Source organism: Scyliorhinus torazame, chromosome 22, assembly GCF_047496885.1.
Source record: "Scyliorhinus torazame isolate Kashiwa2021f chromosome 22, sScyTor2.1, whole genome shotgun sequence".
NCBI lineage: Eukaryota > Metazoa > Chordata > Chondrichthyes > Carcharhiniformes > Scyliorhinidae > Scyliorhinus > Scyliorhinus torazame.
Window position 1 is genome coordinate 65,646,416 of NC_092728.1, and position 72,089 is coordinate 65,718,504.

The window sequence follows — 72,089 nt, forward strand, 5'->3', positions numbered from 1 at the left end:
ACCGAAAGGAATTGTGTATTGAAACAAGCCTTAATGTTTACTGACCGTGGCAAACTTTTGGGACTCTTCATCTAATTCCAGCTTGGAGTAGGTGAGATCTCCCGCGAGCTTGGCGTAGATGTCCTTTATTCGGGGGACCGGGTACTTATACACCGGGGCAGCCTGGTTGACTGTCAGCTAATACTCCCCACATATTCATATTGATCGATCTGAAAATTGCAGCAATTTAATTATTCCTAATTGTTTTGGCTTAACTTCGACTTTTTGATGCAGGGTGTAAAGGACTGGTCAGGTACTAAAGAAAATGTTGGTGTAGAGTCCAGATTGACATAAACATTGGCCTTCATGTCCTTGATCCGGCCTAACTCATTGTGGAGCTCGTCCTCGTATCTTCGCAGAACATCTTGAAAAATGCTATCTGAAATTTTAAAGATTTCCAGCCAACTTAGTTTAATCCGCTGTAACCAGCAACTTCCCACCAGGCTTGGTCGTGCCCCTCTATGACAATCAAAGGCAGCTAGGGCGGCATGATCACACAGTGGGGGCGGCACAGTAGTACAGTGGTTAGCACTGCTGCATCACAGGTCTCAGGTTCGATTTCCGGCTTGGGTCGCTGGCTGTGCGGAGTCTGCTCATTCTCCTCGTGTCTGCGTGGGTTTCCTCCGGCTGCTCCGGTTTCCTCCCACAGTACAAAGATGTGCAGGTTAGGTAGATTGGCCATGCTAAATTGCCCTTAGTGTCCAAAAGAGTTGGGGTTACTGGGTTACAGAGATAGGTGGGTTACAGTTGTGGAGTGGAGTTGTGGGCTTATGTAGGGTGCTCTTTCCAAGGGCTGGTGCAGACTCGATGGGCTGAATGGTCTCCTTCTGCACTGTGAAAAATTCTAGGTCTCTTGGTCTTTGTAAGTGTGCTGGTGGTCCCAAGAATTTTCAGAGTTTCCTTCGTAGAGGTTGACAGCTTTGCCGTAGTGCCACCCAGATTCAGGAACTGAGCCTCTTTTTGATTATAATCAAATGCCTGCTTCCCCACAACCATAACTAATGCCCCGACACATTTGGATGGTACATTTTGTGCTCCTCCTCAGAGCTCTTCTCCAGCGGTCGTGGATTGCTGCTGCTGGTGATTTTGCATTGCCGTGCTGTGACCCTCGTTGCAGCATGCCTTTACATGGGATCTTCAATTGTAACAATCGCAAGCTTCCGGGTGTGGTGTTGGGTGCTCTGAGGTACAGACAAACCAACACGGTTGCGATTGGTACAACGCAGTTTTATTCCAACTAGTTATTTACACATCTGACTTGGTACTCAGCACGTGGTGATTGTGCGAGTGTCTTGTTAATGCGGTCCTGGCCTTGTCCTGTCTCCAGATGGACTGGCCAGCAGGTGTCGTGTTTCTTGTCTTATACTGTGTCTGCTCTTGTCTGTGATTGGCTGTCGTGTTATGTGTGCTAATTGGTCTGTTGGTCTGTCTATCATGATGTGTGTGTTGTGATGTGTGTTTGAATATCATGACACCGGGGGGGGCGGTGGTCTCCCTCACCTCAATAGCAATCAACCTCTGCCTTGAGCTGATGACCCATTCCATTCCCGGTTCTCTGGCTTTGATCTGGCCCCGAGGACCGTGTCTGGTTCTCGGGTGTACCTGTTTATCTTGCCGCGCGCCTCGCTGCCATACTGCCCCACAACTGATTCATCTCCTCTTCAGGCATGCTTTGGAGCTCAGATGCACCTTTGTCAGCGCTCTCCATTACCTGAGCTACCTCGATCCCTTTGTCTAATGTGATTTTAGTTTCAGCCCAGAGTTGTTTCTGGATGCTGGGGTTATTCATTCAGCACAATAAAAAGGGTTACGCAGCATATCGCTGAGCACGGCACCAAACCCACAGAGGTTATTTGGTGGAGCCTGGCTAGGAAGGCGGAGATCGACTCTTCAGGGTCCCTAACAGCAGAGTTGAATTTGAACCGTTATAGGACAATTGAGGCCCTAGAGTTAAAATGGACCTCGACCAACGTGACTAATTGGCTGAGGATTTTTGAGTTGGGAGCCTCTAGGGACCTAAGACTTCTTATCAGGTCATAGGTTTGAATCCCACAAACTGTCAAAAGTATCTCCTTCATCCGAACTTACCCTGGGTAAAGAAATAATGGTGCATTTATTGTCCTGGCTCCAGTCTTCGGCCCGCTGGTTGAACGGGCCTAACTTTCCGATTATTGATTTTTTTTCACTCACTTTTTGAGTGCAACCGTCAATGGTTCCCAATTGCCATCTGACATTGGAGGCGTCTACCTTCTCCCATAGAATCCCAAACTGCTGAAAACTAGGCCTCGACTCTCCAGGTCCGGGTTCCCCACTGCGTGGGCCCAGCTTCCAGGGCCCTGCGTTTTCTCTCTATTGGTTGGGGTTTGTGCGCTCCCTCACGATTGGCCCTGAGCCGGTTACGTGGAGCCCAAAACTTACCCTCTTAAAGGGGCCGCACTGCCACACCTGCCCTCTTAAAGGGGCCACGCTACCACAACTGCAATTCCAGGTCAGCTCCTCATATTTACATTAATTACATTATGAACTTGCTAGACTTTGTAGTGCACATTGTAGCGAACAGTCAACAGTTCTGGTGCAAATTCTAACAAGGAATATTTGCAGGGGTCCGAATGCAGGCAATTTTGCTTTTGATCGATATTGGAAAAAGATCATCCAGAACAAAGAACCAAATTTCCAACAAGAATAAAAGAACTAGGGGCAGGAGTAGGCATTTTAGCCCTTCGAGCCTGCTTCGCCATTCAGTATGATCATAGTTGATCTCATCTCCGCTACATCTCTACAATCCTGCCCGCTCCCCATAACCCTTCATCCTGCTCCTAATTAAAAGCCTCTCTATCTCCTCCTCAAATTTGTTTAGTACTCCAGTGTCCACTGCACTCTGGTGTAGAGAATTCCACAGATTCACGTTCCTTTGAGTGGTTATTCCTCCTCATTGCTGTTTTAAATTGGCTACCCTTTAGCCTAAAACTATGGCCTCTCATTAGTTGAGAATGTCCACTAAGGGGAAACATCCAATCTACGTGTATCTACCCTATTGTTATAACCTGCCTGCTTACCACTGGCTGGGGACTAATGGCAATCCCACAATCCTTTGGGAGTATGAGCTTCCCCAATGAGTTGGCCGGAGAAATCATGAGCAGATTCCCTGCATAAATAAAGCTGGCCAGTTTGGGACCGGCTAGAGGAAAGTGAGCAGCAAGGAGTTGCTGCTGCTGTTGTATATATATGTTATGATAAATAAATGTTATTTCTTTCTATCCTTCAACTCGTGCTGGATTCTTCGTGGCCCTCACACCTATCAATCCTCTTTAGCATTTATATACCTCAATTAGATCTCCTCTTATTCTCCTAAACACCAGCAAGTATAGGCCTAAACTGCTCAATCTCTCTTCATAAGACATGTCCTTCATCTCCGGAATCAATCGAGTGAACCTTCTCTGAGCCTTCTCTAATGCATTTAAATCCTTCCTCAAGCAAGGAGTCCAAAAATGTCCGAGCACCCCAAATGTGGTCTCACCAATGCCCTATACAGTTGCAACAGCACTTCCCTACTTTTAAGCTCCATTCCATTAGCAATGAATGCCAAAAATCCATTTACCTTCTTCATTACCTGCTGCACCTGCACACTAACTTTCTGCGATTCATACACAAAGACACCCAGATCCCTCTACATTGAAGCACTCTGAAGGTTCTCTCCATTTAGATAATAAATGGCTTTTTTATTCCTCTGACCAAAATGGATAACCTCACACTTATGCACATCTGCCGAAGTTTGGCCCACTCATCAGTCAGTTTCTTATTTCCACGTTGCAACTTGTTTTCCCACCTATTTTAGTTTAATCTGCAAATTCAGCAATAATAAGTCTGGGATTTTCTACCTAGTCACACTGGCAGGATCTTACAGTCCCGCCAACAGCACCCCCCCACCCCGCCATGGGTTTCGAAGCGGCGAGGGGTGCGTTCAACGGGAACCCCAATTGACAATTGTGGGATTGTAAGATTTTGACACGCTACGGCACAGTAGCACAGTGTTGTCTCGCAGCGCCAGGCACCCGGATTCGATTCCCGGCTTGGGTCACTGTCTGTGTGGAGTCTGCACCTTCTCCCCGTGTCTGCATGGGTTTCCTCCGGCTGCTCCGGTTTCCTCCCACAAGTACCGAAAGACGTGCTTATTAGGTGAATTGGACATTCTAAATTCTCCGTCAGTATTCCTGAACAGGCGCTGGAGTGTGGCGGCTAGGGGATTTTCACCGTAACTTCATGACAGTGTTAATGTCAGCCTATTTACGCTACTAATAAAGGTTATTAAAGATTAGTTAATGTTAATCTCATCGCCGGCCACTGGTGAGCTGTCCGCCACTGCTGCAGAACATGCTGCCATGGAGGGGAAGGAAAATCCTGTCATGATATCCACATCAGCATATCATGGTGCAATCACACACACACTGATGGACAGGCAGTTGGACCAACCAGCACACACATAACATCGCAGCCAATCACCAGTGAGAGCACACGCACTATAAAACAAGGAACACCACAGTTCCCGCTCATTCTACCAGGAGATAGCTGAGAGCACAGAGATCACAGCGCGCCACTCAGACATAGACCAACTGCTGAGTGCCTCACTAGGATAGTGATAGGGCTGGGTCCACAGGTTAGCTGGTGAAGCACGTACCCAAGCCAGTAGTTAAATGTTACAGTTGTTTAGGCAATAAAACTGAGTTGTACCATTTACAGCTGTGTTGGATCATTTGTTCATCAGAACACACAACACGACAAATCCCACCCTTTATCCCTGCATCTAAGTCATTAATATAGATTGTAAATTGTTGGTGTCCGAGGATCGAACCCTGTGGCACATCACTGGGAACAGCTTGCCAACCAGAAAAATACCTTTTTATCCCCACTCTTTGCCATCTGATGATTAGCCAACTTAATTTAATCAAAAACGCAATTGATCATTGTGCTGTTTCAGAAGAGTTTAGAAATTATATTCAAATTGAATCTAATTATCTTTTCAAGTGACCATTCCTAGGAATTTTCTTTCAGTCTGGAAAGAATGAAGTGCTTGACATGATTTAGAGGGTTAGTCAATCTAATAAAACAACTCGTTACCAGTCACTGGAATGTCGATAGAAGACAGGATATAAGGACACAGCGTTCTGGTATCAAATCTATACGGGATACTTTAATAACAGATTTGGACTGGCACAGTATCCCTTGGAACAAATGGGTTGTAAATTTCAATACTACTTGGATAATGTTACCAGTGAAACCATTAGTCATGTTCTGGTGTCGGAAAATCTAATTCCAGACCCAGCTACTTGACAACACAAACTTCCAATTCCCTGATGCCAGAATGCTGACTTAAGTTCATTGCGCATAATTATATAGTTTAGTCTAAGACTGCATGAAATGTTTTGTTAACAAGTATAGGCATAGGTTTATCAACCTCTTGACAATGCGTAAAACTGCAGATCAATTGTACATTAAAAAGCCCTCAGCTTTTTTAAATCTCAATGCCAACTTGATGCTCAGGTGCAAGTTAATAATCTGCCCTACACACCTACCAGGCTCGTCCCTTGTGACGGGCCGAAGGATTTACTTCGCAAGTTTGAATCCAAATTTGGACATTTTTTAAACCACATTTGTACAAATTAATCATTGCAGCACAGTACACCCACCGTATGTGTAGTACATCAAAAACTGTACTTAATGGTGAATATTACAGTCCAAATCAATCCATACTAAATCAATATAATACTATTCAAATAAAGCGCTCAATCTGGACTCTGACAGTTTGAAAGGACAATTCCACAGTAAAACGCTTACTTTTCTGTCTTTATTCCACAGGTCAATGCCAATCTGCTATAACACTAAACTGTGAGAAAGAGAGGGATTCACCTTTTGCGCACAAAGACTCCGTGAGACGAATAGAGTGAAGTCGATGAGGCTTTATTAAGCATGTCTGTTCCCCCGCAGCTCGATAGTAAACTGGCCTGCGGGGGAAGACTCCGGCTTCTTATACTCCGCCTTCAGGGCGGAGCTTGAGGTCAACGGCCAACCAGGACCCGGGATCTGTCAGCCAATGACATTAGGGCTTCCAGTCCCACATGACCCCCAATACATACTACCACATTCACCCCTTGTCAAAAATGAACCCGGCGGGGTGATGCTTCGTATGGTGGTAAGGGTTTACAGGGCAGGTCCTGGGAGGACAAAACATTCACATGGCAATACAGTATTGGACAATTTCGTCCTGTTGCAACTATTTACAGAGGGTATAGGAAGAAAAGCAAAATGTTCTTGTGAACAGTCCATATTTGTTTTACATCGACGCCACGAGTCGGTCGGGCGGTCTGGTCGTCCGTGTCGATCGCCTCGGCCCCGGCGGTGGTGGTGGTGCTTGTACCAGTGTTGTCGCCTCCAGGAGCCGTACGGTTTCAGCTCGGGCTTGATTCTTGGTCGGTGCTGAGGGAAGGGGAACCGATCCTCCTGGGAAGGGGGCGGTCGCGGGATGCGGCGGTGGCAGGAAGGGGGGGAATTGGGTTGATGGTGTCGGGGGGGTGTGCGTGTTGCCGGCGGGCGCCAGATCCCGCAGGGAGACCGTGTCCTGTCGGCCGTCGGGGTACTCCACGTAGGCGTACTGGGGGTTCGCGTGGAGGAGGTGAACCCTTTCGACCAACGGGTCCGCCTTTTGTGCCCGCACATGCTTTCGGAGCAGGATGGGTCCTGGGGCCACCAGCCAGGTCGGCAGCGACGTTCCAGAGGAGGACCTCCTAGGGAAGACAAGGAGACGCTCATGAGGCGTTTGATTAGTGCTCGTACACAATAACGACCGGATGGAATGGAGAGCATCCGGGAGGACCTCCTGCCACCGTGCCTCCAATGTCGCACAGCTTCCACTATGGCTTGGGCTTCCTTTTCTACTGAAGAGTGGCGGATTTCTGAGGCGTGGAGGGTCCAGGAGAAAAAGGCCACGGGTCTGCCCGCTTGGTTAAGGGTGGCCGCTAGCGCTACGTCGGAGGCGTCGCTCTCGACCTGGAAGGGGAGGGACTCGTCGATGGCGCGCATCGTGGCCTTGGCGATATCCGCTTTGATGCGGCTGAAGGCCTGGCAAGCCTCTGTCGACAGAGGGAAGGTCGTGGTCTGTATTAGGGGGCGGGCCTTGTCTGCGTACTGGGGGACCCACTGGGCGTAGTACGAAAAGAACCCCAAGCAGCGTTTCAGGGCTTTTGGGCAGTGCGGGAGGGGAAATTCCATGAGTGCGCGCATACGTTCGGGGTCGGGGCCTATTATCCCATTGCGCACTACGTAGCCCAGAATGGCTAGCCGGTCGGTGCTAAAAACGCACTTGTCCTCGTTGTACGTGAGGTTCAAGGCTTTGGCGGTCTGGAGGAATGTTTGGAGGTTGGCATCGTGGTCCTGCTGATCGTGGCCGCAGATGGTTACATTGTCGAGATACGGGAACGTGGCCCGCAACCCATGTTGATCAACCATTCGGTCCATCTCCCGTTGGAAGACCGAGACCCCATTTGTGACGCCAAAAGGGACCCGTAGGAAATGGTATAATCTCCCGTCTGCCTCGAAGGCTGTGTACTTGCGGTCACTTGGGCGGATGGGGAGCTGATGGTAGGCGGACTTGAGGTCCACGGTGGAGAAGACTTTATATTGGGCAATCCGATTGACCATGTCGGATATGTGGGGGAGAGGGTACGCGTCTAGTTGTGTGTACCTGTTGATGGTCTGGCTATAGTCAATGACCATCCTTTGTTTCTCCCCTGTCTTCACTACTACCACCTGCGCTCTCCAGGGACTATTGCTGGCCTGGATTATGCCCTCCTTTAGTAGCCGCTGGACTTCGGACCGAATGAAGGTCCGGTCCTGGGCGCTGTACCGTCTGCTCCTAGTGGCGACGGGTTTGCAATCCGGGGTGAGGTTCGCAAACAAGGACGGGGGTTGCACCTTGAGGGTTGCGAGGCCGCAGATAGTGAGTGGGGGTATGGGGCCGCCGAATTTGAACGTAAGGCTCTGTAGATTGCATTGGAAATCTAATCCCAGCAAGGTGGGGGCACAGAGTTGGGGAAGGACGTTTAGTTTGTAGTTTTTGAACTCCCTCCCCTGCACCGTTAGGGTAACTATGCAGAATCCCTGGATCTGTACGGAGTGGGATCCTGCAGCTAGGCAAATCTTTTGTGCGCTGGGATAGGTGGTCAAGGAACAGCGTCTTACCGTGTCGGGGTGTATAAAGCTTTCCGTGCTCCCGGAGTCGACTAGGCATGGCGTCTCGTGGCCGTTTATTAGGACCGTTGTCGTCGTCGTCTGGAGTGTCCAGGGCCGAGCTTGATCGAGCGTAATCGAAGTGAGCCGTGGTTGTAGTAGTGGAGTGGGGTCCGTTGTTGCCGTCCAAGATGGCGTCGGGGATGAACAAAATGGTCGCCCCCATACATCGCACGTAGCTGGGGGGTCACAAGATGGCGGCGGGGGTGGACAAAATGGCTGCCCCCATGCGTCGTACAGGTCTGGGGCGGTCCAAGATGGCGGCGCCCCTCCTCCCCTCGTGGTGGCCGGGACACAAAATGGCGGCGTCTGCGGGTCGCACATCGGCGCCCCTCCTCCCCTCGTGGTGGCCGGGACCCAAAATGGCGGCGTCTGCGGGTCGCACATGGTGTGCTGGGGGGGCTGGGGAGCGCTAGGACCGCGAGCGCTAGGACCGCGCGGAGCTCCCTCACCAGGGACAGCGGTGGTCGGGGCCCAAGTCGGCGGCGCCGGCGGGTCAGGCGTGGGGCCATGAGCGCTAGGACCGCGCGGAGCTCCCTCACCGGGGACAGCGGTGGTCGGGGCTCAAGTAGGTGGCACCGGCGGGTCAGGCGTGGGGCGCGGGGTGGGGGTTAGGGTGGCGTTAGGGACGCGGAAAACTCCCTCCTCTCCGTGGAGAGTGTTGGCCGTGACCCAAAGCGGTAGCGCCGGCGGCGGGTCATACATGGGCTGCGGGGAGGGGGGTTGGGGAGCGTAAGTGGCGTGCAGAGCTCCCAGTTCTCCCGGGACCGCGGTGGTCGGGACCCAGAGCGGCTGCGCCTGCGGGTCGTACATGGCGTGCTGGGGGGGTTGGGGTGCGTAAACTGCTTGCAGGTCTCCCTGTGCTCCCGGGACGGCGACGACCTCGCGGGACCGGCACACAACCGCATAATGGCCCTTTTTCCCGCAGCTTTTGCAGATAGCTGCACGGGCCGGGCAGCGCTGTCGGGGGTGTTTCGCCTGGCCGCAGAAATAACAGCGGGCGCCCCCGGTGCGACTCGGCGTTTGGACCGCGCAAGCCTGTGGGGTGTCTGGGGGGGGGTAGGGGGTTTGCCGCGACGGGTACGTACGGGGCCCAATGGGTTGCCGCGTGGTCGCGGCCGTAGGCGCGGGTATTACGCGTGGCCACGTCTAGGGAGGCTGCTAAGGCCCATGCCTCTGAGAGTCCTAACGACTCTTTTTCTAGAAGTCTTTGGCGGATTTGGGAGGATTGCATACCTGCCACAAAAGCATCGTGCATTAACCTGTCCGTGTGTTCGTTTGCGTTCACCGACGGGCAGCTGCAGGCTCGTCCCAAAATCAGCAGCGCAGCGTAGAACTCGTCCATCGATTCTCCGGGAGCTTGCCGTCTCGTCGTGAGCTGGTAGCGAGTGTAGATTTGGTTAACTGGGCGAACGTAGAGACTTTTCAGTGCTGCGAACGCCGTCTGGAAATCGTCCGAGTCTTCGATGAGGGAGAAAATCTCCGTGCTCACCCTCGCGTGCAGGACCTGCAGTTTTTGGTCTTCTGAGACTCGGCCGGTGGTCGTTCTGAGGTAGGCCTCGAAGCAAGTCTGCCAGTGCTTGAAGGCTGCTGCCGCGTTCACTGCGTGGGGGCTGATCCTCAGGCATTCCGGAATGATCCTGAGCTCCATAGTCCTTTTTAGGCACGCTTAATAAATTGTAGCGCACAAAGACTCCGTGAGACGAATAGAGTGAAGTCGATGAGGCTTTATTAAGCGTGTCTGTTCCCCCGCAGCTCGATAGTAAACTGGCCTGTGGGGGAAGACTCCGGCTTCTTATACTCCGCCTTCAGGGCGGAGCTTGAGGTCAACGGCCAACCAGGACCCGGGATCTGTCAGCCAATGACATTAGGGCTTCCAGTCCCACATGACCCCCAATACATACTACCACACAGCACAGTACACCCACCGTATGTGTAGTACATCAAAAACTGTACTTAATGGTGAATATTACAGTCCAAATCAATCCATACTAAATCAATATAATACTATTCAAATAAAGCGCTCAATCTGGACTCTGACAGTTTGAAAGGACAATTCCACAGTAAAACGCTTACTTTTCTGTCTTTATTCCACAGGTCAATGCCAATCTGCTATATCACTAAACTGTGAGAAAGGGAGGGATTCACCTTTTGCAAAGTTTTTACAGGAGCTTTCTGCCTCAATTATGCCTGGCTTCTCAATGAGACACATGGTTTTGTACATTTTCACCTATTCTAATGCTGAAAAACATATTAAGCTAAAAATTCCATTAAAGAATTAAGCTGCAAATTTCAGCCCCATATTTTATCCATCATTGGGATTGCTCACTTGCAACACTGCAATATATGGCTCTTACACTCCACTCCGACAAGGCAAACTGCAGATACTAGAAATCGGAAATTAAACAGCAAATGCTGGACACAGCAGATCAGGCAACACCTGTAGAGAGAGAAACCTAGTTAACATTTCAGGTCAATGACCTTTCAGTAGAACTCCTTACTTTGTCAACTCTTTTCCTGTTTATCCATTTAGAAATTTGGGGTTTTGGACCTTGGATCACCTGAAAATTTCCAGACTGACATGGACAAATTATTTTGGGATAAGGTTAGCAAGGAATGTGACTCCAAGGCAGATAAACAAAGATGAGGTAAAGAACTGCCAGGATCCAACTAAATTGTGAAATTGGCTTGAGGGGCTGTAAGGCTTCTCCATTTTCCATATTCAAGTGATTGATTCTTGTTGGTTGTGTCATTACATACCCCACAGTTAAACACATTGATAGTGACACCTTTTATTGTAACATTTCCAATGAAGTTAGGCTTCTCCATGTAGGTAACACTACATTGATTGTTCAGTTGATTAGCACGTGTAGGTTGAGACAGTGACACACCCAAACACACAGAAGGCAAGAGCTTCGGTGGGTTGTAAGAGGATGAAGACGGAACTCCATCGAAGCTTCTGCCAAATCCACTCTAGCTAGCCACGTGGATGTACATGAAAGCTGCTTGGAATAACTTTGCCACTGAGTTTAGCTGTGGAAGAACTGTTTAGTCTGTGCTTGGTGCTTCCTTACAGCAGTGGAAATGAGTTGAAACTCACTGGCACGGGTGCTGGACCTGTGCCACCAGAGTGCCACATTCTGGGAGTCATCCATCAAACTGCCTGGCAAAGAGCTAAAGCAATGCAACCACTGCAAAGGAACGGAGCCAATGTGGATGATAATGTACAAGCTAGAACAGCCAGGCCACCTGGTAGAGGAACTTGGGAGAAATTTCAATCGGAACAAGAGGGTTACACCCTGTTCCTTTCCAAATATTTCTGCATGTTCTTTATAATTCATCAGAAATGCAGACAGGGCCTCTGTTTAATATCTCAGTCAAAGAGAAACAGAACAACTGTTTGATGAACGTGTTAGGACTTTCAGTGAGGCCAGACTCGACAGCCATCCTGCAGATCATAAGGCTTAATAATCAAAGAAACAACAGTACACATTGGATTTTTAAAAAATGGCAGATGCTGCGTATACCCCTTCCAGCAAATCTCTTGTTCAGAAAAATTCAATCGTTGAGCAACTTAAATGAAGGGCTACATTTTTCTTATGGAGATACATTGAAAGGGTGACAGGAAAAGAGGGAAAATACACCCGGCGTGATTTAACCACCGTGTTGCACCCGGCGTGGATTTGGGTGTGCTGGTTAAATAGCAGAAAAGGACAAAATTGAGACTAGCGCTGGGTACGCAACAGTTTGCCATCTAACTGGCCCGCTCACGATGGTGAGTGCCGGATCACGGCAAAATATGGCGAGCGTATCATTGACCAATGACCAATTATCACCAATTTCAATATCATCAGTGAGATTCAAGTCGAATGTAACGGTTTTCCTGGAATGAACTCGTTCCCCAGTGAGAAATCATGCGTCATTTAGCACTCCTATTTAAAAACGTGAAGCTGGAGCAATGGCTGCTGAGGAGGTGAGCAGCCATTTCCATTTTTCGGCATGCAGTTAAAGGCACTGGAGGTGCTGTCTTAGTGCTTGGGTGGGGGAGGGGGCAACCTCGCAGACCTGGCACCCCAAGTACAAGAAGAACACCCCCTCCCGGTGGCTGGAACCTTTATGCCATTGATTCATTCCAGGGCTCGAGCAGGGACTTGGTGGGCATTGCACAATCTACAGCCCACAGGTGATTCCGGCATGCCCTGTGTATTCCCGGGCAGCTGACTATATCAACATTGAGCTGGACCAAGCCCAACAAGATTCCCAGGCTGCAGGATTCTCAGCCATCACCTGGATGCCCCAGGCACAGGCGGTAATTGATGTCACCTTGCACGCATTGGGCCGTCATGGAGTGCCCTTCATTAACAGGAAGGGATTCCACTCCATGAATGTTCAACTCATGTGTGACCACCGCCTCTGGATCCTTTACGTGTGTGCCGCTTCCCAGGGACAGTGCATAACCACTACATCCTGCAACACCTGGAGATCCCTGGCCCTGACTCATCAGATGGAGATCCTGCAAGAGAATAGGCGTGTGATTAGTGAGAGGAGAGGAGCATTTTGCCTGACATGAACATTTCACTTGAGACAGGTCACCTGGGTGAAGTGGCAGTGGATCTTCATCTCTGCGGCGCATGCCAACCTCGCTGTCGGTGACTGCTCTCTCCTCAGTCAATCCCGCGATCTGCAGGGCCTGCTCCTCATAGGGGGTGAGGGCAAGTTTCTCAGGTACTCTGCCCACCCGACCGCCCCCCCCCCCCACTCCGTCTTGACCCTTTCCCATTTATTATGGGCTATCTCTCCCTGCGGCGAGATTGTGAGCAGTACACTTGTTGGATCAGGGGGCTCTCCAGCAGGTAGCAGCATTTGTGAGCACCTCAACTGGACATGTTGGGTGACAGAGGGTTCTGAGGACCAAGCACATAGATCAGTGTGGGGAGGGTAAGAGGTGTCAGCCAGCACTCTTTTGTGGGGAAGGGGGGAAGTTTGGAAATTTGACATATGACAGGCGGAACTGATGCTCGGAGAGAGGTGGTAACTTGCTCTTGCAGCTGAGTGGAGACCATTAGTCTTCTTCCGACAGTGCACAGTGGTCCTCCTCGTCATGCTGCCCAAACTGACAGCCACTGCCTCCCAGTCAACATTGCTGACCCTGCTTCTGGTCCCTCCACCCCCTCAGGGAAACAGGATGCCCCGTCCGCATCCAGAAACCTAGCCAGGTTGGCATCGCCAAAGCGAGGAGCAGGACTACGGTGTGCCATGCTACTGTGTTGACTGGAGTTCGTGGTGAGGAAGCATTTAAAAGCAGCTCCCCATAATTAGCAGCGAGATGCCGAGGCGTTAGCCGGGCGAATCAGATGACGAGACAGCCAGTGATGGTGAGAAGCTGGTAGGGGCTCATTTTCGGCACTAAGTGCCTTTAAATACGAGCCACTGCAGCCATTGAGAAACATCCCAACATCACACCTAAAATAACACTTCGGAAAAATTCTGTTAAATCACACCCACAGCATCTGAAAGAAAAAAATGGGTTTATGATTTTGATATTTTTTTAATATCTTGAATAATTCAGAAGCAAAGGATCTCTTCAATGTACCTTGAGGTGACTCTTTAATAGTTACTGCGCAGTGTCAGTCAATTCTTGGTCACTATCTGTGATTAGCGAGCATCATGTGGATTAACCAGATTTAAGTATTCAAATTTGAATTACCTAATTATCGTAGGGGGGTTTCCGTTTAGATAAATGTTTGTTTTGATTAGCGGTGCCGTCTTTGCAGAGGGACCCCTTGCAAAATCCAATCCTGCCTATTACTGTCCTTTAAAAGACTGCAGAACTGACAAACTCCATTTTGCAGATATGCTTGATCCCTGCCTCTATTTAACTGATTGCTTAATTGTAACATTAGCGCAGAACTTGCTGGTATTAAGGAAAATTGTTAATTTTGCAATATGCAAACTGATATTATTCTATAGTGACCAAGCATCATGCCAAAGACATCAACTGATCTTCATCCCTCACATTCACAGGTTGCATATTTCTAGAATATTCAATTTTTTCATATTCTTCGTGGATTTCTCCACGTAGCTGAATTAACTCAGTGTCATGATATCCATATTAACATATCATGGTGCAATCACACATACACACTGATGCACAGGTCGACGGACCAATCAACACACACGCAACATCACAGCCAATCACCAGTGAGAGCACACGCACTAAAACAGGGAACACCACAGTTCCCGCTCATCCCACCAGGAGATAGCTCAGAGCACAGAGCTCACAGCGTGCCACTCAGACATACACCATGTGCTGAGTGCCTCTCTAAGATAGTGCTAGGGCTGGGTCCACAGGTTAACTGGTGAAGTACGAACCACAGCCAGAAGTTAACAGTTGTTATTATACAGAATAATAAAACAGAGTTGTACCATCTACAACCGTGTTGGTTCGTTTGTAGATCGTAACACCCAACACAACATGATACCAGGATTGGAAACTCCCCAGCAACTGTGAGACCTTCCTGCACATCTTCAGAGATCCGCCATCCTGCGCCATGGACACCATCAGCCCGCCGCAGCCGCTCCAAATCGCTGGAAATCTCGGCGTCAACTGGAAGCTGTTTAAACAGCGCTTCCAGTTCTTCCTAGAAGCCACAGAAAGGGAGAATGCTTCGGACAGCAGGAAGATCGCCCTCCTCCTCTCCACGGCAGGGCAACACGCCACCCACATCTACAACTCCCTGGCATTCACGGAAGGCGAGGACAAGATGAAGGACAAGAGGGTCCTTCTAAATCTTGAGCAACACTTCAGTGTCGAAGTGAATGAGTGCTTCGAGAGGTACCTTTTCCAGCAGCGCCTGCAGGGTAAGGATGAGCCTTTTCAATCTTTTTTGACACACCTCGCGCAGTCTTGCGGCTATGAGGCCACCTCCGATTCCATGATTCGGGACCAGATAGTTTTTGGGGTCACCTCGGGCACCCTACGCTAGCAGCTCCTCAAAATAAAGAGCCTCACCCTAGCCACCACCATCGAAACCTGCGTTCGCCAAGAAAACGTGACCAGCCGGTACTCCCAATTCCAGGCGGCCGAATCGGCATGGAAGGGATCCTATGAGGCCGAGCGGGTCCAGCCGATCGAGTTCCACCTAGCCCGCGGCCCGCACGAGGGTGACCATTTCGCGCACTTTCCGAGGCCACCCGCGCCAAAAGAGACGTCGACGCAGAGGGACGTGACGCGCAGGCGCGTTCAACGCAAGACCGAACTGCGCATGCGCGGTGGCGCAATGAATGCCATGACGTTACGACGTGCGGCAACTGTGGATCTGCACACTTAAAGCGGCAATGTCCAGCCAAAACTCGACAATGCCTCCGCTGTGGCAAGATGGGCCACTTCGCTGCCTACTGTTGAGCAGCTCAACCTGCCAATGCTCCGCAATTCCGCCAGCCTCGCAGGGACGTGCGGGCCATTCAGCCTCCATACACCGAGTCATACCCTGACGACATACAGACCGGTGATACTGATGACCGGGAACCCTTCCGCGTTGCGGTAATAGACAGAAATCGGATGTCCCCAAGTAGGACCCACCAGCCGATGCCAGTGCACAGCGTTAATCCGGGCGATGAATGGTGTGCCACCCTAATGGTCAACCGATCACCAATCACATTCCGTTTAGACACTGGTGCCTCTGCCAATCTCATTGCATGGTCAGCCTTCTACACCTTGCAGGTCAAACTACCGATTCAGCCATTCCGCTGTCAGTTGGTCGATTACAACGGTAATGTTATCACGGCCATGGGGTCTTGCCAGCTCGAGGTTGACACAATTCATACATAGCCACACTGTCTTTTGAGATAGTTGGATCCTCGAAGGTCTCCCTGCTAGGCGCACAGGCGTGCAAGATTCTCCACCTCGTTCAGCGGGTACACACTCTGTCTCCAGAAGGCACTTCCGATTTCCTGGATGCAGACTTTAGGGCACAGCTCCACTCATTCCTCGCCCACAACCAGGAGGTGTTCGAGGGCATGGGCACATTGCCCTCCACTTACAGAATACGGCTCAAACCGGACGCCACCCCGGTCATTCACGCACCTCATAGAGTCCCAGCACCACTCAAGGACCGCCTCAAGCAGCAGCTGCAGGATCTGCAGGACCAAGGAGTGCTTTCCTGGGTCACAGAGCTAACACCATGGGTCAGCTCCATCGTGTGCGTAAAAAAGCCCTCTGGCGAACTCCAGATCTGCTTCGACCCGAAAGACCTGAACAATAACATCATGAGGGAACACTAGCCTATACCCAAATGGGAAGAGATCACGAGCGAAATGGCCCGGACTAAAATTTTTACCAAGCTTGATGCCTCAAAGGGTTTTTGGCAGATTCAACTGGATCAGTCCAGCAGGAAGCTGTGTACTTTCAACACTCCCTTTGGCAAATACTGCTAAAATAGGATGCCGTTTGGCATCATCTCGGCATCCGAGGTGTTTCATCGAATCATGGAACAGATGATAGAGGGCATCGAAGGGGTGCGCGTCTATGTTGACGACGTCATCATCTGGTCCACCACACCACAGGAGCACATCAGTCGTCTCCAGCGCGTCTTTGCTTGGATAGGAGAACACGGCCGGCTCCTCAACCGAGCCAAGTGTTCTTTTGGCCAGACTGAGCTAAAGTTTCTGGGGGACCACATATCCCGGTCAGGGGTGCGTCCGGATGCAGACAAAGTTACAGCTATTGCAGCCATGCCACAGCCGGCAGACAAGAAGGCAGTGCTACGCTTTCTCGGGATGGTCAACTTCCTGGGGAAGTTTATTCCCAACCTTGCCTCGCACACAACGGCTCTTCGCCACCTGGTCAAGAAGACAACGGAATCCCAGTGGCTGCCCGCACACCAGAAGGAGTGGGAGGAGCTCAAGATCAAGCTCACCACCGCCCCGGTATTGGCGTTCTTCGACACTACTTGAGATATAAAGTTCTCAACTGATGCCAGCCAGTCCGGCATTGGGCCGGTACAACAACGGGACAACACTGCATTATGGGCCCCGGTCGCCTATTCCTCGCGGGCCATGACCCCCACAGAACAGCGCTATGCGCAGATTGAGAAGGAGTGCCTGGGTTTGTTAACCGGCATAGATAAATTCCACGACTATGTGTATGGTCTTCCTCAGTTCACCGTGGAAACCGACCATCGCCCCCCTGATCGGCATCATGCAAAAGGACCTCAATGAGATGACCCCCTCGCCTCCAGCGCATTCTGCTCAAGCTCCGGAGGTATGACTTCCAACTGGTCTACACCCCGGGAAAGGACCTCATCATCGCGGATGCCCTGTCCAGAGCAGTGAGCACACTGTCTGAATCGGGGGTTCGTCTGTCAGGTAGACACACATGTAGCCTTCACATCAGCCAATCTGCCAGCTACTGATGCAAGTCTGGCCCATATTTGCCACGAGACTGCGGCTGACCCCATTCTACAACGTGTGATGCACCACATGACATAAGGGGGCTCAAGGGGCAGTGCCCACAATTCTACAATGTCCGGGATGACTTGGCCGTCATTGATGGTGTCCTCCTAAAGTTGGACTGTATTGTGATCCCACACAGCATGCACCGGCTTGTCCTCGAACAATTACACGAAGGCCATCTCGGGGTTGAAAAGTGCAGGCGGAGGGCCCGAGAAGCTGTGTACTGGCCAGGCATCAGCGACGACATCGCCAACATGGTGCTCAACTGCCCCACCTGCCAAAGGTTTCAGCCGGCGCAACCCCCTGAGACGCTTCAACCCCATGAGTTGGTAACGGCCTCTGGGCAAAGGTGGGTGTGGACCTCTTTCATGCGCTCGGCAGGGACTACGTCATCATGATTGACTATTTTTCCAATTATCCGGAGGTCATACGCCTGCACGACTTGACATCATCAGCTGTAATCAGAGCATGTAATGAAACCTTCGCCCGTCATGGCATTCCGCTTACCGTCATGTCGGACAATGGGCCCTGTTTTGCGAGCCAAGAATGGTCTTCTTTTGCCGCTTCATATGGCTTCACAAACGTGATGTCCAGCCCTCTGCATCCCCATTCAAATGGCAAGGCGGAAAAGGGCATCCATATCGTCAAGCGGCTCCTCTGCAAGGCTGCTGATGTCGGATCTGACTTCTGTTTAGCCCTGCCGGCCTATCGCTTGGCCCCACTGTCCACAGGCCTCTCACCAGCCCAGCTGTTGATGGGTCACACCCTCAGGACCACTGTGCCGTCCATTCATGTTCCTAAACCCGACCATGCTCCAGTACTGCAAAGGATGCGACAGCAGCGTGCTCAGCAGAAGGTGGCACATGACACTCGGGCAACTGATCTTCCTGCCCTGGCGCCTGGAGACAACGTCCGCATACACCTATCAGAGGGTGGCTGGTCGGCAACCGCAGAGGTTCTCCGCCATGTGGCTCCCCGTTCATTCCTGGTTCGCATGCCTGATGGCTCCATTCGCCGGCGTTATCGGCGGGCCCTTCGGCTGCTTCCGCGCTCGCTACGTGATCATGCACCGGTGCCACGCCCTCCTGTTGTCCCTGATGTCGACTTCGTGGAGCTTCCTGCCACTCTGCCAATTCCTCTATCGCCCGTGGCTAGGCCCATTCCTCAGCCGGTGGATCCTGACCCACCCTTGAGGCGGTCAACCCGAATTCATCGCCCACCTACTAAGCTGGACTTATGAGCCTGTTTGCACATTGGTCTCACTGAATTGTTTTGCAACAATGTTAACGTGTTTCTCTTTTTGTCGTTCCAGGAGTTCTCTTTCGATATTTGATGATTGCATTTGTTTTGTTTGTGGTACAACCTCGTTGCTATGTTGTACCTGACACCTTCCTATGTATATAGTTTAGCCTCATGTACATGTTGTAAATATTGCACACACATATTCAGCCGCACTCAGTACACACCAATATTTATTACCATGTAGGCACATATTCTTGTGAAAAGGGGGGATGTCATGATATCCATATTAACATATCATGGTGGAATCACACACACACACTGATGGACAGGTCGACGGACCAATCAACACACATGCAACATCACAGCCAATCACCAGGGAGAGCACACGCACTATAAAAAAGGGAACACCTGTTCCCGCTCATTCCACCAGGAGATAGCTCAGAGCACAGAGCTCACAGCGTGCCACTCAGACATACACCATGTGCTGAGTGCCTCTCTAAGATAGTGCTAGGGCTGGGTCCACAGGTTAACTGGTGAAGTATGAACCACAGCCAGAAGTTAACAGTTGTTATTATACAGAATAATAAAACAGAGTTGTACCATCTACAACCGTGTTGGTTCGTTTGTATAGCGGAACACCCAACACGACACACAGTTGGTTCTCTTTATCCCTATCAACAAATAAAAGGATATTGCATAAAGATTGACATTTTGACATCGAGCCAAATCTGTTCAGATTTTTAGAAGCTCTTCATTACATAATATATTGTAATATTTAATTCATTTTTAAGACTTGGATTGACCTCATTTTATGAAAGGTAGTGAACAGTCATTGTTCAGAACCTACAGGAATGACAAAGACAAGACTATACAAGGGCCGCAAGTTTGCTTCTCGTGTAAGGAAACTTGGAATTGCACATTTACAAGCTTGGAGGTTCAGGTTGGGACCTGGAACGATAGCACACATCTTCTCTTGTATTCCCCCTTTCTAACCAGAGAGCACCCTTATGTCCCTCTCACATTGCATTGCATATGTTAAAAGGCACCGTATGTCGACAGGAGCCGGTGAACTACTTAAGCTGCAACCATTGACTCTCTTTAAAGTAAGGGCATGAAGATTTTGGGTACAGACAGCAAATGAGGGAGAGTAAGAAAGGAAAGTTGGAATTAAACAACTTATAAGCTCAGGGATTCTATTCCTTGAAACACATTCCTTATTCATGTATTAACTCACTCACAATTACCTCACCCAAGATATATTTTTATAATTTAATTCACTGCACTTGTCTGCCAGTTAACTTCAAGGGTTGTCTTACTGCCAGCGTTCTGATGTATTGGCAGAAGAGTTTTGATTCATGGGGCACTGGCATCAATATTGGGGAAAGAGGGAGCTGTTCCATTGAGATGGGCTCCACAAAAACTGGGCTGACGTCAGTGTTCCTGGTGAATCATATTATTAGGGCTGCGGCCAGGGTTCAAAATGAAAAGGTCGGGGAGGAGTCAGAGGAAGGGAAATTTAGAATTGTAAAGAAAAAAGTCGACACAGCGGAGTTGCGTATTGATTTTGCAGAAAGACAAGGGACCGAAAGTTTAACAATAATTGTGCATCAGTAAATAAGCTTCATACAAATAACTGCATTAAAAAAATAAAGTAAAGGCCCTTTATCTGGATGCATAAAGCATTAATTGCAAGATAAATAAACTAGTGTCACGAATGGATATAAATGATTTCATTGAAAGTGCTGCCTGGTAAGGAAGCTCAAGGCCCTTTGAAATCATGGGGCCTGGGGGTGCAGGGCTTCCAGGAAAATCCGGCAAACACAATTCAGTCGTTCAACATCAACATTTCCTGATGTCATTTGAGAGTGTGCCAAAGCAGACTTATAGAGCGGAATTTTCCTTTAGGCCCGGGGCAGATTCAATGGCGGGCAGGGGCGGATTTGGCAGGAGGGCAAAAATCATTTTTATGCTGCCGTGAGTTTCCTCAGGTATCTTTCGCCATGGTGGATTGCGAAACGCTTTTGGAGGCTGACATGAAACTGATTTGCATCGCGCTAATGGAAGGCAATGAAGGTTCAGCTGAAATCTTTAACCCGCGCTAGTAGGAAAATTGCTGATGTAAAACATATTTGGATCAGAGGGACATGCAGAAGTCAGGACTCTCCTGAACAATGCCCGGGGCTGCCCCCGGATTCGAAGCAGTTTCAAATCCAGCAAACCTGGACCATGGAACAACACAGCAACAGGTGGATCTTCTAGTTCAGTGTCAACAAGGAGGTCCATCTTCCAGCCTCAGAATGTTCATGGAGATCTATTTTCTTTCTTCAATAGTGGGTCAGTGATGTTGGGCGCCATTTCAATATGGTGCCCGCGTACAACAGCGGACAATGCACCATCAGGGCATCAAAAGCCCCGGGTGCATAACTGATGAGGTCGGGGCGGACGATATGGTATGGTTTAGCGATGACTTCCCAGCGGGAAACACTCCAAATTCCCGCCACCACCATAGCACTTAGTCACATTTAGGAGAATTCCACCCATAGAATTTGTGTGTTTATCTGGAAGAACAATGATACATACCTGCCGAACTGACTCCCAAGTCACCATGTCAGTCACCCCGGTCCCATTCAGGATCACAGAGCTAATAGTTCACTGAACGTTTATGGCAATTAAGGGCTGTGGTCAACTCTTTTGAATGTTCCAAGTGCATGAACAGAAAAGCCACCTTTTACTGTCACTGAGTCAAAATCCTGTATCTCTTTCCCTAACTGCAGTTAGGGCATACCTACACTACATGGAAAGCAGTAGTTCAAAATGTTGGTTCACCACCATCCTTCTTGAGGGCCAGTAGAGATCTACAATAAATGTTGGCCTTGTCAATGCTATGAATGAATTTTTAAAAAAATTTATTACAAAGGTATGATCAACCTAAAACTTAGGAGAAATATAACTGCATGGCTAGTCCGTAACACATCTTTCTCATGAATAAAATAACCCTCAGATGCAGTCAGCTTAGATATATTGGGTGGGATTTTCCTCATCCTCATGCTGCAGCAGGAGGCGGCTCATCAGTGGCCCGTCGTTGTCAACTAGGGATTACGCACCCCTCGCTGTCATAAAACCCGTGGCGTGGGTGCGCTGTCGGCTGGACCGTAAGATCCTGCCAGAAAAAACAGTTTCAGCTGCTCTACATGACAAGACTTGTATCAAGGTATTTAATTTGTGGTAATTCATTATTTTTGCAGTCGAGAAATATTCTTGACAAATTTAGAAACAGAATGCCAACCATGGGGATTAAGCTGGAGGAATTTACTATTGATTTATCTGAATAGCAACAGATTTTATGGGCGACACAGTGGTTAGCACTGCAGCCTCACAGATCACAGATCCAAGGACTTGGGTTCAATTCCGGCCTCGGGTGACTGTCGATGTGGAGTTTGTACTTTCTCCCCCTGTCTGTCTGGGTTTCCTCCAGGTGCTCCAGTTTCCTCCCACAGTCCAAAGATGCGCAGGTTAGGTGGTTTTGCCAATGCTAAATTGCCCCATAGTGTTCAAAAAAGGTTACATCAGGTTACTGGGTTATGGGGATAGTGTGGAGGCGTGGGCTTAGGTAGGGTGCTCTTTCCAAGGGCCAGTGCCGACTCAATCAGCCGATGCCCTCCTTTTGCACTGTAAATTCTATGATTCTATGAGTATAGCATGTTACTGACATTTACACAGTGCAAATTCTCAAATTCATGCATCCAATTTAATCGGCGGAGACATGGTGATGTTGGGTTGTAGCACAGGGTATAGTTCTCAAAGTGCTACTTAATAAAGTTGACTCGGTGTGAGCCAAAGGAAAACAATGCAAATAAGTCATATGATCAATGTGTACAAGTACGATGGGATCACCTTAGATATGTCGCAAACATTAATTTCCTTATCCTAATGACTTGTTGAAGCGCTAACTACCTCTTTTGTAATTAATGGGAGTTTGTCATTTCTGCTCAAGCTGGTGTTTCTGTCTGGAAATTAGCCTTGGCGCCAAATGTTTAGCTCCGGTCTTATAGGCTTCCAATAACCTCTGCACATAGAAACACCCATGCTCATTCAGTTAAGGTTTGTACTTGTTCTGCACTATTGTAAAAAAAAATCTAGGAAACATGATGGGAAGGGAAGAGAGAACTGTTCAGTTCAAACCCAAACAGGAAATGTTATATAAAATGATTTTCTAAAGCTATTGAATTTAACAAGAAGAATTTTATGGGAAGTGAATGGTAATAAGATCAGATGCCGAACAGCCAGCCAGCGACATGTTTCCTCTAGTGATTAAATGATCTTTATTTAGTCACAGCAAAACGAAGTTGGTAATTTACTGAAAGCTATAAACAGCAGTGAGTGTACACCAGCTACAGAAGAATTGGGGAATATTGCAAGACACTTTGCATTAAGAAAACAGACAGGACAAAGATATAAAAGTGGGTTGTAGATTGGGAAAGTTTGCACAAGTGGAAGTAAAACAAACAACACTAATTCCACTTTCCTCAGCTGTTCTATCTATGTCATTTTTATTTTTTGCATCTTTCCCCTTTTCTCTGAATCTTGTGCGTGTGTATTTCATAGGTGAGGGACCAGCTTGGGTTCTTTTTATTCCAGGTTTCCGTGTATTACAAGAGAATATGCAAAAACCTCCACAGGATAATTGGTCCACTCTATATATCAAATCAGGGCAAAGACAAGACTAGAAGCACTATCTTGATGACAGCTGGAGTCTCATCTCTGTTCTGCTTCAAGATCAGGAACACAATTTAACGCCAATTAATTGTGATTCTTAACTGGCCAGCAACAGCTTTCTCACGATGAAGCACAACTTCCAAATCTGTCACAGATGAGAACTGGGAAAGCATCTTTTCGGTGGATTGACATTTCCAGCACTATTACTGAATGTACACCTCTGAATGATCGTTAACTCATGGGAGCATCCTTGTCTGAATTAACTAAACTGATCCTTTCCAGAAATGAAGGAAAATATTTCTCGCTTCCAGTTAGTCTCAGTCTCTGCCTGTCTCCTGATGAAACAAGTTAATTTATACAAATGTTCTTTACTCTTCTTTCCTCTTGAACACATTAACTCCTTGCTCGGATACAGGGGAACCTGCATGTGGACACCTATTGTTCTCCTGTATCTTGTACAAGCGGATGTTATTCACGTGTGGCGTTAATAATTTATGGTGATGAGGAAAGCATCTGGAGTAAGCCCATTTCCACTAAGAAGCACCTAATCCTTGATCCCAGAGTGGTTTTTAATGGTCAGGGTAGCTTCGATGGGAGCGTCAACCCACTTTGACCATGCTGAGTTGGAAACGCAAATCAGGACAAGCTGATGAATATTATCAAATGCCAGGAAATTGGCCATGAATATGTTGATATCACTGTGCAGGATCTGAAACAAGGTTTACAGCCTGGACAAGGGCAGGCAGGGGTTTGCTTTGGTGCAGAGTCCCAGAATCTCCAAGCCACTACTTCTTTCTGTCTAGTATCAGGTAATGCAGCATTAAAAACGACAATTAAATCTAGAACTGTGTGACTCAGCTACAAATAGATGCAGTCAGTGAACAATGGATGGAAGTTCATCAGCTTATTTGAATATGTTTTAAAGTTAGGGGAAAGGGAGTGAAAGCTTATGGTAACAGACTGGGCACATGAGATTAGGACAACTACTTGTAACACTAATATAAACTGGTTAAACTGAGTGACCTGTTTCTGTAGTATACAATTTTGTCTACAAAATTATGAGGGACATAGACAGAGTGGATAGTCAGAGGCTTTTTCCCAGGATAGAGGGGTCAATTACTAGGGGGCATAGGTTAAAGATGCGAGGGGCAAGGTTTAGAAGGGATGGACGAGGCAAGTCTTTTACACAGAGGGTAGTGGGTACCACGCTGCCGGAGGAGATGGTGGAAGCAGGGACGATAGTAACGTTTAAGGGGCATCTTGACAAATACATGAATAGGATGGCAATAGACCCCGGAAGTGCAGAAGAATTTAGTTTAGACGGGCAGCATGGTCGGCACAGGCTTGGAGGGCCGAAGGGTCTGTTCCTGTGCTGTCCTTTTCTTTGCTCTTTATCTTTGTATAATTTGTATTTAATTCTGTGTATTCTAGCATAAATCATTATGCGATTTTATATAACCTGTCCGTATCATATTGGCTGGGGACAATAGGTTACCCCATGTACCTTGGGGAATAGGAGCTCTCCCAATGGGGGTGGGGGTGGGGGGGGGGGGGGCGGTTTGGAGAGTGCGATCGGTCGCAGTGCAGCTGTATAAATAGAGCTGGCCAGTGTTGTACCGGCTAGAAAGGGAGCCAGTAGTGAACTACTCATGCTGTGTATATGTTGTTGTAAATAAAGTTACTTTCTGTTTAATTCTACAAACACATGCTGGATCTTTGTGTCCCTCACAGTTTTTTATATATATATGCGAAATATCAATCCGAGGGCTATGAAATTATAGGATACAGTCAAAGGATAACCTGGTTTTCATTCACACCTCAAACAACAACTTGAGCCAAAACACAATTCAAAGTACTGTGTGAGAAATGTAGCAGTGCCGTAATGGAAGTAAAGCAGCTAATAGATTAACAAATCCATGGGGTTGCGAAACATAAACCGAAGTCTTTATTATGTCAAGATTTTCAGAAATCCTGTTAATAATGCAAAACTACTTTGAAAGCTTGTTTTTAAAACTGTATGTTTAATTTCGCCTATTATCTATTCTCCCCACATTCTGAAGTTTCTGAGTCCGTGCTGGGGTGACATTTGGCAATGTAAGAATCATTGCTCTCCTCAGGGTTCAGAGGGACCCCAGATAACAAAAATCCCTGACAGCAACTAAAGTTTTTACCTTTCACCTTTAAAACAATGAGGTTCATTATTTGTTTCATGGCAAGCACATCAATACCCACCAGCAAACAAGATGTTTCCAACTTGGCCCCGTAGGGATTAATGCATGTTGTACTTAAATCAAAAGCAGATCAGAAGTAATTACCACACCCATTCATTATCATCCACAAGAAGTCATTGGGGGAATTGCCTCTACATGCATAGAAACCCTAATTTCAAATGTTTGATTTCCAATGACAATAAACTCAAATAAAGAGATGATAAAGAAGCCTGAAGAACAGAAAATGACTTCAAACCTGTACAGTCCACTTCATTCAGAGTGGTTGTACGCACATCTATCATAGATTCCCGTGTCCGAACTCACTGTTACCACTGCTACTTATTTAGGAACATTAGGGATATAATTTGTTGTGCAGAGGTCTTGTGGTGCAGTAGGTAGCGTTCCTGCCTCTGAACCAGAAGCTCTGGGTTTGAGATCCTCCCCAGAACTTGATGGCCAAGGAGGGTGCATTCATAATGCGGCCAAGCAGATAGTGTCAACCTGCAAACCCTTCCCAACATGCCAGTGTTGCAGTTGTGTCCATTAGCACTCAGCCAGCTCTGTCTGTGGTGGTACTACCAAGCTACTCTTGGTGGTGGAATTTTTGGTCCTCCACCCAGAGTATTTGACCACCTCCAAGTGCTTCCTCCAAGTGGTGTTCAACATGGAGCAGTGCTGATTCGTCAGCTGAGGGGGCACGGTATGCAGTAGTCATGTTGCCCATGTTTGGTATGGTGCCTTGAGACTTCATGGGGTCCAGAGTCAATGTTGAAGATTTCCTCCTGACCGTATACCACTGTGCCACATCTCTGCTGGGTCTGATCTGCCAGTGGGACAGGACATACCAGGAATAGTGATGGAACATGATCTGTAAGGTATGATTCCATGAATATGACTATGTCAGGCTGTTGCTTGACTAGTCTGTGAGAGACATCTCTTCCATTTTTGACACAAGACCCAGATGTTAGTAGGGGGGTGGGGACTTTGCAGGTTTGATAGGATTTGCCGTTGTCTTTTCCGGTGCTGAGGTGGATCCCGGGTGGTCTGTCGGGTTTCATTCCCACACAACTGAGTGGCTTGCTGAGCCATTTCAAAGGGAGTTTAAGAGTAAACTACATTTCTGCGGGTCACATGTAGGCCAGGCCACACCATTATGGACATAGATTCATAGAAGATAGGAGCAGGAGGAGGCCTTTTGACCCTTCGAGCCTGCTCTGCCATTCATCACAATCATGGCTGATCATCCAACTCAATAGTCCAATCCTGCTTTCTCCCCATAACCTTTCCTCCCATTCTCCCCAAGTGCTATATCTAGCCGCCTCTTGAATATATTCAATGATTTAGCATCAACTACCTCCTGTGGTAATGAATTCCACAGGCTCACCACTCTTTGTGTGAAGAAATGTCTCCTTATCTCTGTCCGAAATGGTTTACCCTGAATCCTCAGACTGTGACCCCTGGTTCTGGACACACCCATCATTGGTAACATCTTTCCTGCATCTACCCTGTCTAGTCCTGTTAGAATTTTATAAGTCTCTATGAGATCCTCCCTCATTCTTCTGAACTCCAGCGAGAACAATCTCAACCTCGTCAATCTCTCCTCATATGACAGTCCCGCCATCCCTGGAATCAGTCTGGTAAACCTTCGCTGCACTCGCTCGAGAGCAAGAACATCCTTCCTCAGAGAAGGAGACCAAAACGGCACACAATACTCCAGGTGTGGCCTCATAAGGCCCTGTACAACTGCAGCAACACATTCCTGCTTCTATGCTCAAAACCTCTCGCAATGAAGGCCAACATACCATTAGCCTTCTTTACCGCCTACTGCACCTGAATGTTTACCTTCAGCGACTGGTGCACAATGACACTGAGGTCCCGCTGCACACTCCCCTCTCCCAATTTACAACCATTCAGGTAGTAATCTGCCTTCCTGTTTTTGCTTCCAAAGTGAATAACCTCACACTTATCCAAATTATATTGCATCTGCCATTGATTTGCCCACTCGCCCAACCTGTCCAGATCATGCTGTAGGATCCCTGCATCCTCATCACAATTCACCTTCCCACCTAACGTGGTATCATCTGCAAACTTTGAGATGTTACATTTTGTTCCCTCATCCAAATCATTAATATATATTGTGAATAGCTGGGATCCCAGCACCGATCCCTGAGGCACGCCACTAGTCACTGCCTGTCAAATTGAAAAGGACCCATGAATTCCTACTCTTTGTTTCCTCTCTGCCAACCAGTTTTCGATCCACCTCAATACATTTCCCCCAATCCCATGCTTGCTCAATAATCTCTTATGCGGGACTTTGTCAAATGCCTTCTCAAAGTCCAAATATACCACATCAACTGGCTCCCCCTAGTCAACTGTACTGGTTACATCTTCAAAGAATACCAACAGATTTGTAAAGCATGATTTTCCCTTCATAAATCCATGTCATTTATGATGGTTATCATTTAAGCCTTTATTGAGTTTCTAAATTCCACCACCTGCCGTGGTGGGATTCAAACCCGGGTCCCCAGAGTATTACTCTGGGTCTCTGGATTACTAGTCAAGCGACAATACCACGATGCCACCGCCTCCCCTGAATTTCATTGTCTCCGAGCACAGAATATTTGCTGACACTTTTCACTGATCGTGACCACTAACAACCACAGTCCATCAACTCCATCAGTCAGATTCAGGGGATGTTTGGATTAATGGAAACAAATTGGAGATGTTCCAGTAAATTTGCTCCAGTTACCAGCTGGAATAACTTTAAGCTGCCCTAATAACACGGCAAGGCACAGCTAATTGACTAGCAAAATAAAACATTCCAGCCATGCAAGAGGAGGCCATGTGCAAAAACATGATTTAAAAAAATGGATTTGCATACCACAGTCCACACTGGGATGTTTATGTGGATGCCAAGTTGCTCCGCAGTTAGCACTCTAGCTCTAGGACTGGTTCTGAGGTCATTATCTTGGATTTCTACCACTCCAGTTTAATCAAAGAACAAAGAACAAAGAAAAATACAGCACAGGAACAGGCCCTTCAGCCCTCCAAGCCGTTGCCGACCATGCTGCCCGACTAAACTAAAATCTTTTACACTTCCTGGGTCCGTCTCCCTCTATTCCCATCCTATTCATGTATTTGTCAAGATGCCCCTTAAATGTCACTATCGTCCCTGCTTCCACCACCTCCTCCGCCAGCAAGTTCCAGGGACCCACTACCCTCTATGTAAAAAACTTGCCTCGTACATCTCCTCTAAACCTTGCCCCGCGCACCTTAAATCTATGCCCCCTAGTAATTGACCTCTCTATCCTGGGGAAAGCCTCTGACTATCCACTCTGTCTATGCCCCTCATAATTTTGTAGACCTCTATCAGGTTGCCCCTCAACCTCCGTCGTTCCAGTGAGAACAAACCGAGTTTATTCAACTGTTCCTCATAGCTAATGCCCCCCATACCAGGCAACATCCTGGTAAATCTCTTCTGCACCCTCCTGAGAGTTTATGCTGGACACTTGAAAAAAGCGTACCTGTTTCATGCTATTACTGCATTTTCTAATGCAAACTGAGCCAATATATCAATTTGACTTTCGAACTATCGATTTCAGGACTCGACAAAACACAACTGCAAAACCGGTTTGATATTTAATTTCCTGTTCCTCCAGGGGACAGCCAGCATTATGATCAGCTGGGCTGCCAGCTGAGCAGCAGAGTTCTTGCGAAAAGGCTGCAGCCATTCGAGAGGCAAGTCAATTTAACGGTGATAGGGCATATAATCTTTGCTGGAGTTTAGTTTTGTACATGCAACATCTTGGGCGTCATTCTCCGACCCCCCGCCGGGTCGGAGAATGGCCGTTGGCCGCCGTGAATCCCGCCCCCGCCCCCGCCGAAGTCTCCGCTCCCGGAGATTGGGCGGGGGCGGGAATCCGGCCGCGCCGGTTGGCGGGACCCCCCGCTGGATTCTCCGGCCCGGATGGGCCGAAGTCCCGCCCAGAAATTGCCTGTCCCGCCGGCGTAAATCAAACCTGGTATTTACCGGCGGAACCAGGCGGCGTGGGCGGGCTCCGGGGTCCTGGGGGGGGGCACGGGGCGATCTGACCCCGGGGGGTGCCCCCACGGTGGCCTGGCCCGCGATCGGGGCCCACTGATCCGCGGGCGGGCCTGTGCCGTGGGGGCACTCTTTCCCTTCCGCCTCCGCTACGGCCTCCACCATGGCGGAGGCGGAAGAGACTCTCCCCACTGCGCATGCGAGGGAAACTGACAGCGGCCGCTGACGCTCCCGCGCATGCGCCGGGAAATTGACAGCGGCCGCTGACGCTCCCGCGCATGCGCCGCATTTCCGCGCCAGCTGGCGGGGAAACAAACGCCATTTCCGCCAGCTGGCGGGGCGGAAATCCCTCCGGCGTCGGCCTAGCCCCTCAATGTTGGGGCTAGGCCGCCAAAGATGCGGAGCATTCCGCACCTTTGGGCCGGCGCGATGCCCGTCTGATTGGCACCGTCTTTGGCGCCAGTCGGCGGACATCCCGCTGTTGGGGGAGAATTTTGCCCCTTATTTTAAATTGAATGTTCGAATAATCCATTATTTGCCCAACCATGCGATTCAGGCTCAAGTAATCCTCTGTGCATTGAATGGTTTCATTGTTTGAACTGATTTTATTTGCTAGATGTTGTCAAGTTTATGAGCTTTTATGTATTTTGTAATTGAAACATATCAGTCACCATTATAATTTGTATCCGATTCACTTTGCTGATAGTTTGGTCACTAAATGAATTGGACACCATCGATGGATTTGGATTGATTAAAATGCAACAAAATTGCAAAACAAAGACAAGTAGGTTTTTTCCAAATGTCGTTTGTGTTTAACTTGCAGTCGAAAACCCATCACTGTATCCATCCCTAACGAGCATTGTTAATTACTTGTACTGTATCTTTAAATATCATCGACTGAATTTCAACAGTGTAGTCTCGACTGATTGTTATGTTCTTTGATCCATATTTTTCTTGGATCTCATAATTACCTAGCTTTCCATTTAACTCACCCAACATTTCTTAAAAATCACGAACTTACCTCCAAGAGCTTGTGGAAAGATTACTTTATGACACGCTTTATAAACATGAGTCTCAAATCCCAAATTTCTGCTAATCAAAACTTTGAAAAGCTATCCAGCAACTTCCAAATCTCTGTTTCTCTCTTCCAGGAACAATAAGGGTGATTATTTTAAACAGTAGTACAATGCTTTATTAGTGAGCACAGATTTAAAAAAATAAATGAATGAATAACAGTCGTTAGAAATATTTAAACCTTGTATCCTGGTACATCCTGTGAATTACTGGAAAGCTGTGCAATGGGAAAATGTGTCAAAACTATCAGTTTAATGTTTCCCTTCGCATGTAATCCTATAATACAGTCTCTCTCTCTCTGTATAAATATTTGCAGACACTCAAATATTATTAAATATTCATAATATTTTAAATGTTGATGTATCAGTTGTCGACAAGCATCGTCAAATTAATACTACTTACGTCCTGGGACTCGGTCTGAATAATTCAGCAATGCCTCGCAACTACAAGATGAATCTTAATCTGAACAGAAAACCCATCTTGATAATTGAAAGGAGCAGGAGAGATTATGAGGTAAATCAAGATGCAGTGATTTGGTAACATCATTCTTGGGCTTTAGAAAATGGGTTGTAGGAAATTTGAACTTTTTTTTTCCCTTTCATCAATACGCTTCATTATATTTCTGTCACAACGTCAGGTGAAAGTTAATAACTGCTATTTGTGTTATGAGCCATAACAAGAAAGACAAGAATTTTTCCCCAATTTATTTGATAATAATAATAATCGCTTGTTGTCACAAGTCAGCTTCAATGAAGTTACTGTGAAAAGCCCCTCGTAGCCATATTCCGACGCCTGGTCAGGGAGGCCGGTACGGGAATTGAACCCGTGCTGCTGGCACTGTTCTGCAATACAAGCCAACTGTTTAGCTCACAATGCTAAACCGTACAAAATCAAAATTACCTACTTCTCCATGGTGTTGATTCCTGCTATGAAGTCAAAACTGGATATCTAGGAGTTTACCATGAAAGGGTTTATGGTTTAGTAGTAGTGGTATATCCATCAAGGGTTGCCAGCCCTCCAGGATAGGCCTGGGGCTGGATTCTCCGAGCCCGCGCTCGGCCGGAGAATAAGCGTTTAAGCCGAAACGAACCTGCAACTCTGTTTCCCGATTCTCTGCACCCCAATAAATCGAGGGATTGCGGCACATGCACACAGCCCGAAGAACCGCTGGAGTTGGTCCGTCGACCGATTCTTCGGGCCCCTAATGATGCTGCGTCCTGGATGGGCCGAAGTCCCGAAGGCATGTTCCGAAGTCACGACGGCGTGGTTCGAACCACCTATAAAAAAATTGTCAAGCAGTCGTGCTGCCGGAGGAGGTGGGGTCGGCATGCGGAGACCTGGGGCTCCCAAAACGGAGATGGCCGTGGCTGACATGGGGCGGGGGGAAGCCATCCAGGGTGTGGAGAGTGTTGGGGATGGTGGGGGGGACAGGCTGAGCGGCCGGGAACCACCTGCCATGACAGGGCGATGCCCTCGCGACAGCCTCCATTATGGCGGCTATGTTGATGGGCATCCACACCAGGCCGTGGCTGCTGGGTGGGGGAGGAAGCCTACCAGGGTCGGGGGAGTGTCGGGATGGTGAGGGAGACAGGCTGAACGGCCGGGATCCGCCTGCCATGACAGGGTGATGCCCTCACAACGCGCGCTGGCCCATCGCAGGCATCATGGCTGGGCCACTCGCCAGCCACCCCACCCAGCCGGTGGCACCCACCGGGCATGGAGACGCAGGGCCACACCCACGGCAGCCCCTGGTGAGGGCTGTGCCATGGAATGGTGGCCCTGGTGGGAGTGACGGATGACAGGTGCGGAGGCACCCCGTGGCGGCGGTGGGGGCATGCATGGCTGGGGTGCACGGTGCCAACCGGGGCGACCATGTAGTCCATGACACCTGGTTGTGGATGGCTGTATACGCCATGATAACATTCCGTTTCCACTCACCCTTTGTAGATCATAATGTTTGGACACCACCCAGCGATGTTGGCTGGGGGCCGCTGCCCTGCATGTCGCCCTGTGGGAGCATGAGCGGGGTTGGCTCAGAGAGGAGCGGGCTGCAGAGGGGAATGTGCCAGCCACTCAGGCTGCAGGTCCGCCTGCCCGACAGGCCGAGGAGGAGGAGGAGGAGGAACCAGCCGAGGAGGAGCCGCAGGATGGCGATGAGGAGGAGGAGAAGGAGAAGGAGGAGGGGGAGGAGGAGGAAGTGTTTGTGCCACGGAGGCGCCTGATGAGACCCCGTGTGTACCGACGCCGCATGTCGTTCCAGGACCTCCCGGACAGGGCATGCAGGAGGAGACTGAGGATGAGCCGGGAAACCGTGGCCCACATATAGAACATAGAACATAGAACAATACAGCGCAGTACAGGCCCTTCGGCCCACGATGTTGCCCCGAAACAAAAGCCATCTAACCTACACTATGCCATTATCATCCATATGTTTATCCAATAAACTTTTAAATGCCCTCAATGTTGGCGAGTTCACTACTGTAGCAGGTAGGGCATTCCACGGCCTCACTACTCTTTGCGTAAAGAACCTACCTCTGACCTCTGTCCTATATCTATTACCCCTCAGTTTAAAGCTATGTCCCCTCGTGCCAGCCATTTCCATCCGCGGGAGAAGGCTCTCACTGTCCACCCTATCCAACCCCCTGATCTTTTTGTATGCCTCTATTAAGTCTCCTCTTAACCTTCTTCTCTCCAACGAAAACAACCTCAAGTCCATCAGCCTTTCCTCATAAGATTTTCCCTACATACCAGGCAACATCCTGGTAAATCTCCTCTGCACCCGCTCCAAAGCCTCCACATCCTTCCTATAATGCGGTGACCAGAACTGTACGCAATACTCCAAATGCGGCCGTACCAGAGTTCTGTACAGCTGCAACATGACCTCCTGACTCCGGAACTCAATCCCTCTACCAATAAAGGCCAACACTCCATAGGCCTTCTTCACAACCCTATCAACCTGGGTGGCAACTTTCAGGGATCTACGTACATGGACACCTAGATCCCTCTGCTCATCCACACTTTCAAGAACTTTACCATTAGCCAAATGTTCCGCATTCCTGTTATTCCTTCCAAAGTGAATCACCTCACACTTCTCTACATTAAACTCCATTTGCCACCTCTCAGCCCAGCTCTGCAGCTTATCTATATCCCTCTGTAACCTGCTACATCCTTCCACACTATCGACAACACCACCGACTTTAGTATCATCTGCAAATTTACTCACCCACCCTTCTGCGCCATCCTCTAGGTCATTGATAAAAATGACAAACAGCAACGGCCCCAGACCAGATCCTTGTGGTACTCCACTTGTGACTGAACTCCATTCTGAACATTTCCCATCAACCACCACCCTCTGTCTTCTTTCAGCTAGCCAATTTCTGATCCACATCTCTAAATCACCCTCAATCCCCAGCCTCTGTATTTTCTGCAATAGCCTACCGTGGGGAACCTTATCAAACGCTTTGCTGAAATCCATATACACCACATCAACTGCTCTACCCTCGTCTACCTGTTCAGCCACCTTCTCAAATAACTCAATAAGGTTTGTGAGGCATGACCTACCCTTCACAAAGCCATGCTGACTATCCCTGATCATATTATTCCTATCTAGATGATTATAAATCTTGTCTCTTATAATCCCCTCCAAGACTTTACCCACTACAGACGTGAGGCTCACCGGTCTATAGTTGCCGGGGTTGTCTCTGCTCCCCTTTTTGAACAAAGGGACCACATTTGCTATCCTCCAGTCCTCTGGCACTATTCCTGTAGCCAATGGTGACATAAAAATCAAAGCCAAAGGTCCAGCAATCTCTTCCTTGGCCTCCCAGAGAATCCTAGGATAAATCCCATCAGGCCCCGGGGACTTATCTATTTTCAGCCTGTCCAGAATTGCCAACACCTCTTCCCTATGTACCTCAATGCCATCTAATCTTTTAGTCTGGGGCTCCGCATTCTCCTCCACAACATTATCTTTTTCCTGAGTGAATACTGACGAAAAATATACATTTAGTATCTCGCCTATCTCTTCAGACTCCACACACAACTTCCCATCCCTGTCCTTGACTGGTCCTACTCTTTCCCTAGTCATTCGCTTATTCCTGACATACCTATAGAAAGCTTTTGGGTTTTCCTTGATCCTTCCTGCCAAATACTTCTCATGTCCCCTCCTTGCTCGTCTTAGCTCTCTCTTTAGATCCTTCCTCGCTACCTTGTAACTATCCATCGCCCCAACTGAAACTTCACACCTCATCTTCACATAGGCCTCCTTCTTCCTCTTAACAAGAGATTCCACTTTTTTGGTAAACCACGGTTCCCTCGCTCGGCGCCTTCCTCCCTGCCTGACCGGTACATACTTATCAAGAACACGCAGTAGCTGATCCTTGAACAAGCTCCACTTATCCAGTGTGCCCAACACTTGCAGCCTACTTCTCCACCTTATCCCCCCCAAGTCACGTCTAATGGCATCATAATTGCCCTTCCCCCAGCTATAACTCTTGCCCTGCGGTGTATACTTATCCCTTTCCATCATTAACGTAAACGTCACCGAATTGTGGTCACTGTCCCCAAAGTGCTCTCCTACCTCCAAATCCAACACCTGGCCTGGTTCATTACCCAAAACCAAATCCAACGTGGCCTCGCCTCTTGTTGGCCTGTCAACAAACTGTGTCAGGAAACCCTCCTGCACACACTGTACAAAAAACGACCCATCTAATGTACTCGAACTATATCTTTTCCAGTCAATATTTGGAAAGTTAAAGTCTCCCATAATAACTACCCTGTTACTTTCGCTCTTATCCAGGATCATCCTCGCCATCCTTTCCTCTACATCCCTAGAACTATTTGGAGGCCTATAGAAGACTCCCAACAGTGTGACCTCTCCTTTCATGTTTCTAACCTCAGCCCATACTACCTCGGAAGATGAGTCCCCATCTAGCATCCTCTCAGCCACCGTAATACTGCTCTTGACTAGCAGCGCCACACCTCCCCCTCTTTTGCCTCCTTCTCTGTGCTTACTAAAACACCTAAACCCCGGAACCTGCAACATCCATTCCTGTCCCTGCTCTATCCATGTCTCCGAAATGGCCACAACGTCGAAGTCCCAGGTACCAACCCATGCTGCCAGTTCCCCTACCTTATTTCGTATACTCCTGGCATTGAAGTAGACACACTTCAAACCACCTACCTGAACACTGGCCCCCTCCTGCGACGTCAAATCTGAGCTCCTGACCTCTATACTCTCATTCTTTCTTACCCTAAAACTACAATCCAGGTTCCCATGCCCCTGCTGCATTAGTTTAAACCTCCCCAAAGAGCACTAACAAATCTCCCCCCCAGGATATTTGTGCCCCTCAGGTTCAGATGTAGACCATCCTGTCTGTAGAGGTCCCACCTTCCCCAGAAAGAGCCCCAGTTATCCAGAAATCTGAATCCCTCCCGCCTGCACCATCCCTGTAGCCACGTGTTTAATTGCTCTCTCTCCCTATTCCTCATCTCACTATCACGTGGCAAGGGCAACAACCCAGAGATAACAGCTCTGTTTGTTCTAGTTCTGAGCTTCCATCCTAGCTCCCTGAAAGCCTGCCTGACATCCTTATCCCCTTTCCTACCTATGTCGTTAGTGCCAATGTGGACCACGACATGGGGCTGCTCCCCTCCCCCTTAAGGACCAGGAAAACACGATCCGAGACATCACGTACCCTTGCACCTGGGAGGCAACATACCAAACGTGAGTCTCTCACGCTCCCACAAAATCTCCTATCTGTGCCCCTGACTATCGAGTCCCCAATTACTAATGCTCTGCTCCTCTCCCCACTTCCCTTCTGAGCAACAGGGACAGACTCCGTGCCAGAGGTCCGTACCCCATGGCTTACCCCTGGTAAGTTATCCCCCCCACAAGTATCCAAAGCGGTATACTTGTTTCTCAGGAGAACGACCGCAGGGGATCCCTGCACTGACTGCTTTTTCCCAGTCCCTCTTACAGTTACCCATCTATCTCCAATCTTTGGTGTAACTAATTCCCTGAAGCTGCTATCTATGACCCCCTCTGCCTCCCGAATGATCCGAAGTTCTTCCAACTCCAGCTCCAGTTCCCTAACTCGGTCTTGGAGGAGCTGGAGATGGCAGCACTTCCTGCAGGTAAAATCAGCAGGGACACTAATGGCATCCCTCACCTCAAACATCCTGCAGGAGGAACATGCCACATGATGGAACACCTGGCACTGCGTGGGACTCGGGGAGGACACCCCCTCCCGGTGGCCGTCAAGGTTACGGTCGCCCTAAACTTCTACGCAACGGGGTCGTTCCAGTCGCCGAGTGGGGAGGTTACGGTCGCCCTAAACTTCTACGCAACGGGGTCGTTCCAGTCGCCGAGTGGGGATCTACTGTCCGGCATCTCACAGGCGTCGGTGCACAACCGGTATATCCAGTTCCCCGTGGACCGCGCCCACCAGGATGCCCGGACAGCGGGGTTCGCTGCCGTCGCAAGGATACTCATGGTCCAAGGGGTCATCAATGGGGTGCACATCGCCCTGCGGCCACCACTGTATAACAGGACAGTGTTCATGAACAGGAAGGAATCCTACTCCATCAACGTGCAGGTGGTCTGTGAACACCGGATGAAGATCCTGCACATCTGCAGCCGATACCCGGACAGTGTGCATGACTCCTTCATGATGGCACAATCTGTGATCCCCGACATGTTCGAGGGTCAGCTGCGGGGCTGGTTGCTAGGCGAAAGGGGTTACCCGATGCATTGCGCCTATACGGAGGCCACAGATCAGCGCGGAGACCCATTACAATGAGGCCCAATGTGCGATCAGGTGTGTGGTAGAGAGATGCTTTGGGGTCCTGAAGATGCCTGGACCATTCTGGAGGGGCCGTCCAGTACGACTCCAGGAGGGTCGGCCGCATCATTGTGGTCTGTTGCGTCCTCCACAATATAGCCCAGCAGAGGGGCAATGTGCTGGAGGTAGAGGAGGGGGAGGAGGAGGATCAGGAGGAGGGCAGGCCTCTCCAGATGAGGAAGGGGGGGGAGAGTCAGGACATGGGGGCTGGACATGGACGGGAGGCAGCACAACGCCACAAGCAGGGCCAGCGAGCACGGGACGGGTTAATAGCCGCTGGTTTCACCATCTGAGGGGGGGGTTCTCTGATGCGAAGGGGCACGGACACGACAACTCGGCACCACCTCACCACCAATCACCCGCACCACCCCCACCACCAACCACACTCACCTCCCCCACCACCGACCACACTCACCTCCCCCACCACCAACCACACTCACCTCCCACACCACCGACCACACTCACCTCCCCCACCACCGACCACACTCACCTCCCCCACCACCGACCATACTCACCTCCCCCACCACCGACCACCCTCACCTCCCCCACCACCGACCACACTCACCTCCCCCACCACCGACCACACTCCCCTCCCCCTCCACCAACCACACTCACCTCCCCCACCACCGACCACACTCCCTTCCCCCTCCACCAACCACACTCACCTCCCCCACCACCGACCACACTCACCTCCCACACCACCGACCACCCTAACCTCCCCCACCACCGACCACACTCACCTCCCACATCACCGACCACACTCACCTCCCCCACCACCGACCACACTCACCTCCCCCACCACCAACCACACTCACCTCCCACACCACCGACCACACTCACCTCCCCCACCACCGACCACACTCACCTCCCCCACCACCGACCACACTCCCCTCCCCATCCACCGACCACACTCACCTCCCCCACCACCGACCACACTCACCTCCCACACCAACGACCACACTCACCTCCCACACCACCGACCACACTCACCTCCCCCACCACCACCACACTCACCTCCCCACCACCAACCACACTCACCTCCCCCACCACCGACCACACTCACCTCACACCCCACCGACCACGGTCGCCTCCCCCACCACCAACACACTCACCTCCCCCACCACCGACCACACTCACCTCCCCCACCACTGACCACACTCACCTCGCCCACCACCGACCACACTCACCTCCCCCACCACCGACCACACTCACCTCCCCCACCACCGACCACACTCACCTCCCCCATCTCCGACCACACTCCCCTCCCCCTCCACCGACCACACTCACCTCCCCCACCACCGACCACACTCACCTCCCCCACCACCGACCACACTCCCCTCCCCTCCACCGACCACACTCACCTCCCCCACCACCGACCACACTCACCTCCCCCATCTCCGACCACACTCACCTCCCCCACCACCGACCACACTCACCTCCCCCACCACCGACCACACTCACCTCCCCCATCACCGACCATCTCAACTCCCCACCACCGACCACACTCACCTCCCCCACCACCGACCACACTCACCTCCCCCACCACCACCACACTCACCTCCCCCATCACCGACCATCCTCACCTCCCCACCACCGACCACACTCACCTCCCCCACCACCCACCACACTCACCTCCCCTACCACCGACCACACTCACCTCCCCCACCACCGACCACACGCCCCTCCCCCTCCACTGACCACACTCACCTCCCCCACCACCGACCACACTCACCTCCCCCACCACCGACCACACTCACCTCCCCCACCACCGACCACACTCACCTGCCCACCACCGACCACACTCACCTCCCCCACCACCGACCACACTCACCTCCCCCACCACCGACCACCCTCACCTCCCCCACCACCGACCACACTCACCTCCCCCACCACCGGCCACCCTCACCTCCCCCACCATCGACCACACTCACCTCCCCCACCACCGACCATCCTCACCTCCCCACCACCGACCACACTCACCTCCCCCACCACCGACCACACTCACCTCCCCCACCACCACCACACTCACCTCCCCCACCACTGACCACACTCACCTCCCCCACCACCGACCACACTCACCTCCCCCACCACCACCACACTCACCTCCCCCACCACTGACCACACACACCATTCCCACCACCGACCACACTCACCTCCCCCACGACCGACCACACTCACCTCCCCCACCACTGACCACACACACCATCCCCTCCACCGACCACACTCACCTCCCCACCACTGACCACACTCACCTCCCCCACCACCGACCACACTCACCTCCCCCTCCACCGACCACACTCACCTCCCCCACCACCGACCACACTCCCGTCCCCCTCCACCGACCACACTCACCTCCCCCACCACCGACCACCCTCACCTCCCCCACCACCACCACACTCACCTCCCCACCACCAACCACACTCACCTCCCCCACCACCGACCACACTCACCTCCCCCACCACCACCACACTCACCTCCCCCACCACCGACCACACTCACCTCCCCCACCACCGACCACACTCACCTCCCCCACCACCGACCACACTCACCTCCCCCACCACCGACCACACTCACCTCCCCCACCACTGACCACACACAACATCCCCACCACCGACCACACTCACCTCCCCCACCACCGACCACACGCCCCTCTCCCTCCACCGACCACACTCACCTCCCCCACCACCAACCACACTCACCTCCCACACCACCGACCACACTCACCTCCCACACCACCGACCACACTCACCTCCCCCACCACCGACCACACTCACCTCCCCCACCACCGACCATACTCACCTCCCCCACCACCGACCACCCTCACCTCCCCCACCACCAACAACACTCACCTCCCCCACCACCAACCACACTCACCTCCCCACACCACCGACCACACTCACCTCCCCCACCACCGACCACACTCACCTCCCCCACCACCGACCACACTCACCTCCCCCACCACCAACCACACTCACCTCCCACACCACCGACCACACTCACCTCCCCCACCACCGACCACACTCACCTCCCCCACCACCGACCATACTCACCTCCCCCACCACTGACCACCCTCACCTCCCCCACCACCGACCACACTCACCTCCCCCACCACCGACCACACTCACCTCCCCCACCACCGACCACACTCCCCTCCCCATCCACCGACCACACTCACCTCCCCCACCACCGACCACACTCACCTCCCACACCAACGACCACACTCACCTCCCACACCACCGACCACACTCACCTCCCCCACCACCCACCACACTCACCTCCCCTACCACCGACCACACTCACCTCCCCCACCACCGACCACCCTCACCTCCCCCACCACCACCACACTCACCTCCCCACCACCAACCACACTCACCTCCCCCACCACCGACCACACTCACCTCCCCCACCACCACCACACTCACCTCCCCCACCACCGACCACACTCACCTCCCCCACCACCAACCACACTCACCTCCCCCACCACCGACCACACTCACCTCCCCCACCACCGACCACACTCACCTCCCCCACCACTGACCACACACAACATCCCCACCACCGACCACACTCACCTCCCCCACCACCGACCACACGCCCCTCTCCCTCCACCGACCACACTCACCTCCCCCACCACCAACCACACTCACCTCCCACACCACCGACCACACTCACCTCCCACACCACCGACCACACTCACCTCCCCCACCACCGACCACACTCACCTCCCCCACCACCGACCATACTCACCTCCCCCACCACCGACCACCCTCACCTCCCCCACCACCGACCACACTCACCTCCCCCACCACCGGCCACCCTCACCTCCCCCACCATCGACCACACTCACCTCCCCCACCACCGACCATCCTCACCTCCCCACCACCGACCACACTCACCTCCCCCACCACCGACCACACTCACCTCCCCCACCACCACCACACTCACCTCCCCCACCACTGACCACACTCACCTCCCCCACCACCGACCACACTCACCTCCCCCACCACCACCACACTCACCTCCCCCACCACTGACCACACACACCATTCCCACCACCGACCACACTCACCTCCCCCACCACCGACCACACTCACCTCCCCCACCACTGACCACACACACCATCCCCTCCACCGACCACACTCACCTCCCCACCACTGACCACACTCACCTCCCCCACCACCGACCACACTCACCTCCCCCTCCACCGACCACACTCACCTCCCCCACCACCGACCACACTCCCCTCCCCCTCCACCGACCACACTCACCTCCCCCACCACCGACCACCCTCACCTCCCCCACCACCACCACACTCACCTCCCCACCACCAACCACACTCACCTCCCCCACCACCGACCACACTCACCTCCCCCACCACCACCACACTCACCTCCCCCACCACCGACCACACTCACCTCCCCCACCACCAACCACACTCACCTCCCCCACCACCGACCACACTCACCTCCCCCACCACCGACCACACTCACCTCCCCCACCACTGACCACACACAACATCCCCACCACCGACCACACTCACCTCCCCCACCACCGACCACACGCCCCTCTCCCTCCACCGACCACACTCACCTCCCCCACCACCAACCACACTCACCTCCCACACCACCGACCACACTCACCTCCCACACCACCGACCACACTCACCTCCCCCACCACCGACCACACTCACCTCCCCCACCACCGACCATACTCACCTCCCCCACCACCGACCACCCTCACCTCCCCCACCACCAACAACACTCACCTCCCCCACCACCAACCACACTCACCTCCCACACCACCGACCACACTCACCTCCCCCACCACCGACCACACTCACCTCCCCCACCACCGACCACACTCACCTCCCCCACCACCAACCACACTCACCTCCCACACCACCGACCACACTCACCTCCCCCACCACCGACCAAACTCACCTCCCCCACCACCGACCATACTCACCTCCCCCACCACCGACCACCCTCACCTCCCCCACCACCGACCACACTCACCTCCCCCACCACCGACCACACTCACCTCCCCCACCACCGACCACACTCCCCTCCCCATCCACCGACCACACTCACCTCCCCCACCACCGACCACACTCACCTCCCACACCAACGACCACACTCACCTCCCACACCACCGACCACACTCACCTCCCCCACCACCACCACACTCACCTCCCCCACCACCAACCACACTCACCTCCCCCACCACCGACCACACTCACCTCCCACCCCACCGACCACGGTCGCCTCCCCCACCACCAACACACTCACCTCCCCCACCACCGACCACACTCACCTCCCCCACCACTGACCACACTCACCTCGCCCACCACCGACCACACTCACCTCCCCCACCACCGACCACACTCACCTCCCCCACCACCGACCACACTCACCTCCCCCATCTCCGACCACACTCCCCTCCCCCTCCACCGACCACACTCACCTCCCCCACCACCGACCACACTCACCTCCCCCACCACCGACCACACTCCCCTCCCCTCCACCGACCACACTCACCTCCCCCACCACCGACCACACTCACCTCCCCCATCTCCGACCACACTCACCTCCCCCACCACCGACCACACTCACCTCCCCCACCACCGACCACACTCACCTCCCCATCACCGACCATCCTCAACTCCCCACCACCGACCACACTCACCTCCCCCACCACCGACCACACTCACCTCCCCCACCACCACCACACTCACCTCCCCCATCACCGACCATCCTCACCTCCCCACCACCGACCACACTCACCTCCCCCACCACCCACCACACTCACCTCCCCTACCACCGACCACACTCACCTCCCCTACCACCGACCACACGCCCCTCCCCCTCCACTGACCACACTCACCTCCCCCACCACCGACCACACTCACCTCCCCCACCACCGACCACACTCACCTCCCCCACCACCGACCACACTCACCTGCCCACCACCGACCACACTCACCTCCCCCACCACCGACCACACTCACCTCCCCCACCACCGACCACCCTCACCTCCCCCACCACCGACCACACTCACCTCCCCCACCACCGGCCACCCTCACCTCCCCCACCATCGACCACACTCACCTCCCCCACCACCGACCATCCTCACCTCCCCACCACCGACCACACTCACCTCCCCCACCACCGACCACACTCACCTCCCCCACCACCACCACACTCACCTCCCCCACCACTGACCACACTCACCTCCCCCACCACCGACCACACTCACCTCCCCCACCACCACCACACTCACCTCCCCCACCACTGACCACACACACCATCCCCACCACCGACCACACTCACCTCCCCCACCACCGACCACACTCACCTCCCCCACCACTGACCACACACACCATCCCCTCCACCGACCACACTCACCTCCCCACCACTGACCACACTCACCTCCCCCACCACCGACCACACTCACCTCCCCCTCCACCGACCACACTCACCTCCCCCACCACCGACCACACTCCCCTCCCCCTCCACCGACCACACTCACCTCCCCCACCACCGACCACCCTCACCTCCCCCACCACCACCACACTCACCTCCCCACCACCAACCACACTCACCTCCCCCACCACCGACCACACTCACCTCCCCCACCACCACCACACTCACCTCCCCCACCACCGACCACACTCACCTCCCCCACCACCAACCACACTCACCTCCCCCACCACCGACCACACTCACCTCCCCCACCACCGACCACACTCACCTCCCCCACCACCGACCACACGCCCCTCTCCCTCCACCGACCACACTCACCTCCCCCACCACCAACCACACTCACCTCCCACACCAGCGACCACACTCACCTCCCACACCACCGACCACACTCACCTCCCCCACCACCGACCACACTCACCTCCCCCACCACCGACCATACTCACCTCCCCCACCACCGACCACCCTCACCTCCCCCACCACCAACAACACTCACCTCCCCCACCACCAACCACACTCACCTCCCACACCACCGACCACACTCACCTCCCCCACCACCGACCACACTCACCTCCCCCACCACCGACCACACTCACCTCCCCCACCACCAACCACACTCACCTCCCACACCACCGACCACACTCACCTCCCCCACCACCGACCACACTCACCTCCCCCACCACCGACCATACTCACCTCCCCCACCACCGACCACCCTCACCTCCCCCACCACCGACCACACTCACCTCCCCCACCACCGACCACACTGACCTCCCCCACCACCGACCACACTCCCCTCCCCATCCACCGACCACACTCACCTCCCCCACCACCGACCACACTCACCTCCCACACCAACGACCACACTCACCTCCCACACCACCGACCACACTCACCTCCCCCACCACCACCACACTCACCTCCCCCACCACCAACCACACTCACCTCCCCCACCACCGACCACACTCACCTCCCACCCCACCGACCACGGTCGCCTCCCCCACCACCAACACACTCACCTCCCCCACCACCGACCACACTCACCTCCCCCACCACTGACCACACTCACCTCGCCCACCACCGACCACACTCACCTCCCCCACCACCGACCACACTCACCTCCCCCACCACCGACCACACTCACCTCCCCCATCTCCGACCACACTCCCCTCCCCCTCCACCGACCACACTCACCTCCCCCACCACCGACCACACTCACCTCCCCCACCACCGACCACACTCCCCTCCCCTCCACCGACCACACTCACCTCCCCCACCACCGACCACACTCACCTCCCCCATCTCCGACCACACTCACCTCCCCCACCACCGACCACACTCACCTCCCCCACCACCGACCACACTCACCTCCCCCATCACCGACCATCCTCAACTCCCCACCACCGACCACACTCACCTCCCCCACCACCGACCACACTCACCTCCCCCACCACCACCACACTCACCTCCCCCATCACCGACCATCCTCACCTCCCCACCACCGACCACACTCACCTCCCCCACCACCCACCACACTCACCTCCCCTACCACCGACCACACTCACCTCCCCCACCACCGACCACACACCCCTCCCCCTCCACTGACCACACTCACCTCCCCCACCACCGACCACACTCACCTCCCCCACCACCGACCACACTCACCTCCCCCACCACCGACCACACTCACCTGCCCACCACCGACCACACTCACCTCCCCCACCACCGACCACACTCACCTCCCCCACCACCGACCACCCTCACCTCCCCCACCACCGACCACACTCACCTCCCCCACCACCGGCCACCCTCACCTCCCCCACCATCGACCACACTCACCTCCCCCACCACCGACCATCCTCACCTCCCCACCACCGACCACATTCACCTCCCCCACCACCGACCACACTCACCTCCCCCACCACCACCACACTCACCTCCCCCACCACTGACCACACTCACCTCCCCCACCACCGACCACACTCACCTCCCCCACCACCACCACACTCACCTCCCCCACCACTGACAACACACACCATCCCCACCACCGACCACACTCACCTCCCCCACCACCGACCACACTCACCTCCCCCACCACTGACCACACACACCATCCCCTCCACCGACCACACTCACCTCCCCACCACTGACCACACTCACCTCCCCCACCACCGACCACACTCACCTCCCCCTCCACCGACCACACTCACCTCCCCCACCACCGACCACACTCCCCTCCCCCTCCACCGACCACACTCACCTCCCCCACCACCGACCACCCTCACCTCCCCCACCACCACCACACTCACCTCCCCACCACCAACCACACTCACCTCCCCCACCACCGACCACACTCACCTCCCCCACCACCACCACACTCACCTCCCCCACCACCGACCACACTCACCTCCCCCACCACCAACCACACTCACCTCCCCCACCACCGACCACACTCACCTCCCCCACCACCGACCACACTCACCTCCCCACCACTGACCACACACAACATCCCCACCACCGACCACACTCACCTCCCCCACCACCGACCACACGCCCCTCTCCCTCCACCGACCACACTCACCTCCCCACCACCGACCACACTCACCTCCCACACCACCGACCACACTCACCTCCCCCACCACCGACCACACTCACCTCCCCCACCACCAACCACACTCACCTCCCACACCACCGACCACACGCACCTCCCTCACCACCGACCACACTCACCTCCCCCACCACCGACCACACTCCCCTCCCCATCCACCAACCACACTCACCTCCCCCACCACCGACCACACTCACCTCCCACACCACGGACCACACTCACCTCCCACACCACCGACCACACTCACCACCCCCACCACCACCACACTCACCTCCCCCACCACCAACCACACTCACCTCCCCCACCACCGACCACACTCACCTCCCACCCCACCGACCACAGTCGCCTCCCCCACCACCAACACACTCACCTCCCCCACCACCGACCACACTCACCTCCCCCACCACTGACCACACTCACCTCGCCCACCACCGACCACACTCACCTCCCCCACCACCGACCACACTCACCTCCCCACCACCGACCACACTCACCTCCCCCATCTCCGACCACACTCCCTTCCCCCTCCACCGACCACACTCACCTCCCCCATCACCGACCACACTCACCTCCCCCACCACCGACCACACTCCCCTCCCCCTCCACCGACCACACTCACCTCCCCCACCACCGACCACACTCACCTCCCCATCCACGACCACACTCACCTCCCCCACCACCGACCACACTCACCTCCCCCACCACCGACCACACTCACCTCCCCCATCACCGACCATCCTCAACTCCCCACCACCGACCACACTCACCTCCCCCGCCACCACCACCCTCACCTCCCCCACCACCGACCACAGTCACCTCCCCCACCACCACCACACTCACCTCCCCCATCACCGACCATCCTCACCTCCCCACCACCGACCACACTCACCTCCCCCACCACCCACCACACTCACCTCCCCTACCACCGACCACACTCACTTCCCCCACCACCGACCACACTCACCTCCCCCACCACCGACCACACTCACCTCCCCCACCACCGACCACACTCACCTCCCCCACCACCGACCACACTCACCTCCCCCACCACCGACCACCCTCACCTCCCCCACCACCGACCACACTCACCTTCCCCACCACCGACCACCCTCACCTCCCCCACCACCGACCACACTCACCTCCCCCACCACCGACCATCCTCAACTCCCCACCACCGACCACACTCACCTCCCCCACCACCGACCACACTCACCTCCCCCACCACCGACCACACTCACCTCCCCCACCACCACCACACTCACCTCCCCCACCACTGACCACACTCACCTCCCCCACCACCGACCACACTCACCTCCCCCACCACCGACCACACTCACCTCCCCCACCACCGACCACACTCACCTCCCACACCACCGACCACACTCACCTCCCCCACCACTGACCACACTCACCTCCCCCACCACCGACCACACTCACCTCCCCCACCACCGACCACACTCACCTCCCCCACCACCGACCACACTCACCTCCCCACCACCGACCACACTCACCTCCCCCACCACCACCACACTCACCTCCCCCACCACTGACCACACTCACCTCCCCCACCACTGACCACACTCACCTCCCCCACCACCGACCACACTCACCTCCCCCTCCACCGACCACACTCACCTCCCCCACCACCGACCACACTCCCCTCTCCCTCCACCGACCACACTCACCTCCCCCACCACCGACCACCCTCACCTCCCCCACCACCACCACACTCACCTCCCCACCACCAACCACACTCACCTCCCCCACCACCGACCACACTCACCTCCCCCACCACCACCACACTCACCTCCCCCACCACCGACCACACTCACCTCCCCCACCACCAACCACACTCCCCTCCACCACCACCACCACACTCACCTCCCCCACCACCGACCACACTCACCTCCCCCACCACCGACCACACTCACCTCCCCCACCACTGACCACACACACCATCCCCACCACCGACCACACTCACCTCCCCCACCACCGACCACACGCCCCTCCCCCTCCACCGACCACACTCACCTCCCCACCACTGACCACACCCACCTCCCCCACCACCGACCACACTCACCTCCCCCTCCACCGACCACACTCACCTCCCCCACCACCGACCACACTCCCCTCCCCCTCCACCGACCACACTCACCTCCCCCACCACCGACCACCCTCACCTCCCCCACCACCACCACACTCACCTCCCCACCACCAACCACACTCACCTCCCCCACCACCGACCACACTCACCTCCCCCACCACCACCACACTTACCTCCCCCACCACCGACCACACTCACCTCCCCCACCACCAACCACACTCCCCTCCCCCACCACCGACCACACTCACCTCCCCCACCACCACCACACTCACCTCCCCCACCACCGACCACACTCACCTCCCCCACCACCGACCACACTCACCTTCCCCACCACAAACACACTCGCCTCCCCCACCACCGACCACACTCACCGCCCCCACCACTGACCAAACCCGCCTCCCCCACCACCGACGACACTCGCCTCCCCCACCACCGACCACACTCGCCTCCCCACCACCGACCACACTCCCCTCCCCCTCCACCGACCATACTCACCTCCCCCACCACCACCACACTCACCTCCCCCACCACTGACCACACACACCATCCCCACCACCGACCACACTCACCTCCCCCACCACCGACCACAGGCCCCTCCCCCTCCACCGACCACACTCACCTCCCCACCACTGACCACACTCACCTCCCCCACCACCGACCACACTCACCTCCCCCTCCACCGACCACACTCACCTCCCCCACCACCGACCACACTCCCCTCCCCCTCCACCGACCACACTCACCTCCCCCACCACCGACCACCCTCACCTCCCCCACCACCACCACACTCACCTCCCCACCACCAACCACACTCACCTCCCCACCACCGACCACACTCACCTCCCCCACCACCACCACACTCACTTCCCCCACCACCGACCACACTCACCTCCCCCACCACCAACCACACTCCCCTCCCCCACCACCGACCACACTCACCTCCCCCACCACCACCACACTCACCTCCCCCACCACCGACCACACTCACCTCCCCCACCACCAACCACACTCACCTCCCCCACCACCGACCACACTCACCTCCCCCACCACCGACCACACTCACCTCCCCCACCACCGACCACACTCACCTTCCCCACCACAAACACACTCGCCTCCCCCACCACCGACCACACTCATCGCCCCCACCACTGACCACACTCGCCTCCCCCACCACCGACGACACTCGCCTCCCCCACCACCGACCACACTCGCCTCCCCACCACCGACCACACTCCCCTCCCCCTCCACCGACCACACTCACCTCCCCCACCACCACCACACTCACCTCCCCACCACCGACCACCCTCACCTCCCCCACCACCGACCACACTCATCTCTCCCACCACCGACCACACTCACCTCCCACACCACCGACCACACTCACCATCCCACACCACCGACCACACTCACCTCCCCCACCACCACCACACTCACCTCCCCCACCACCACCACACTCACCTCCCCCACCACCGACCACCCTCACCTCCCCCACCACCGACCACACTCACCTCCCCACCACCAACACCCTCACCTCCCCCTCCCCCACCACCGACCACACTCACCTCCCCCACCACCGACCACACTCACCTCCCCCACCACCGACCACACTCACCTCCCCCACCACCGACCACACTCACCTCCCCCACCACCGACCACACTCACCGCCCCCACCACCGACCACACTCACCTCCCCCACCACCGACCATACTCACCTCCCCCACCACCGACCACACTCACCTCCCCCGCCACCACCACCATCCCACACCACCGATCACCGTCCCCTCCCACACCACCGCAACACCCGCATGCACACCACCCCACCATTACACATCCACCTGCAGCACATCGAGCTGGGGGCACAGGATTGCCAGTGACAGTGGGTCTGATCCATGACATGGAGGATGATGACAGCCTGCTCTGGATTGAGCTCTGAGCTCCAAATCGTTAGACAATGTCTGACCCATGCACACACTAAGACCCAACACCTTTCAGCTGGGGGCGGGTTGTTGTGAACATCCGGGGGGGTGGGGGTGGTTACTGGGGCTGCATGGTGATAGACATCAATTCACACAAGATGCTGAGAAGCAGTGAACCGATGCTTTAATAAGCTAAATATGTGCCGACCTGTAGCACCTCCCGCACTGCAGGGCTGACCCAGGTCAACAGGCTTTATACCTCCACAGCTGGGCGGAGCCACAGGCGGAGCCAACAGCAGCACCAATAATAACATTCCAACAGCACAACAGCAACAACCAATAACAGGCCAGCAATAACAATAAATATATACAACAGTGGAGATAACAATACTAATAGAACAGTAGAACAATAATGAACATATATACAACAGCCTTACATAGCCATACATGGCTCACCACACACGGCACACCTACCGGGGCTCAATGTTCCATCTCCCCCCCCCCCCCCCTCAGCCACAGCGGCACTAACCTCCCTCCCCATCCCCGCATACATCGGACAGAGAACAGAGACTGTTTCCATCAGTGCTAAAAAGTTTTAAATTTGTACAGTTATACATTTGTGCCCCAGCCCCTATAGTTGAACTGTGCCCTGCACCCGTGCCAACTTACACAGTGTCTAACATTCTGGCCTTATGGGCCCTATCACTACGCCTATGTGGTTCCCCAGATGGCTGAGCAGGAGTGGAGGTGGACTGCTGAGACTCCTGCCCTGCGACACGGGTCCCTGTTGGCGCGCGTTTCCTAGGGCCTGCTCACTAATGTTCCCAACTGAGGTGATAGTCTCTGCGATGGTGGAGGATGTGGGCAATAGTAGTGCCTGAGAGTCTAACGCAATGTCCTCATCGGACCCGAAGTCTCCTGTGTCCTTGTGTGCTGTCCATTGGATCCCTGCGTGTCCGTCCCCTGTGTATCCGTCCCCTATATCGATATGTGCTGTATTGCCGTCCCCTGTCTGTCCGTCCCCTGTGTCGATGTGTGCTGTGTTGCCGTCCCCTGTGTGTCCGTCCTTTGTGTGGTTGTGTGCTGTGTGTCTGTCCCCTCTGTTTCTGTGGCCTCTGTTTCCGTCCGCTGTATAGATATGTCCTGTGTCGAGGTATCATGTGTAGATGTGTCGGGTGCAGGGCTGTTGAGATGGTTGGCCTCCCCGTCGGTGCTCGCTTCCCTGGGGGACACCGGCCCTGGCACTGGCTGGGGGCGGGGTTGCCAGATGGGCCCGGAACATCGCCGGTTTGACCTGTAAGACACAAGACAGCATGTGTGGTTAGACCGACGGGCGGGGGGGGGGAGGGGGGGGGGGGGGGAAGGGGGATTGTGGTGAGGAGGGTTAGGGTGGGGGGGTTGTGGTGAGGGGGGGTGGGGTGAGGGAGGTTGTGGTTAGGGAGGTTGGGGTGAGGGGGTTGTGGTGAGGGGGATGAGGGGGGTTGTGGTGAGGGCGGGTGGGGTTTGGCACAAATATGTTTTGAGGGGACACGACCAGGCTGGGGCGCGCCTCATGGGTGGCATGCCTCCGACCTCGACATCGGCAACCTCCCGATTTCTGGGTCCACCAGCGAGGTCAAGTGCCCTCTGCTCGGCCACGGTGAGGGGCCGCAGTTCAGGTGCTCCACCCCCCAGTCTTCTCCAGCTCCATGCGGTTATGGGCCTTCTTCTCCTGGGGGGGGGGGGGCAGAGGGGGGGGGGGTGCACACAAACATCAACAATGTTAGATGGTTCGATGCATGCTGCCCATAGGTTGGGTCCGTGATGCACAGGGCATAAGGCCACTGCAGCTGGCATGGGTGGATGCAGCTATGTGGGTCAGGGCAGGAGTGGAACTGTCCCACTGAAGGGGTGGGGAGGGGCGGCTCACATGTGTCGGGTAGAGGGGTTGGTACCAGGGGCACAGTTATGGGTACTCACCCTGGCTGCCCTGAGTAAGTTGTGCATCTTGCGACACTGCTCGCCTATCCTGACAACCGTCCCGACGGCATCGCCCAGCCCCACCCACGAACGGCAGATGGTGGCTACTGGTATCCTGTTGCCGGGTGCGGGGTACAGGTCTCCCCTCCTCTGCTCCACGGCGTACAGGAAGGTGTCCAGCTCTCTCTATCAAAATCTTGGCGCTGCAAGGCGGGCGGCAATCTCTTTTTTAAATTTAGTGCACCCAATTAATTTTTCCAATTGAGGGGCAATTTTAGTGTGGCCAATGCACCTACCCTGCACATCTTTGTGTTGTGAGGGCGAAACCCACGCAAACACGGGGAGAATGTGCAAACTCCCCACGGACAGTGACCCAGAGCCGGGATTGAACCTGAGACCTTGGCACCGTGAGGCTGCAGGGCTAACCCACTGTGCCACCGTACTGCCCCAAGACAATCTTCCACATGATGGAAATGATTGGGGCGAATCTGGCTTTAAGGCACCGCAGTCCCGCGTATCGGCGACCGCTCCCTCAGGCGCTTACCGCGGCGCCCGTGCTGGTCCCTTGTGGGCTGTTAAATCGGTGGATCTGGGGCCCGTTGACGCCGTTGTAAAGCTCTACGGTCTTTACCGTCAACACTTCGCCCCATTATCGGAGAATCCAGCCCGGACACAGCTCTCGCAGCCCAAGAACAAAAATCACTGGAATATTAAAATAAATGATTTTGTTTCTTGTAATTTACTTTGAACAGCTCTCTTGAAGTGTGTGTGTGTGTGTGTGTGGAGGGGGGGGGGGGGGGGGGGGGAGGGTGGAGTCTGTTTGCATGAGAAGTATCATCCTATTGGGTAATGAGTTTTTTTGCTGATTGGAGTAGGCAGTAGATGTCACAAGGATGGATGAGTTGGCTGACTAATGGCTGGAGTGTGAGCAAAAGTCATGTGATGAAACCTCTAGGAATCGCATTTGGTAACCCTATATCCATCAAGTCATTGGTTGTTCACCAATGGGTATATATTCCAGATTGCCTCGTGTGTGCTTGTGTGTATGTGTAAGAGAGAGATTATTGGGATTGTTGAGAAAGGAAGAAATAATTACATTTATATTGTACCTCAGGGCATCCCAAACTGCGTGACATGCAATTAAGTACTTTTGAAGTAATTGCTATAGTGGGCGGAATTCTCTGGTCTCACCCGAGGTTGGGAGCGGGAATGGAAAATCTGGCGTTTCAGCCAAAACTCTATCCACATCCAGTAGCACTGGAGAATCCCAGCTGGGAGCAAGGATGTAAAGTTTCGGCCATTGTCTCAGGCAATTTGTGCATAGCAAGGCCCCATAAATAGCACTTTGATAATGGCTAGATCGTCTGCTTGAGTGATATTGGTTGAGGAATAAATATTGACCAACACACCAAGGATAACTTGCTCTTCTTCAAAATAATACAATGGAATCTTTTACATCAATGTGAGAGAGCCTCAGTTTAACATCACATCTGAAAGATACTACGTCTGACAGTGAAGTACTTCTTCAGACTAGATTTCATTCTCAGGTCCTTGAGTGAGACTTGAATCAACAAACCCTCTTACCAGAAAATGAGAAAGTTGTCATTGAACCACAGCTAACAACATGATGATACACCTGCCTCGTTCCCTGTAAATGTAGTCTGTCCACATGATCCCACATAGTTTGGTGGATAAGGTGATTCCAGTGCCACCTGATGCACCTGCGATAATGGTGTGCCCATCTGATCCCCTGGATCGTTGCTGAGAATTTAGGTTGGCCGTTGAATTCATATTCAGCTTGGCAATTTTGAAAATCAGGGATATTTAGATTTGAATCTAGGCACTGGCCCCGCTAGCACTGTACTGACAAAAGAAAACAAACTTGGCCTTGTGCTTCACCAGCATGTGTCAAAGTGTCCCAAAGACAGCACAAGTTTAATTCAGGAGAGAAGTAGGAACATTTGTTACATTGGTGGCTACGTTCACCATGTTTTCCAACCATTTAAATATTTATGTTGACGGAGGTAAGCTAATTTAATTGGACGAAAGGATGGAAACTCTTGATTGTACAATGTTCAAATACATTGATATTCATTCAGATACTTAGTGACACCATCGCAGTATCCATCTGTAAAAATCTGTTGGAAATATTTGCAGTGAATGTTCATGTCTGGCTGGGTTAACAATTATTCAGTTGGCTGTTCCACCTAAACTACAAATGTTGTGCTTAAAACTTGTCATGTTTTATTCTTCACTGGGTGTTTTTTTGAAATACTTATCCGATCTAATCTGCGTGCAATCTGCCAGCGAGACATTCGCTGAAGTGGCCTGTGTGTGTTCCACGAGGGTTATTCCATGTACATGACTGCCATCATGTGGTCGGCAGATTGATTTGCAGCTTCGGGGTTTTATTGAAAAATGGGAGAAAACCAATTCCGTCCTCACAATTGTCCAAGTCCAGTCAGGAAGTTTGTTTTTATTTTCCTTCCCCCCCGCTCACTTCCCCGTATTTTCCAGGAGTGCTGAAAACCAAACAGACAAAATATTATTGCCCATATGAAGAGTATATTAACCTTGGAAGGCATCCTATTGCCACCACTGGGTTCATTTGTTCTATGCAATGTCAATTGGTCAATGGGCACAGAAGTGTCACAACTTGATGTGGGGGAAAGAAGGCCCACGTGGACTGTGTGGAGGTCATACCTTGGCATGGGGTCACGAGGAGCCATTGGAGCCGGTGCAGGGCCATAGTTTTTCATAGCGGCCATAAGAGGCCATGAAAGGGTGGGTGGAGAACCGTTACTTGACTTATTCATTGGAGTTTAGGAGGTTGAGGGGAGATCTAATGGAAACTTACAAGATAATGAATGGCTTAGATAGGGTGGATGTAGGGAAGTTGTTTCCATTAGCAGGGGAGACTAGGACCCAGGGGCACAGCCTTAGAATAAAAGGGAGTCACTTTAGAACTGGGATGAGGAGAAATTTCTTCAGCCAGAGAGTGGTGGGTCTGTGGAATTCATTGCCACAGAGGGCGGTGGAGGCCGGGATGTTGAGTGTCTTTAAGACAGAAGTTGATAAATTCTTGATTTCTCGAGGAATTAAGGGCTATGGAGAGAGAGCGGGTAAATGGAGTTGAAATCAGCCATGATTGAATGGTGGAGTGGACTCGATGGGCCGAATGGCCTTACTTCCGCTCCTATGTCTTATGGTCTTGGCACAGTGGATATGAGGAGCAGCATTTGAACTCAACAAGAATTCAGATCTTAAGAAAGAAAGGGAAAAGCTATAGAAAGGAGGCTGTCAGCAAGCCAGTTGGAGAACTGGATTCCTTCGCAGTTAGAAAGTACATTTAGGGTTACTACCACTGTTTATTTCATGCCTGCATGAATGCATGCCAAGAGTCAGCCATACTGTGCAATAGTAAAGGCACTTCTGGTAGGTCAATGTTAAAACAATGGGCAAAGGTTGAGAACTGGAGAATGTTGTGCCCTGCCTGTTAATAGATGCAAATGGGTCTTAATGGTCCATTTGCATCTTCCTGCTGGTGCGGGGCGCAAATTTCAATCCCGGTGCCAGCAGGGGGCTGCAGTATCAGAGTGGGATCGGTGGCAGGCGCCGCTCTCGTTTTCTGCCCGACTCTGGATTCGCCGCCGATTGCAGACTTCCTGATGCGGCGGAGAATCCAGCCCAAAATCTTACTTGGTAAATTTGTCATTTGGGAGTCGCTTGATAAATTTGATTATTTTGGTTTATGGATGCGCATCTGGGTCATAACATAGAACATAGAACATAGAACATTACAGCGCAGTACAGGCCCTTTGGCCCTCGATGTTGCGCTGACCTGTGAAACTTTAGAATACTGTGAGCAATTTTGGGCCCCACACCTCGGGAAGGACATACTGGCACTGGAGCGGGTCCAGCGGAGATTCACACGGATGATCCCAGGAATGGCAGGCCTAACATACGATGAACGTCTGAGGATCCTGGGACTATATTCATTGGAGTTTAGGAGGTTGAGGGGAGATCTAATAGAAACTTACAAGATAATGAATGGCTTAGATAGGATGGATGTAGGGAAGTTGTTTCCATTAGCAGGGGAGACTAGGACCTGGGGGCACAGCCTAAGAATAAAAGGGAGTCACTTTAGAACAGAGATGAGGAGAAATTTCTTCAGCCAGAGAGTGGTGGGTCTGTGGAATTCATTGCCACAGAGGGCGGTGGAGGCCCGGATGTTGAGTGTCTTTAAGACAGAAGTTGATAAATTCTTGATTTCTCGAGGAATTAAGGGCTATGGAGAGAGAGCGGGTAAATGGAGTTGAAATCAGCCATGATTGAATGGTGGAGTGGATTCGATGGGCCGAATGGCCTTACTTCCGCTCCTATGTCTTATGGTCTTATGGACTCTAAAGCCCATCTACACTATTCCCTTATCGTCCATATGTCTATCCAATGACCATTTGAATGCCCTTACTGTTGGCGAGTCAACTACTGTTGCAGGCAGGGCTTTCCACGCCCTTACTACTCTCTGAGTAAAGAACCTACCTCTGACATCTGTCCTATATCTATCTCCCCTCAATTTAAAGCTATGTCCCCTCGTGCTAGACATCACCATCCGAGGAAAAGGCTCTCACTGTCCACCCTATCTAATCCTCTGATCATCTTGTATACCTCAATTAAGTCACCTCTTAACCTTCTTCTCTCCAATGAAAACAGCCTCAAGTCCCTCAGCCTTTCCTCATAAGATCTTCCCTCCATACCAGGCAACATTCTGGTAAATCTCCTCTGCACCCTTTCCAATGCTTCCACATCCTTCCTATAATGCGGCGACCAGAATTGCACGCAATACTCCAAATGCGGCCGCACGAGAGTTTTGCACAGCTGCAACATGACCTCATGGCTCTGAAACTCAATCCCTCTACCAATAAAAACTAACACACCGTACACCTTTTTAACAACCCTCTTAACCTGGGTGGCAACTTTCAGGGATCTATGTAAATGGACACCGAGATCTCTCTGCTCATCCACACTGCCAAGAATCTTACCATTAGCCCAGTACTCTGTCTTTCTGTTATTCCTTCCAAAATGAACCACCTCACACTTTTCTGCATTAAACTCCATTTGCCACCTCTCAGCCCAGCGCTGCAACTTATCTATGTCCCTCTGTAACTTGTAACATCCTTCCGCACTGTCCACAACTCCACTGACTTTAGTGTCATCTGCAAACTTACTCACCCATCCTTCTACGCCCTCCTCCAGGTCATTTATAAAAATGACAAACAGCAGTGGCCCCAAAACAGATCCTTGTGGTACACCACTAGTAACTGGACTCCAGTCTGAACATATCCCATCAACCACCACCCTTTGTCTTCTTCCAGCTAGCCAATTTCTGATCCAAACTGCTAAATCACCCTGAATCCCATGCCTCTGTATTTTCTGCAGTAGCCTACTGTGGGGAACCTTATCAAATGCTTTACTGAAATCCATATACACCACATCAACTGCTTTACCCCCATCCACCTGTTTGGTCACCTTCTCAAAGAACTCAATAAAGTTTGTGAGGCACGACCTACCCTTCACAAAACCGCGTTGACTATCTCTAATCAAATTATTCCTTTCCAGATGATTATACATCCTATCTCTTATAAACCTTTCCAAGATTTTGCCCACAACAGAAGTAAGGCTCACTGGTCTATAGTTACCGAGGTTGTCTCTACTCCCCTTCTTGAACAAGGGGACAACATTTGCTATCCTCCAGTCTTCTGGCACTATTCCTGTAGACAAAGATGACTTAAATATCAAAGCCAAAGGTTCAGCAATCTCCTCCCTAGCTTCCCAGAGAATCCTAGGATAAATCCCATCCGGCCCAAGGGACTTATCTATTTTCACACTTTCCAGAATTGCTAACACCTCCTCCTTATAAACCTCAAGCCCTTCTAGTCTAGTAGCCTGAATCTCAGTATTCTCCTCGCCAACATTGTCTTTTTCCTGTGTGAATACTGCCGAAAAATATTCATTTAACACCTCTCCTATCTCCTCGGACTCCACGCACAACTTCCCACTACTGTCCTTGACATGGGCAGCACGGCAGCACAGTGGTTAGCACTGTTGCTTCACATTTCCAGGGTCCCAGGTTCGATTCCCAGCTTGGGTCACTGACTGTGTGGAGTCTACATGTTCTCCCCGTGTCTGTGTGGGTTTCATCCGGGTGCCCCGGTTTCCTCCCACAAGTCCCGAAAGAACGTGCTGTTCGGTAATTTGGACATTGTGAATTCTCCCTCTGTGTACCCAAACAGACGTCGGAATGTGGCGACTCGGGGCATTTCACAGTAACTTCATTGCATCCTTGTGACAATAAAGATTATTAGTATAACACTGTAAAGTTATATTGTTTTCAAAGTGGTATTAGGAATATGCACATTCGACAAAACCATTTAATAAGCTCTGCTCAAAGGTGTCCAAAATTACAGATGATTCCTATGCAAAAGTGTGGCTACCATGACAAGATGGTGAAAAGTATTACCAACTCAGAACTAGCAGTTGAGGCCCAATTACTCATCACACCAACAATTTCTAAAACTGAGGTTCCTGCCCAACAAAGCTGATTCCTACAATACACTAGGAAATGTTCATGAGAAATCATTTTGAGAAATCTTGCTTTTTATTAAAATGTTTACTTATATAGTCACGTCTGTCCTTCTTTGGAAGAACTACAACGTTACCATGTATCTTGTCCACTGCAATTACATCGTCCAAGTGCTTTACTGATTTATTGCTGATTTACTTCATTGCATCAAATATTTTTGAATAAATATGGATGATTTTCCCTTTCAGTCAAACACTGACACAAAGGGACATGCTAAGATTAAGTCAGGTTAAATGTTAGCTGATCAGATTTGGGTACAAGTTTTGGATCTGAAGCCGAGAGGGATGTGCTCGAGCTTACGGGTGGCCTAACCATTTCCTTTGGTCGATGTGCTGCTTCAAGGGTTTTCGAAGAATAACTGAACATGTTTTTTTTCAAAGAAACCAGGCTGATGGACAGATATTCCACGTTAAAATCCTTGATTGCTCAAGCATTTGTGTTCTTGGTGGAACCTTGTTATTTTCTGCTCCTTGACACGTGACAAATCTGGTTCTGATTTCCCTGCCTATGGGTATGAAACTTAGAGTTACAAATTGAAATCCTCCTGAGGCATCTTTAGAGAAGGATTGGATTAAGGTGAATGACTCTATAAATGTTATTGTTGAAACCAATATTGTACCACATGTAATGATGTAATTTCCAGGTTTTATTTTAATTGAGAAGGCATGACAATTGAGAACAGACGAGAGTGAAAGGAACAAAACATAATATTCCTGGAAGTCGTCTTTGATTGACACAGTGATATCGCTGCAAGATCAAATTAATAATTTTATTCAATCTTTTGCATTTGAATTACTGACCGAACATGTAATATAATCAGACTATATGATGTGGAATGGAAAAGGGTTTAGATCACACCCTCGGCGATGTCTGTAAGTTATTCACGACTTAAATCACTCCTGAACCATTAGATCAGCCCACTCCTGGGATACAGTTTATTTCCCAGGGCTCCTCATCATATATCCCCCATGTCCTCACCACCATAAATATAACCTCCCCAGAAAAGAGAGTGCGAGTTCAGTTAATACTGAGTTATCAAAATGGAATGCATGCTGACTTACATTTAAAATGATTGATTATTATCATGATCCTTCTCACATCGCCCGATAGTCACTCTGAAAGATTTGGCATCCTACACACACTAGTTTCTTTCTGCTAGCTCTGTGGGTAGCTTGTGGGATTGCATTCCCATGGATTTGGAAGATAAAAGGTGATTTGATAAAGAATGTTTTCGAGATACGGAAGGAACCAATAGGGTAGACAGAGACTATTGCTGTTGGCTGGGGAGTGTAGGAGTCTAGCAGCTACAACCTAAAGCTTAGAGGCTGGCCTTGGAGGAGTGAAATTAGGAAGTGCTCCTACTGGGTTTCATGGTAGCACAGTGGTTAGCACTGTTGCTTCACAGCGCCAGGGTCCCCGGTTTGATTCCCGGCTTGGGTCAGTCACTGTCTGTGCGGTGTCTGCACGTTCTCCCCGTGTCTGCGTGGCTTTCCTCCGGGTGCTCCGGTTTCCTCCCACAAGTCCCGAAAGACATGCTTGTTAGGTAATTTGGACATTTTGAATTCTCCCTCAGTGTACCCGAACAGGCGCCTGAATGTGGCGACTAGGGGCTTTTCACAGTAACTTCATTCCAGTGTTAATGTAAGCCTACTTGTGACAATAAAGATTATTTATTTATTATATTATATACATGCAATGAGCGGTAGAAGTTCAGAGATATACCGCAAAAGGCAATTGATTTTAGATCCATTCTTCATTTTAAAACTGAGATTGATGGAATTTTACTAACCAAAGAAGGAATATGGGATGAAAGCAGTTATATGGAGTTAGGTCACATTTGTAAGAGTCTTTCCTGTTTATTTCCTTTTATCCCATTTATTTTTATTATTTTTTGTCTGTAAACCCATAATTAAACCAACTTCCTCCAAAACCGATACCTAAGATTCACCCGGTGCCGAGGAGTCAGTATAATCAGCATATACGTTTCAGCAGAAAACTCAGTTGAAACAGCCTGCTTGCCAGGACACTGTGTTCCCAGGTTTTGCTTTCGGAGAGAAGAGGCCAGACTCCTCGGCACCAGGTGAATCTTAGGTATCGGTTTTGGAGGAAGTCGGTTTGATTGGTTAACTGGCAACTGCTGGGCTGGCCAGGGACTGCTCTGCTTGACAGTGATCATTGATTGGTTCCTGTGTGATGCTCATTAAGAGAACTGGGCAGAAGTGTTTCGACCTTGGAAGGAGGAATGTTTTCTCTCTCCTCCTTGCTGAAGTGAAAGAACTGTTATATTGTTCTAAACCAATGAGTGTCTCTGTGTTCCTCTCTGTGTTGTTTGTCTGCATATGTATAGAGGTGAGGATCCACTGCTCCTTCAACCAGATGACCGTTCTCAAGTGAGTAATTCATGCCAGACAAAATGGTTTAAAAAAATCTTTTTATTGGCATTTTTCAATTTATGTGCATTTGCCGTTCGTTTTCATTTATTATTTTACAATGTAAAAAAAATGCTATGCCCTACTTTTCTTTATTTTATTTACATACTGTTGCCGCTAGTTTGGCGTGTCCACCCCCCTGCCCCCTTTCTCTAACCCCTCCCCCCTCCCCACCCGCTTGATATTCTCTCTGGTCGATCCGGGGGGGTGCTCCCCTTTCTCCTTGTTCCCCCCTTTTCTTTTTTTCATCCATCAGCATTCGCTGTGTTCTTTTAGTGGCTGAGGGTGTTTGGGGGGGGGGGATTGCCCCCCCCCCCCTCCCCTCCTCCTTTAGTGTTGTCTCACTTTGTCCCTCTCAGGCTCTCAACCTCCTTTCTCCCCCCCACCCCTTCCCCTCCCCCCCTGGGTTGTGCGTCCCTGACATTCCTTCTTGTCCTTCTTTCTTTTCGCTTTTTAATTCTCCCCATTTCCCTTTCTACTGACTGTTTCTGGCCAAGTTTTGTAACAGGCTGACAAATTGCTCCCATGATCCTCTCCAGGTGGAGAAATCCCGAGAGGTTTGCCAGACAGTCTGCAGCATTGGGTGGTGCTGCCGATCGCCAGTCGAGCAGGATTCTCCGGCGTGCGATTACGGAAGTGAAAGCTAGGGTGTCGGTCCTCTTCCCCATGTGTAGCTCTGGCTGTCCTGATCCCCTGACGATTACCACATCTGGGCATGACTTCACCCTCACCCCTACAACCTTGGACATCGCCTTGGTGAAGGCTGTCCAGAACCCAGCAAGTTTGGGACATGCCCAGAACATGTGGGTGTGGTTGGCTGGGCCCCTCTGGCACAATTCACATTTGTCCACCACCTCGGGGAAGAATCTGCTCATTCGGGTTCTGGTCAGGTGTGCTCTGTGCACCACTTTGAACTGCATGACACTGAGCTTTGCGCAGGAGGAGGTGGAGTTACTTCGTGCTTCGCTCAAGAGTCCCCACCCCACTTCTGTCCCCAGTTCATCCTCTCATTTCTGTCTGGTCTCGTCTAGTGGTGTTCGGGCTCTGTCCTGTAGCTGTCCGTATATTTTCACACAGAGTTCACCCCTCCTTCCTGTCCATGTTCATCAGGTCCTCTAATAGTGTGCTCTCCGGGGCCCAGGGGCACCCTATTGTCTCTTTGCGGAGGAAGTGCTTTATTTGCAGGTGTCTCATTTCCTGTCCTGTCAGCAATTCCTATTCCTTCGTCAGTTTGTTCAGTGTTGCTAGTCTATGCCCAATGTAAAAGTCGCTAACTGCCAGCATTCCTCCGTCCTGTCTCCATTTTTTAAAGGTTGAGTCTAGCATGGCTAGTGGGAATCTGTGGTTACCGCTGATGGGGGCCATGGGGGACATCTTGGTTAGCCCTAAGTACTGTCTTAGTTGGCCCCACGTTTTCAGTGTGGCCGCTACCACTGGGCTGGATGTGTATTTCGTCAAGGGGGATGGGAGTGCTGCCGTGGCTAGGGCCCAGAGGGTCATTCCCTTGCAGGAGGCCTCCTCCATCTGCACCCTGATGCACGATCAATAACTCGAGAAGCGAGATTGGAGACAATTGAAGGCTTTATTACGCTAGATGTTTCCCCCAGCAGCGCAGGTACAGAAGAAAGCTGCTGGGGCAGAACGGGCTCTTATACCCTGCCTTGCAGGGCAGAGATAACATACAGGCTTAACCAATGGGAACAAATACATTCTCCGCCAATGGTATTCCGGCATCACCAGGTGCCGTAATCCTTCTAACACAGACTACCACATTCACCCCCTGTTAAAAAAAAGATTCCGGCGGGGGTAGTGGCTTTATATTACATCGTGGTAAAGTGGTAGAAGTTACAGTTATGAAGGTACCGTAATACCTCCGTACAGCGTTTTGCCTTATTACATCTTAACTATTTACAACAGTAATGTACATTTCAAAATGAAGTCATTAGTCGATCGGGGGCCCTGGTCGTCCTCTGCGATCGTCGTAGCTTTGGTGGTGATGCCGGTGGAGGTTCGGGCGTCTGTGACTCTGGGAGCATGGTTTTGGCTTCTGTGGCAGCTTCATCACCCCTAGACGGGGCCGGTGGAAGGACCGACTGACCTGGGAAGGGGGCGGCTGTGGGGTGCGCCGGTGGGTGGGAGGGCCTAGACGGGGCCGGTGGAAGGACCGACTGACCTGGGAAGAGGTCGGCTGTGGGGAGCGCCGGGGGGAGGGAGGGTGGGACTAGTGGCGGGGGTGTGTGTGGGGATCCAGCAGGCACCTGGTCCCGTAGGGAGACCGTATCCTGTCGGCCGTCGGGGTACGCCACGTAGGCGTACTGAGGGTTAGCGTGGAGGAGATGGACCCTCGCACATGTTTTCGGAGCTGGATGGGTCCGGGCGCTGCCAGCCAGGTCGGGAGCGAGGTCCCAGAGGAGGACTTCCTGGGGAAGACAAGGAGACGTTCGTGAGGTGTTTGGTTCGTCGTGGTACAGAGCAGTGACCGGATGGAGTGGAGGGCATCCAGGAGGACCTCCTGTCAGCAGGAGACTGGGAGATTCCTGGACCACAGGGCCAGTAGGACAGTCTTCCAGACTGTTCCATTCTCCCTCTCTACCTGTCCGTTTTCCCGGGCGTTGTAACTGGTCGTCCTGCTCTAGACAATGCCCTTGCTGAGCAGGAATTGACGCAGTTCGTCGCTCATAAAGGAGGACCCCCTAATACTATGTATGTAGGCGGGGAAGCCAAACAGAATAAAGATACTATGGAGGGCTTTTATGACGGTGGCTGCGGTCATGTCGGGGCAGGGGATGGCGAATGTGAATCGGGAGTACTCATCAATCACATTCAGGAAGTACATGTTGCGGTCGGTGGAGGGGAGGGGTCCTTTGAAATCCATACTGAGGCGCTTAAAGGGACGGGAAGCCTTTATCAGGTGCACCCTCTCTGGCCGGTAGAAGTGCTGCTTGCACTCTGCGCAGATTTGGCAATTCATGGCGGCTGTCCTGACCTCCTCGATGGAGTAGGGCAGGTTGTGGGTCTTGATGAAGTGGAAAAATCGAGTGACCCCCGGGTGGCAGTGGTCCTCGTGGAGGGCTCGGAGGCGGTCCACTTGTGCGCTGGCACATGTGCATAGCTTTGGATAGGGCATCAGGAGGCTCGTTTAGCTTCCTGGGACGATACAAGATCTCATAGTTGTAGGTGGAGAGTTCGAACCTCCACCGTAAGATCTTGTTGTTTTTTATCTTGCTCCGCTGTGCATTATCGAACATGAAAGCAACCGACCATTGGTCAGTGAGGAGAGTGAATCTCCTGCTGGCCAGGTAATGCCTCCAATGTTGCACAGCTTCTACTATGGCCTGGGCCTCCTTTTCGACTGAGGAATGGCGGATTTCGGAGGCGTGGAGGGTGCGTGAGAAGAAGGCCACGGGTCTGCCGCTTGGTTGAGGGTGGCCGCCAGAGCTACGTCGGACGCATTGCTCTCGACCTGGAAGGGGAGGGACTCGTCGATGGCGCGTATCGTGGCCTTTGCAATGTCTGCTTTGATACGGCTGAAGGCCTGGCGGGCCTCTACCGACAGGGGAAGAACTGTAGATTGGATCAGTGGACGGGCCTTGTCCGTATAGTTGGGGACCCACTGGGCATAGTAGGAAAAAAAACCTAGGCAGCGATTCAGGGCCTTGGAGCAGTGCGGGAGGGGGAACTCCATAAGGGGGCGCATGTGTTCAGGGTCGGGGCCTATAACTCCATTACACATTACATAGCCGAGGATGGCCAGGCAGTCGGTGCTGAACACGCATTTATCCTTGTTATATGTGAGGTTAAGGATTTTTGCGGTCTGGAGGAATTTTCGGAGGTTGGTGTCGTGGTCCTGCTGGTCGTGGCCGCAAATGGTGACATTTTTGAGGTACGGGAATGTGGCCCGTAAACCGTACCGGTCAACCAATCGGTCCATCTCTCATTGGAAGACCGAGACCCCATTAGTGACACCGAAGGGAACCCTTAAGAAGTGGTAGAGTGCTAATGGGGAGAGCTGGTGGTAGGCGGACTTAAGATCCACCGTGGAAAAGACCTTGTATTGCGTGATCCTGTTGACCAGGTCGGATATTCAGGGGAGAGGGTACGCGTCAAGCTGCGTAAACCTGTTGATGGTCTGGCTGTAGTCGATGACCATCCTATGCTTCTTCCCGGTCTTTACAACCACTATTTGAGCTCTCCAGGGGCTGTTGCTAGCCTCAATGACACCTTCCCTCAGTAACCATTGGACCTCTGACCTAATAAAGATCCGGTCCTGGGCACTGTACCGTCTGCTCCTGCTGGCGACTGGTTTGCAATCCAAGGTGAGGTTCGCAAACAGGGAAGGCGGTTCGACCTTGAGGGTTGCGAGGCTGCAGACAGTGAGGGGGGGGGGGGGGGTATAGAGCCGCTGAATTTGAAAGTTAGACTTTAGAGGTTGCACTGAAATTCCAGCCCTAGGAGTGTGGCCACGCAGAGGTGGGAAGGACGTAGAGTCGGTAGCTTTTGAACTCCCTTCCCTGGACCATGAAGTTAGCTGCACAAAACCCCTTGATCTCTACTGAGTGAGATCTGGAGGCCAGGGAGATTTTTTGATTAACGGGGTGGACGGGGAGAGAACAGCGTCTTACTGTGTCGGTGTGTCTGAAGCTCTCCGTGATCCCAGAGTCGATTAGGCAGGACGTTTCATGCCCATTGATAAGCACCGTCGTCGAGCAGTCGAGAGTGTTTGGGGCCGAGACTGGTTCAGGGTCACCGAGGCTAATCGTGGCAGCAGTTGGATGTTCTCTTCGGGCGGTGTGTGGTCAGCCGAACTGGGGTCCTGGGAGTCCATCCAAGATGGCGGCGCCCACTGGTAGCACATGGCTGGGGATGCACAAAATGGCGGCGCCCATCCATCGCATGTGGCGTCCGCGGGACAAGATGCACGTGGCCCTGGAGGAGTACGATGGCGGCACCCGCATGCCGCACGGGGTCTGTGGAGAGGGTTGTGGTGGCGGTCCTTATTCACCTACGGAGACCGCAGTGACCGCCTGGGCGTGGCATACAGCCACGAAATGGCCCTTATTGCCGCATCCTTTGCAGGTGGATGAACGGGCTGGACAGCGCTGTCGGGGGTGCTTGGCTTGCCCGCAAAAATAGCAGCGGGGCCCCCCGGGATTGCCAGGCTGTCTCGCAGCACAAGCTTGTGGGTGGATGGGAGATGCCTCGGGGTCGGCCGCGAGGGGGTTCCAAACTGCCCAGGGGGCTGCCTCGCGGTCGGGGACATAAACGTGGGTGTTTCGGGAGGCCACATCCAGGGAACCGGCAAGGGCCCATGTCTCCTTGAGGCCTAGTGTCTCTTTCTCCAGCAATCGCTGGTGGATTTGGGAGTTGAGCATACCTGCAACGAAAGCGTCCCGGACCAAAAGTTCTGTGTGGTCGCTCGCCGGAACTTGCGGGCAGCTGCCGTTTCTCCCCAACACCAGGAGCGCACGGTAAAATTCTTCCAGTGATTCCCCAGGGATTTGTTGCCTCGTCGCTAGTAGATGGCGGGCATAGACCTGGTTTACAGGGCGAATATAATGTCCTTTCAGCAGCTCCATTGCAGCATCAAAATCGTCCGCGTCCTTGACGAGGGTGTAGATTTCTGGCCTCACCCTTGAGTGCAGGACTTGTAGTTTCTGTTCTCCCGTGGGTGTGTTTTCGGCCATCCCGCAATATCCGTTGAAGCACGCCAGCCAGTGCTTGAAGGTTGCCGCTGAGTTTGCCGCGTGAGTTGCAGACACTCCGGCTTGATTCGGAGCCCCATCCTTTAAAAACTAGCGTATTTAGTTGATGCACGATCAATAACTCGAGAAGCGAGATTGGAGACAATTGAAGGCTTTAATACGCTAGATGTTTCCCCCAGCAGCGCAGGTAAAGAAGAAAGCTGCTGGGGCGGCACGGGCTCTTATATCCCGCCTTGCAGGGCGGAGCTAACATACAGGCTTAACCAATGGGAACAAATACATTCTCCACCAATGGTATTCCGGCATTACCAGGTACCGTAATCCTTCTAATACAGACTACCACACATCCACTCCGAGTTGGGCCCGTGCACCCATCCCCTCACTCTTTCCGCTATTGCTGCCCGTGGTAGTTGTAAGTTCGGCAGTGCCAGGCCTCCCTTAATTTTCCCCCTTTGCAGTGTTGATTTGGCGACTCTTGGATTCTTACCCAAACCCCCACAAATGCCATAATTACGCTATCCACGTTTTGGAAGAAGGCCTTGGGGATGAAGATCGGTATGGATCTAAATAGGAAGACGAACCTTGGCAGCACATTCATTTTGATCGTCTGCACTCTCCCCGCCAGGGAGAGTGGGAGTGTGTCCCACCTCTGTAGGTCCTTTTTGACTTCCTCAACCAGGCTGGTCACTGCTGATCATGATGTACTGTTGTGGTAAACACCACTAGTGATATATTGTATGTATTACGGCACTGCCCGTATATTACAGGTACAACGGTAAATCCCTGCCTGCTGGCTCCGCCCAGCAGGCGGCGTATAAAAGTGTCTGCTCTCCTGCGCTGCTTCCATTCTGGTTCCTTATGCAATAAAGCCTAGATGGTTTCACCATTCTCATCTCGTGGTAATTGGCGGTACATCAATTTATTGCACAAGATTTTGAAAGATGGATCTCCTGATCCAGCCTGATCGCCTGCAGCCAACCCTTCGACCACTGGCTAGCCTGCTTCGAAGGCTACCTCAGAGCATCCACTGAAGAACCCTCAGACCCACAGAAGCTCCAAGTCCTCTACTCACGGGTGAGCCCTGAAATTTTCTCTCTCATCCGGGATGCGCCCACCTACACAGAAGCGATGACGCTCCTAAAGGGACATTACGTTAAACCGGTGAATCAAGTGCACGCCAGGCACCTCCTGGCCACGACACGGCAACTCCCCGGGGAGACTCTGGACGATTTCTTGCGGGCCCTACAGATCCTCGGTAGGAACTGTGACTGCCAGGCAGTTTCGGCAGTCCAACACACCGAACTATTAATTAGAGACACTTATGTCACGGGCATGAAGCCTACGTACGTCCGCCAGCGACTATTGGAAGGGGGTAAGCTCGATCTTGCGGAGACTAGGCAGCTTGTTAATTCACTAGAAGTGGCCTGCCTTAACCTGGAGTCCTACAGCCCGGACTGTGCGGCACCCTCGTGGGCATTGTGGGCCCCACCAGCTGCCGATTCCAGCTCACCGCTAGCCTGCGCTGCGCTGCAGCCAACCAAAGGACACTTCGTTTCTGTTTGCCAGGCCCGGTCGGTTGCAGCTCTTTCCAGGCCCGGCATTTCTACACCCACCACGTGCGACCCAGGGGTGCTGCCATCTTCTCCTCCGCAAGCCACATGCGGCCCGTGGGCGCCGCCATCTTCCCCACTGCAAGCCACGTGCGGCCCGTGGGTGCCACCATCTTTGATGCCACCCACCATGTGCACCCCATGGGCACCGCCATCTTCCCCACTGCAAGCCACGTGCGGCCCCTGGACGCCGCCATCTTTGATGCCGCCCGCCATGTGCGCCCCGTGGGCGCTGCCATCTTCGGCATCATTTTGGACCACGCCTCAGGACCCCTGCTTGTCTGGCCGTTCACCACCTACTGCTCCCTCCGCCACCGCTGACCAGCCCGGGACCTCCCAGCATCTTCCGCAGCTCGCCTCCCTGGATCAATCTCAGTCCCGCAACCTCGCGACCACTACGACGATGGTGAAGATCAACAGGCACGAGACGACCTGCCTCTTCGACTCCGGGAGCACAGAGAGTTTCATCCACCCCACTACGGTAAGGCGCTGCTCCCTCCCGGTACACCCCGTCACCCCAAAAATCTCTCTGGCCTTCGGATCCCATTCCGTTAAAATCCAGGGGTACTGTATCGCAACCCTCACCATCCAGGGCGTAGAATTCAGCAACTTCCGACTCTACGTCCTCCCCCACCTCTGCGCTGCCCTGTTGCTCCGCCTGGATTTTCAATGCCATCTCCAAAGCCTTACTTTGAAATTCGGCGGACCCCTGCCCCCCCCTTACCGTTGGCGGCCTCACGACCCTTAAGGTTGATCCACCTTCACTGTTTGCGAACTTCACCCCGGACTGCAAACCCCATCGCCACTAGGAGCAGACGGTACAATGCCCAGGACAGGACCTTCATCAGGTCGGAGGTCGAATGACTTCTGCGGGAGGGGATCACTGAGGCCAGCAACAGCCACTGGAGAGCTCAAGTAGTGGTAGTGAAGACTGGGGAGAAGCACAGGATGGTCATTGACTACAGCCAGACTATCAACCAGTACACGCAGCTCGATGCGTCCCCCCTCCCACGCATATCTGACATGGTCAATCGGATTGCCCAGTATCGAGTCTTCTCCACAGTTGACTTGAAGTCCGCCTACCACCAGCTCCCTTTCCGCCTGGGGGACCGCCAATACACTGCGTTCGAAGCAGATGGCCGCCTCTATCACTTCCTCAGCGTTCCCTTCGGCGTCACCAATGGGGTGACGAGAGATGGTCCGAATGGTTGACCAGTACGGGCTGCGGGCCACCTTCCCGTACCTAGATAACGTCACCATCTGCGGAAAAAATCAGCAGGACCATGACGCAAACCACCAAAAATTCCTCCATACCGCCAAGCTCCTTAACCTCACATACAGTAAGGAGAAATGCGTTTCCCGTACCAACCGCTAAGCCATCCTTGGCTACGTAGTGGTAAATGGAGTCCTAGAGCCCGATCCCGACCTGGAATTCACTCTTCCCCACTGCTCCAAGGCCCTGAAACGATGCCTGGGGTTTTTCTCGGATTACACCCAGTGGGTCCCTAATTATGCGGACAAGGCCCGCCCACTCATCAAGTTCACAGTTTTTCACCTGACGGCTGAGACCGCCAGGCCTTCAACCACATCAAGGCGGACATTGACAAGGCCACGATGCATGCGGTCAACGAGTCCCTCCCCTTTCAGGTGAAGAGCGATGCATTGGACGTGGCTCTGGCCATCACCATCAACCAGGCGGGCAGACCCGTGGCCTTCTTTTCCCGCACCCTCCATGGCTCTGAAATTCGGCACTCCTCTGTTGAAAAGGAGGCCCAAACCATTGTGGAAGCTGTGCGACATTGGAGGCTTACCTGGCCGGCAGGAGATTCACTCTCCTCACTGACCAACGGTCGGTTGCCTTCATGTTTAATGATACACAGCGGGGCAAGATCAAAAATGACAAGATCTTGAGGTGGAGGATCGAGCTCTCCACCTTTAATTATGAGAACTTGTATTGTCCGGGGAAGCTCAACGAGCCCCCTGATGCCCTATCCCGCGGTACATGTGCCAGCGCACAAATGGACCGACTCCGGGCTCTCCACTTTAACCTCTGCCACCCGGGGGGTCACCCGGTTCATCCATTTTGTCAAGGCCCGCAACCTGCCCTACTCCATTGAGGAGGTCAGGGCCGTCACCAGAGACTGCCAAGTCTGCGCAGAGTGGAAGCCGCACTTCTACCGGCCAGATAGAGCGCACCTGGTGAAGGCCTCCCACCCCTTTGAACGCCTCAGTGTGGACTTCAAAGGGCCCCTCCCCTCCACCGACCGCAACGTGTACTTCCTCAATGTAATTGACGAATACTCCCGGTTCCCTTTCGCCATCCCATGCCCCGACATGACTTCTGCCACAGTAATTAAAGCCCTGCACAGCATCTTCACTCTGTTCGGTTTCCCCACCTACATCCACAGTGATCGGGGATCCTCTTTCATGAGCGATGAGCTGCGTCAGTTCCTGCTCAGCAAGAGCATCGCCTCGAGCAGGACGACCAGCTACAACCCCCGGGGAAACGGGCAGGTGGAGAGGGAGAACGGGATGGTCTGGAAGGCCGTCCTGCTGGCCCTGCGGTCTAAAAATCTCACGGTCTCCCGCTAGCAGGAGGTCCTCCCCGACGCGCTCCACTTCATCCGGTCGCTCCTCTGCACCGCCACTAATGAGACCCCTCACGAATGTGTGTTTGCATTCCCCAGGAAGACCACCTCCGGGGTCTCGCTCCCAACATGGCTGACAGTTCCTGACCCGTC